The sequence below is a fragment of the Photinus pyralis genome, unplaced genomic scaffold (assembly GCF_008802855.1).
Source record: "Photinus pyralis isolate 1611_PpyrPB1 unplaced genomic scaffold, Ppyr1.3 Ppyr1.4_LG5, whole genome shotgun sequence".
Taxonomy (NCBI): domain Eukaryota; kingdom Metazoa; phylum Arthropoda; class Insecta; order Coleoptera; family Lampyridae; genus Photinus; species Photinus pyralis.
In genome coordinates, this window is record NW_022170596.1 from 30751439 (window position 1) to 30823527 (window position 72089).

At 36.4% G+C, this 72089-nt stretch overlaps 3 protein-coding genes and 2 long non-coding RNA genes across 11 annotated transcripts in view; 3 read left to right on the forward strand and 2 right to left on the reverse strand.

Moving 5' to 3' along the window:
• The first annotated feature begins 3781 nt into the window (after positions 1–3781).
• On the forward strand, positions 3782–12973 carry LOC116170100. Of its 4 annotated transcripts, XM_031486293.1 has the most exons (10): positions 3782–4054; positions 6382–6594; positions 8864–9124; positions 10597–10672; positions 10721–11061; positions 11155–11544; positions 11646–11985; positions 12290–12421; positions 12488–12727; positions 12786–12973. In XM_031486293.1, the coding sequence occupies exons 1-10, from the start codon at positions 3945–3947 to the stop codon at positions 12909–12911; spliced, it is 2229 nt and encodes a 742-aa protein (XP_031342153.1). In that variant the 5' UTR covers positions 3782–3944; the 3' UTR covers positions 12912–12973. The 4 variants fall into 4 exon arrangements, with proteins under 4 accessions (XP_031342153.1, XP_031342151.1, XP_031342152.1 ...); XM_031486291.1 differs by having other exon boundaries at positions 12290–12727; XM_031486292.1 differs by having other exon boundaries at positions 6409–6594; positions 12290–12727.
• Positions 12974–22345: 9372 nt separating this feature from the next.
• On the forward strand, positions 22346–57316 carry LOC116172513 (histone deacetylase 7). 2 transcript variants are annotated; one of them, XM_031489746.1, is made up of 5 exons: positions 22346–22951; positions 50127–50194; positions 50253–50847; positions 55791–57141; positions 57196–57316. In XM_031489746.1, exons 1-5 carry the CDS (start codon positions 22602–22604, stop codon positions 57202–57204), a joined length of 2373 nt encoding a protein of 790 aa, XP_031345606.1. In that variant the 5' UTR covers positions 22346–22601; the 3' UTR covers positions 57205–57316. The 2 variants fall into 2 exon arrangements, with proteins under 2 accessions (XP_031345606.1, XP_031345605.1); XM_031489745.1 differs by lacking the exon at positions 57196–57316 and having other exon boundaries at positions 55791–57189.
• LOC116172515 lies at positions 34293–35386 on the forward strand. 3 transcript variants are annotated; one of them, XR_004145673.1, is made up of 4 exons: positions 34293–34307; positions 34366–34729; positions 34788–35029; positions 35080–35211. It is a non-coding gene; the product is annotated as an uncharacterized LOC116172515 (long non-coding RNA). The 3 variants fall into 3 exon arrangements; XR_004145674.1 differs by adding an exon at positions 35368–35386 and having other exon boundaries at positions 34300–34729; positions 35080–35193; XR_004145672.1 differs by having other exon boundaries at positions 34303–34729.
• LOC116172516 lies at positions 35284–36005 on the reverse strand. Its single transcript, XR_004145675.1, has 2 exons — positions 35556–36005; positions 35284–35510 (listed from the first exon to the last, which is right to left on the reverse strand). It is a non-coding gene; the product is annotated as an uncharacterized LOC116172516 (long non-coding RNA).
• A 6334-nt stretch (positions 57317–63650) lies between the features above and the next one.
• Positions 63651–72089, reverse strand: part of LOC116172514 (zinc finger BED domain-containing protein 1-like) — a gene marked incomplete at its 5' end in the record, with an annotated part of 8846 nt that continues 407 nt past the window's right edge. Inside the window, 2 exon segments of the mRNA XM_031489747.1 lie at positions 63651–65260; positions 71462–72089. The exon segment at positions 71462–72089 is cut by the window's right edge and continues 407 nt beyond it. Of these exon segments, the coding sequence (XP_031345607.1) occupies positions 64163–65260; positions 71462–72089 (1726 nt within the window).

Sequence of the window (72089 nt, forward strand, 5' to 3'; positions counted from 1 at the left end):
AAGCAATAAAGCAATTGCAAAATTATGTAATTAAATACTTTCACTGGGATGAGTATCATATTAATAATTAATAATAAATTATTCGGCAATTTAGTTGTTTTTGAAATTGTGAATTAGGTAATTATGTATCTTTAGTTATACATTATGAGCTAATAATGACTTTGTAGGTATAAAACAAAAATGCTCCGAAAAGATTTTTGAAAAAAATATTATTTCAATTAAAAAAAATGCAGATGATTAGGTTACGCGCATTCAAAAGTTACTTACCATCAAACAGATGCACATACCCAAGGAGTGGAGAGGTCCTGGGTTAGACACAAAATGTTGAAGAAAAGGTGAGGTGTTCCAGGGCACATTCTACAAACCCATTTAAATTACCTATGTCGCATGCTCGCATGGAAAGTGTTGCGAAAAAACGCAGATGATAATTTTATTGCTTTTCTGAACCACGTTAAACGTGTATACAGGGTGGCTTACTAACAACAGTTAATGCCAATTTTGGTTTAGGTACCATTTTTTTAAAAAACCATTGACATACGAATAATGAACATGTTTATCTGCGAGTTCAGAGCAGTTGTTGGGACGCATATTCACCATTTAAAAAAAATCGAAAGAATTTTTACCTTTTCCGCTATAGTGTAAGCCATTATTGTTTTAGAGTTACCACAAAATTAAACAAGTTACCTACATTTAACACACTCACAAACTTGTTTTTTTGCTTATGCACTTAGTGCACTAATGCATTTGTGTGAGATGCTATTTTCTGACACAAGCTATCAATTATTTCAAGGCCTACTTGCAGGGCCTCCGATAAGGGGAGTAAGCCGGGGCAATTGCCCCGGGGCCCGGCCATAATCTGGGGTCCCGGCCAAAAGAAATTTTGAAACTTGATTTTTAACAAAAATCTGCATATGCATATCTCTATGAGAGAATTAAAAAAAATCCACAGCAGAACATTGAAAAAACCATACCATTGAGCCACATTTCCTAATTACGTCACAGTGACAGAAGGCGAGCGTTAATTAAAAGTCTAGTCGCTAGAGTAAAAAACCGTTTGAGATCGCCTATGGGTCAAGATGGGTTAGATCAGTCTCAGCACAGTAGCTCTTGAAGCTCAACTTGCTAGATAAATAATTTTAAGCAAGTGAGCTCAACTTTTGCTAATAAGAAAATCCGCAGAGTTAAATTGTAATTTGGTTATTTGAATTATTAATACTTAATTAATAAAAAATTATGAAAATTGTCGTGTCTGTATGAAAATTATTCAAATGTCCTTTCAAATCCAAGAAATGAAGAATAAAATGTCTAGTTTAAGATAAGAGTGACGGACAAAAAAATTTCAATTATAGAGGCCCGGTCAAAAAATATTCCCGGGGCCCGTGGAGGCTAACGACGGCCCTGCCTACTTGATAAACATTTAAAACGGCTCTGCAAATTCATTTAAATCGGGTTTTCTCTGGAACTACTGATCGGATTTGAAATTTAAAAACAAAATGGGCATTCCTTTCAAATTATCTGGCCCCAATGTTAGTAGATGCGGTGATGACTAAATTAGCAATTACCACTTAGTGCGTACACTTAACGTAGAAGTTTGACATACCGCCATAGACCATTAAGGTCGATTCTCATTAGAGCAGCACCGAGCGGCGCGGCGCAGAGCAGCGCGGCGCGTCGCTAGCAGCAAATTATAGAGGGGTATTCCCACTTAAGCACCATTTGGAAGCGTGACGAAGCAGCGTTTCTGTTTGTGTTCAGTTTAAGGAAGAATGTATTCTTACACGCTCGAAGAAGAGCCACCATCTTCATCATCGCCAGATGATTTCATAATATTTATAGCGGCACTATGCCATGTACACGACGAAAAAAGAAAGCGGACGAGTACAATTAATTTTTCTACTCATATCGTATAATTCAGGATACTCATTGCCCAGTGAAATTAATTTTTCAATTGTTTCACCGTCCATTTCGAAGTACTAAATGACAATTTCTGCAAGTTCCTACACGCTTTGTGATTCACATCTGTGCGTCAGCAAGCAGCGCAGCGCGTTTGCAATGCTCGCAAAGCAATTCCGATGTTGCTGCTTCGTGAAGCGCGGCGCCGCGCTGTGGCGCGCTGCTTAAATGAGAACGGCGCGACCTTATAGTATGCATATAATTGTAAGCAGCATTATCCCACGCCGCGCTGCGCTGCGACGCGCTGCCTTAGTGAGAATCGACCTTTATATCGTCCACAGTGGAATCAATTAGAAATTACACTTAACGTAGAAGTTGGCGAACTCCTAACGCTACTTAGAAAGTGATAACCTTTTCCTGAGGAAGTGTTAATTTTCTTATTGTCATTTCAGGGATAATGGACAACCCTTACCTCTTCAGCCAGTAGGTATGGCAATTTTCATATTTAATTTAAGTAAATTGGATGATAACAGCTGATCACTTGAGTGTGATATGCTTGCCTTTACTAGTAGTCCGAGAGGTGGTAGACATTTTTGGGTAGGTATTTGAGGCACGCTGAAAACTTGTCCAACACTTCTCCAATAATACCCAAACACAGAAATGCAGACTTGGCTGAGGATTGGTGGGGCTAACACTTTGCCAGGGGCCTTCAAAGTTTGAAAAAAATAATGTCATTGATTTGTGAATCAATTTCAGACATATGTGGGCCAAGCATTTGATTCCCTCCATTAGTTTTCTAACTCAATGGACATATGCAGACATACGCTTTTGAGTTTTGTTTTCTAACTCAACGCATACGCTAAAACGCTGCAACAACAGCTAATTAGTATGCGAAATCGATAAAAAATCTTGTCTGAAATTGATTGACAAATCAATGACGCAGGGCCAAGGGATTCCTGATTTGAATTGTATACTGACCGCAATAAATACATGAATACCTACCTGTGTACTTTGATCACTTTTGACGAAAGTTTCAGGAGAATTGTCTTTATTTCGGCATAAGAAACGATGAAAATTTCAACATGATACAAGTACTAATTCAGACGACACTAATAATGTGTAGATCACCCACTACTTCTGACGCATTCAGATACTCGACTGGGCATACATTCTCTTTTCAAACTTTGAAGGCGCCTGGCAAGGTGTTAGCCCCGCTTCTCCTCAGCCAGTCTCTCTCTCAGCGTGCCTCAAATACTTACCCAAAAATGTCCACCAGCTCTCCTACTACAGAAGCATCTGTAGGTATTGAAAACTGTTTTAGATAAACAAACACAGCGGTTTGTAACCTCAAATTCAACCGCGTGAAGTTGACAGCAGTAAAGTACGAACATTAGTAAAATGCTTAATAAAATATAATTACATACATTAGTTGTAATACTCGAAAGAAACTGGTAGTCTTGAAAAGGACGAAAGTAATGAGAAAAAAGATTGCGCAGGGAAATAAACAAACCAAAGGAGGATTAAATTATAGAATATGTACTTACATTAAGCTTCCACCTATGTAAGTGGCGCACACTAATCAAGGATACTGAGAAAACGTCTTTCGAACTGATAGAATGCGAAATAAAAACATGACCACTAAAAGTTTAATATTTTTTATTTATGGGGGTCCTAAATTTATAAATCCCTATGGTCAAATCTAATTGGAACGATGTTAAATGTGTTAGAAACTTTGAAACTAACCATTAAATCTGGCCAACACTCAGTCATCACGTGAACAAAATTCCATCGCACCGTTACCAATCGCAATAATTTTGGATACGCCACTGGCACTTAATGCGACTGCAGCGCGCTCTAAAGTTTATACTTTGGAATCGTTCGAATTTGTTCGTAATTTTGTATCACCATTTCTGGTTAAAACAAGTGATTTTGCCTTGTTTGTTAAGTTTTTTTAGGATAAATTATGTTAATTAATAGTTATTGCCAAAACAATTGAATTTCAACACTTAATAAGTTAATATTCCTCATCCTCCGTTTTCGATATACCTACCATGGAACAAATAAAATTGGAATATTGCATACCTGATGGAAGCGAGGAGCTGGTCAATTTCCCTTTCTATAAATTATCCGAACTGGAACCCTTTGATTACGACAAAATCAGGTAGCTTATAATATTGTCATTTAGTTTTAGTTTAAGGTGGCGCAAAGATTGTACTTAATATACTATACTATTTTTGGATGGCGCGTTTGCATTTACGTTTACATGGACTATCGCTTTAATCAAAAACCACAGTAAGTTGCGTTTATATGTTATTTTACGCAGGCTTTAATAACGACGGTATAGTGTTGCAAAATGCCCAAACACTTTTCAGATATAATATCGGTTTTAATCGCAATACCAACGGAATTGTTATCGCTTGTTGTGCCCGCTCTAGGAGGTTTTCGATATGTTTTCGATCTCGATAGTAATTTTCATTATTTACTATTGGTACTTCTGTTAGTTGTTAATAACGCTGTGAAATAGAAAAATTATGTCAATGAATTTAATGTTACTGGTGTGAGAGAGATAAAGATACTACCACTCGCGTCTGGCTATTATGCTTGTCTCCCTTCCAGTTACGAGTATATAGTTTATATAATGTTGACTTTACACACTTCAAAGCGATGTTGATAACAGCACTTTGTTACGTACGTATAAATAGCCAATGGACACCGCTGTCAATAAAGCCGATATTGTTAAAACCTGTGTTATTTTTTCGTGTAGCATCTTTGGTATGATCTTTGCCATGGCGTTGCCGTGACCATTTCAATAGATGTCGCCAAAATCGCTCGTTTACCATAGATATATAAATACCTAGATACAGCCATCTTTAACAAACGTACCTCGGTTTTTAAAAAACATATCAAAGAAATTTGTACATCTCTCCATTACTTTCTAACCAAGAAGAAACATGTTCTATCTCTTTTTATTGCATTAACCACTATGTCGTACGCGAATCGGACGCTTAAAACAAACTTAGCGCGTCCCATAAGTCATGTGACAGTTGACACATTTCACGATTGAAGAACGGCTCGCGACAGTAATCACTTGGCTGCTACGCACATGCGCAGAACGGTATTTCTTTATTCACATTTCTAAATTCAAATTTAAAGTTTTGTGCATTAATGGGAAGGTGTAATACGCATGTGCGTAGCAGCCAAGTGATTACTGTCGCGAGACGAACGGCACGATTGCGCGAAATCAAATCTAACTAAAAATATTCGCCCTAAACATGATGGGCGGTTTTTAATATTATGTAATTATTGCGTTATCAATTGAATACGAATAACATTAGTGCTTGCCATAATGATAGACGCGTCCATAATTGTTATTCCTGAAATAGTTTTATTACATAGAGCTACACCATTCAAATTTGGGACTATGTGTACCTTGTTTGGCATGATGTGCTGCAGTGAATTCATTGCTGGCTTGCAGAATATAAAAAAAACCGTAAGTAAGTAAAGTTTATGTTCAACATTTTAATTTTAATTGCATGGTTTTAGGCGTAATGGTAACGGAGATTAAGTTGCAACAGGAAGTGAATTGGTTTCCAATTATCATTTTGGCCTATATGATGTTGTTGCAGTGCGTTTGTATCATGATCACGAAGGATCCGTGCAATATTCTTAGGAAAACGAGATTTATAGACTGTGTGTGCGTGCAATATCAAATTTTGGTCGCTACGCGTCTTGCCTACCTTTCGGCATATGTCCAATCGGTGGGGTTTCTTTTTGAAATTATAGTGCTAATTGTAGTAAGTAAGCTACACGTGTACATTTATTTAAAATAAATACAACATCTTAACAATGATATCCAATTGGTGATAATACTCATTTAGTCAACATTCATTACGTTTGTAAAAGTTCACAATCCGAATCATCGTCAGATGAAATTGACAAACCCGAATCATCACTGTCATTATTAACACTTATTATAAAGTTCAGAAACATCAACCAATATAACTTCTCTTTTAAATTAATCACTTTCCACAATATGTTCACACACTTTCTTCCAGTTGTCAGCTGTAATTTTTTCAAATTCTTCATTTGCCAGCTTTCTAAGTAACATATTCCATTTTAAATGTAACATTTCTTGCTTCTATGCGATTTAAATAAATAAACAGGCGGTTTATTTATGTTGTAAAGTCTCAAATCTGATAATTTTCTGTGTGATTTGTGCTAACAATTTGATTGACAGTTATAATAAATAATGCGAATCTTGTCTTCCATGCTCAGGGTACCTCTATAAAGGATAGCGCTATACGTAATTAATGTGCCGAAAGTGATGGTAATAGATGGTACGTCCTTTTAAACTATGTTGGGGTATGGCTGTATCTATGTATTTATATATCTATGTCGTTTACAGAACAGAAACTATTTTACTTCGCAACAACGTTATTGAAGAAATCGCAAGGCCACTTTTGTACTTGTTTATCATATATGTTGTAGAGATCACCTTAAAGGTCCATTTTTTAGACAGGCGGCGGAATGGCTACAGAAGTTTGTTCGACTTGAAAAATTTTACACCGATTTTAACAACTGCATGGATCAGACGTTAGATTTTATATTGAATTACGCTCGAGCTCTCGCATTGCGAAATAACCCAGACGAGCTAAGAGAGGCACTTATGCTTCTGGAGGTTCTTAAGGTCATTATTCAAAGGTAAGCACAAGGTCATTATTATAGGTAACTTGTAAAGGTGTTGAATGTTTCGTCACGCTATATGATGTAATATCAAGATCAGGATACGTCATAAAGACGTGCATATTAAGTGCCTACCTTTATCGATCGGTATATGCACGGTACGTTTTGGACGGGAGTAAAATCATCTGACGAGTACGCCTATGTATTTAGTAGGGGAGCTAGCACGAAACCCACTGAACAAGAATGATCAAAATTTTAACCGATGGAGTTCCATTTTGCCCTATCAGAGTATGCTAAAATCGATCGTCTGTCGCCTCAGATCATACGACTTAAGGCGCTGCGGGTATAGAAAGTTCGTGAAAAACCTACTAAGAATTGTTGTTTTACGGAGTTATCAAAAAATGTGCGCGATTTTTTTAAATATTTTTTAAGAGCTATTATCAACGTTTTCATTTGGTGTATAACTTATTTTCTCGAAAAACAACCTTTCAGAATTGGTACCGAAAGAAGTACCCGCAGCAGCTTAAGTCGTATGACCTGAGGCGGCAGACGATCGATTTTAGCATACTCTAATAGGGCAAAATGGAACTCCATCGGTTAAAATTTTGATCATTCTCGTTCAGTGGATTTCGTGCTAGCTCCCCTACTAATTCTGTGGTCGTCACACGTAACGCTCGCCAGCAGAAGGCGAGGTCGGTCCGCTCACATTTAAAACGCGCATTTAATTGCTTCGAAGTAAATAGAACTAATTTAAGATTATTGCTAATTGTACGTATTAGTTCGTCCCGTTATAAGCGATATTTATTTAGTTGGACGGTGCGTAGCGCAATTGCAAAGCCGTCGCCCTTCGATTATGGGAACGCGGGTTCAAACCCCGTGACCGCCATTCTTTTTTTCTATAATAGATCGCAGCAAAAAGAAGGAAGCAAAAAATTGTGAGAGAGAAAGAAGTAGCCACTTCTGTCGGCACTTGCCAAGCGTCACTTTTTGTTGAAACATCCATAAGAAGCATAGTAGCGTCCTTTTCTGAAGCAAAATCAAATGGAATGAAACAGCTGAAGAAACGCTGGACTAAATGTATTAGTGCAGATGGTATAGTTAGAGAAATATTTTTTTTAAGTTTTGACGGTTTCTTTTTTGGGGAATTTTACTTTCATGTTGAAACGTCGAACGGTTTAAGGTACTTTCGAATCTCGGTAGCAATCGGTTCGTATAGGGCTTCTACGTTGTGTTCTACTATACTCTATTCATTTTAAGAAGGTAGCGGTAGAAAGCATAGGGAAGCTTTGACGTTCACTGTGATTGGTTAAAAAACGAGTCAGTGTTACGCTGAAAATTAAAACGAGTGACGAATTTTGTAAGCTGGTAGTTTTTGTTGCCAAGTAAATTGTCGAACTGTCATTAACTGTTAATATCAAAAATCCACGCGTGAAATCGTTTGATTTATTTCTGTTCGCAGTGCTGGATATTTCTACTTTACAATAATTTGCTGTCGTTTTATATTGTTCCTGTGTGTGCCTATCTTCAAACACTTCTTATAATGAATACAGTATAGGGGAGAGTGGAATTGAATGAAACTTACGAGTTTTGTGCGTAAGAAAATACAATCAGGTAGTCGAGTCAAATGCAGTTAAACCATAGTTAAACAAATTACTAAAAATATGGTTTAACATTAAAAATGGCAAGCAGATAAATCAATATGGCACGGAAACAAATATACGGTCACACAGGCGGCAACGCACCTTCAAGTTTCGATTTGACTGCACTAACGGTTAATGACATATTGATGCATTTTAGTAACGTCCATTTAGGATCGTCGTATTTAGACACGACTATTCTATATGGCATGGCTATGTTTCGTGATCTCTGTTTATTGAAAAGATTCTTGTACTCAAATGTGTGTGTGACATTTTTTGACATACAAATACTTTGAAGCTACAAAAAGTAACGTTTTAATTTTGGGACTGTCGGTCCAATTTCATCGTTGAGGGACATGACACATTGTAAAATGCGAAACCGCGTCGAACAAAGGGCACTATAAGAAACGCGCAAATGTTCTTTTATATCTTGTCTCATTTCCGTGATGCCTCCACAAAAATGTAACACATCTTTTATTCCTTCTACCCTGTTTTCATTTTTCATTCAATTTCGACCTTGACATTCAAAACAAAGTATTTTAACTGACAGCTAGATAAGCAACTGCTACTAAGCAACAATATTAACTAAACAACGCGAAATGATTAGGAATTTGGTTTCGTTTATCCAAAAACGAGTTGTAATTTTTTAGGGTTGCCAACGACGATAACTTATGCCTAAATCAAGAGAGAATAGTGGAGTTTTTGGTTTACGCAATTACGCAAGCAAAAACGAAGATGGTGCAGTTGGAGATTGGAGTTATTTCAGTTGAAATGGTAATCGCTTATCGCGTAGGAGCTGAAAAGCGTATTAGTCGTAATATGACGAAATTACTGGTTGAATGTTGTAAACTGTTTCATTACAACGGAGAACTTTTTCTTCTGACTCGGATAACTAGGATTATCCTCGAAAGGTATGCTTACTAAACTGTCTATATCTAGTGATACAGTAATTGATATTTCCGATATATTCGACACGTTCTATATGGGTTCTTTTAGGGACGATCAAGGGTTACAAGGTTACTAGCAAGATGAATGCGTATTTCTTTATGTCTATGGCAAATAGGTTGTGATGATCCTAGGGGTCCCAGATTCAGCACAGTAATTTTTACTTACCTTATACTTATAAATTGGCATATTTAGGGAAAAATTAATAGAAAAGAAATCTGGCGTTCATGACGAAAATGAAAAATTTTTGGACCAGTTTCAAATCTCGGTACCAATTGACTCGAACTGGGCTTTGTTAAAAAAGCAAAAAATATATTAAAAAAACTAATTTTATCTAATCCATAACTTCAGATTTCAGATATGTCTGAATCTGAGTTATTTAAACTTGTTACGTTTGAATTAAATGGCATAATTATAATAACCATTATTGTACTCATATTACAAAATGTAGTATGTAGGTATTATAATTATCAAGAATAATCATTTTTATTCAATTTTATTGTAATAATTATGAACAACAATAATTTTGTATACCTGTGATAATTAATTTACATTGTACAAAAATAGCACTATTGTACATTTTTATTTTACGATTCTGATCGTGATCGGTCAGAGGGTGCTACTTAATATCCAGAGGGTGCCAGGCACCCTTTGGCACCCCCTGGCTACGGCCCTGATTTACCTTACGAATTAGGAAAACTGCAGGAAAACCTAATTCGGAGTAGCCGGCAGAATGCTCGAAACTGGTCTAAGGTAATTCCCATCTCTGCCACAGATGAAAAATTCACCTCAACCCAGGTTCGAACACCCGACCTTTGGATTTATAGCCCAATGCCCTACCACTGAACCATAAAGCCGTTCATCTTTTTTACTTTGCCTATATAAATGTTGTATGTGTATATCCAAAACTAAATTTGGGTAGATTTATGACAAGACGAATTGGGAACGTTGTGCTCAGATAAAGCGCCAATTTTAAATATCCTGAATTATGTAAGGAGAAGGGCCAGGGCATAGCATTTGGTAGGCGATGACTCTCTAGCGGCCTACACTCTCGTTCCTAGTTCCTGTTGCACGTTGTGACTCATCCGGTTAGGAGGGGGGAGGGGGCAGATGAATGACTACCAACTTCAGGAGGTGGATATGTCACGGCTGCAATGTTCTGCCGTAAATCGTAAAGGTATGTCATCACAACATTTCTAATATGATCAAAGATCGATCGATTTTGTTCAGGATATCCGCTTACTTAGCCGTTGAGCCACTGAACGTCCCTAATAAGCCCGATTCTTGCTCGTTTATTATTGATTATGTCGATATAGGCTAGATCGATTAGCTGTATAATAGTTACGGTATTGTGGGTCACAGAGTCGTACCTACTCAATTTTTAACGGTTAACGACGGCGTTGGTCGATTCCGCGATCAGTAATTTTGTGTATTTCAGGAAGCTTTTTTCTTTCAATAGAGCACAATACTATTTAAAATGGATCGAAAAAAACGCTGTTGACACACTAACGCGGGTAAGTGCTTTATTGTCCAATCCGTATTTATTAAAATTTTGATTCCAGTGCGATTCTGATTTGCTCTTTTTGGAAACATGCTATTGTATTGTCTTATACTACAAAACTTACGCGGGCAATGATTCCATAGGCCATATAAACTTCTTGGATTGCTTAAATGAGTTAATAGCTTACCGTGCAACTAGCAGTAATAATCTTCGTTTTATGATTGATAGTATTTTCGTTATCATTGTTGAACAGTATTATCTTAATGACAGTTACCGGTGGCCGGGTGGTACGGATGCATTATTAGAAACAATTCGGAATTTGCCTGTGGATTACAAAACGTGGCCTTATCACGATAAGGAATTTTTTTTCGTTTTTGCGTACATTCAACTCGACAATGTACGGTAAGTCATTAGGTGCTACTTGCAGCTGGTAATTATGTCAAAATCCTAGCAGAGTCGTTTGTATTCATGGTCCTACCAGCTATACTTTTTCAGGTCCAATTGGTGCGGCGAAACAATATTAAAAGAAATTGAACTCTATTTACGGCGCCCAACTCTACCGCCAAAGTACGTGTTGAAAGGTCTGTTATCCTTGTACCTCAACCTACTCGACAGAGCTGGTCTCGCAACGAGTTATCGCGCGAGAGATATTTTGGTTACCAGCGTAATGTCGGTAAAGTGCATATCTCGTGTAGTTACATTGGATTCTATCCAACTGAATTGGTTCCTTAACGACCCTAATCCTTCAATACAAAATCGAATATTAGTCCATTTACTATCGAAAAAAACCGATGAGGATATTATATCCGCTCTTCAGAAATCCAAATGGCAGCTGCTGTTAATGCCGTTGTTCAATATTGGACTGGACGAACTTCAACGTGATAGGTGAGTAGTTTTTCTTCCTAGTCAATCCGGGGCTTAATGGAATTCCTCCTACGGTCGACAACTAACTCTCTAAAATAAACAGATTTTCTATGTTTTTACAGATTACTACATATACTAGGAAGATTATTAGAAGAAAAAAATTCCCTGGGCCAATTCATCCCTTTGAAAATCGATGTTGCGGGTTATTTGATCCAGAATAGCTTAAAAAAGAATATCCAACAGGTCGGTACGCAAATGTTAAAGTTATGCTATATGAGTAGAATTCCGGAGTTGGTTGCTTACAACTTGGCATTATTTGAACATGTAAAGGATAAACCGTCTGCGTTCTTCTTGTTCTGCGAGAAAGCAACTATTCGAACGTTGTGTTCGTATTGTACGAATGAAGATCAAAGAGTTTCTATTGCAGCAATTAAAATGATGCATTCTTTAATAAAGATACAGGTAAGTAAAAAGCTTATGTAGATAATGAAAAATGTTCTATATCATCAACATTTTTCAAAACAACTTCTCCGTAGCTGCTTTGGTAAAAAAATTCAGTTAAAAATATTGTTTCTAGATGTATACATATCTACGTAACAGTGTATTTTAAATTGTACGTACAGTTGATCTCAATGGATAAAACACATTATACTTACCTGAATCTTTCTCCGAAAACTCGTCGAGTTTTACGTGAAGTGTGAATGCAAATGATATGTCCGTATTTAACGAATTGTATACAGCGTCAGTTGTTGTTTCTACTTTTCAGGTTCAATATGAGGCGGTGTTGTCATACGCTGTGACAATGAACTTCATTAAACTACTGAAAACAGTGCAGAGCGTCACCGAGCAAGTGCTGATCATACTGAAACAAGTTCTAATGCGCAAGAGGGAACTGATAGTGAGTTATGATAAAAGCTCCGTTGTCGGATTGTTTCATTTAATTATTGATATGGCGTTAAACAAGTTGTGGACTAGACCTTGTGTGGAAATATTAAAGATGCTACTACGACTGGAACCAAAACTGATCCATATGCAAGTTTTGCCAAGTTTTCTTAACAATGCGTACGATGCGGTTTTGGGAAGCGGATCTGAAGCACCTTTTTTGACGATTTTAATACTGTGGTTGCGCAATACAAATACGTGCTCTAATCTACGAATACGTCTGATACAACACATTTTTACGAATTTTCCAAAAAAGTGTAAGGTACGTAACTCAAATTCACTATATATAGTCACTGTATTAGTCATTTGATTCATTACAGAAACACTTTGCTACCATTAAGCAGATTTTCATGAAACGTTCTGTGGAAGTCAATACAACTTTATTGACAGGCACCAAGTTTGGTAGCGAAATGGACATCACTTGCCTTAATGTTATTCGCGATTAAAGCTTATCACCTTACTATTTTATTGACGAATCATGAATGTGATCAATACATTTTAAAAAATATGTTTCTACTAGCTTTGTATCCGTTTTGTACCTTATTTGTAGTTTGTGTGTTTATTTTTGAGACGCCAGGTGATCCATCCAAAGTAATACGGACATCGCCGGACGCAAAACATTTGAAACCACAGAAATGTGAAAATTGGACCATTTTCGAAAGATAACAGGCGCCTAGAGGCTGGCGGAGACGATTGTATAATCGGGTAGCAAGTAGGACATTGGATTTAAAGATCTCAAATGAGAAACTTGGCACACTAAACAAAAGAAATCACGGTAATGTAACTAAAGATACGAGTACTAACCTCAATTGATTAGCGCAATCGAAAAAAATCTCATCTCACTAACACGACTCGGGCATGAGGATATGTTAGAGGTTCGTAATAGTTGTGTTTAAATATACCTACTGCCAAATATGTGCTATGGTTAACTACACCATCCACAAAACACCTGTCCAGCTAGTTCAAACAAATAAAACTTGAAACTTTTCTTTTATTTTTATAAGTTCTCCTTGTACACTTTCGGCAACTGGCACATAGAAAAATCCCAATATTGACTTAAATTAATAATTTGGGAGACTCAGTATCCTCGATCAGCTTCTGAAAATTCCAAAGAATTAACTACAATACACTATCACTACACCCTTTCGGCAAAAGAAATAATAAAATCTTAAAACTGAGAGGTTGCACCCTGTATATACAACTTACGACGATACATACATTTTTGAGAGTTGGCAACCATGCAATTTCTAGGTGGGAAAAAACAGCCTGCGCCTGTATTTATATATCTATGCCTGCGCCATCTAAAAAGCACGGACGGGGGTTACGTTTGGCATCTTGTCTTGAATGGCGGTCGTGAACGCGTTGCTCCATAAATGTTTGTTGTTATTTTGTGTTTTTTTTTAAATACAGGTAGTAATCTTTGCATTTCTTTATATCGTATTTGTGTTTTGTATGCCACATTTTATATTTTTTGTGTTTGAATCTTTGTTTTTGAATTTTACTTGGTTTAACCGCAATCCATAATCACACATATGTGATACCGTTATGCTATTGTTTGTAATTGTTTACGTTTTTGGTGTAATGCTTACTAAATTTATGTTTATTGGTGTTGATTACTTGGTCTTCTCGGTGAAGTAACATTCATATAAGTTTCGATCATTTTATTTTAATATGTGGAAATTAACGATTCGTTTGATGTATGTAGGTACTGACTTGTTTGTATCTAACATTTTCTCCGTGAATGAAGCAATCACGGGGGTGATAAAAACTGTAGTCAAAATTGAACTATGACACCTAATTCCGTGATTGTCTTCGACATTCAACTGTAGGCTCGAAACCCCGAACGAGGGGCGACGCTACCTATCTTGCGGGAGCGAGATTATGCTAATCAAAACTCTTCAGTTTAGAATCTATGTGCGATAAATGAGTGGCGATTTAATAATTTCCACATCTTGTTTTTAGTTAAATTTGCCTACAATAGCATGTAATTTTGCATCTTGCTTTTAACAAAAGGATTTTATTGCACCAAAGATGAGTCACACCCTTTCTTAGAATCTTGGTACCTGCTTACCTGACCCATAATTCCCAAAACTTGTTTTTAACCTATGTTACCTCTTGAAGTTTACCTGCTAGTTTTTTGTGATGTTATAATTTTATTATTACGCATTCACAACAATTAATTTTACAACACAATTTGATATTAATTTGACGGCTGTTTTTTTTATTGGCAAGTTCTTTTTTTTCCCAACCTATTCCTATTTTTATTCGGTGAACTACCATTTTCAAAGTTTATTTTTGCAATGTAATTTATTTAGACTAAAATTTCTAAGCATTCCAATCTTAATAATTGCGATCATTATTAAACAAACTTTTCACAATTTGAGTGTTTTATTTTACGTTCCTTCCCTACTGTGCTTCAGGTCAAAGTGTTGTCTACAACTAGCGTAAGGGAGTCCTGCTTTCTGTCTTTCCTGTTTGATCACGTGCCACTGTTCAAATTTAAGCGGGATCCTGTTTAGTTTTGGAAGGAATAGTCATTCGGGTGGCCATTTTTAAACGTTGCCGGGTTGACTTTATTTCCGTGTTCTTGTAGTGTGAAGTTAGCGTAGAACCTGAGGGTTAAGTACACTACAACACATACAGTTTTTGTCTCTTTTAATGATCTTAGTAATGTGGTCGTTTGCGATAAACAAGGCGCACTTAACCCAACACACAAACGCATCGGAAAAACATTTTTCTTTAGGACTTGGCAAACAACGACAACTCGATGAATGAATTGACGAATTCCCGGTGGCTATTCAGACGGTACACACTTTTAACCATGATAATAAGGGAACCTAGACAGAAAGCCTCACGATGCATTAAAACTGCTTCCTTTACTTCAACTGACTAAATTTTTCCGAATACGGATAGCGCGCGTTGAACTTCTCCCAACTTGTAACTTCAGTTACTTTTCTTCTGTACAGCGTCTTCAACCAATCAAATAGGAATGCCCGAATAAAAATAGCAGAAAGAAATCCACTCTTCCCAAAATAAATCTCGTTCCGGTTCTTACAGATAAAACGCCAACCATAATTAGCCCTGCTAACGCCAGTTTCGACGGAATGCATCCCCACTCACGCCGAAGAAATGCGCACATCATTCAGCGATAAAAAACAGGTGTTTTAATTAAATCTCGTTCGATAATAAAACCTTATCGCAAACGACGAGATGTGCCTACATAATAATAATAATAATGTTTATTCGTTTTAAACCGAAAAGTTCTTGTTAGCAGAATCTCGGCGCCGAGATAGGTAACTTGCCCTTCGTCCAGGGAATTCAAGCATACAGTTGAGAGTCGAGGTCAGTCGCGGCAATAGGGGTCGTAACTAATGTAGTTACAGCTATGTGCTACCCCCGTGACCGCCTCATTCACGGAGAAAATGTTAGTTTACAAACAATTACTAGCCAGCAGCTTCAGGAAACTTCACTTCGTTTTTATTAAACAGGGTCCTAATGTCAAAACTAAACAAAACTGACTTGTTGAATTAAATGACAAAATTTGGTAGCTCTTCGGGTGGTAGAACACTCTTACTTTTAATAAATGACCAACCTTGTACCAAGACTATGCGGCAAGTGCTGGATTGACTCTGACTTGTAGTAAATCTTTTTCCAAAATCAGACAAAACTTCTTAGAAACTTTACCAAATCACTTTACGACGTTAAAACTTCACTTTCTCAACACGATTACTTAAAATTCTATAGAACTTTATTATAATCACGATAAATTACGTCTCCAACTTAACAAATGGGGCCGACTGCCCAAGATAACAGCGTATCAAAATGTGCAACGCTCTCAGACTGAACAAACAAGCATCGTTAAAACTGTGTCTCCAGTATTTAAAGGATACACCACTTCCACCATAAAAAATAATTTCCTTTAAGAGTTTTTACATAACGCATTTTATAAAGTCAGGACTGTATTTAAGGATCAATCGCCCACGCAACACAGCTAACAATTTAAAAATTCCTGCCACTAAATCCGTTTAAAATCATCACAATCTGCGAAATAGAAGTCAAAATCTTGTCAGTCCACAAGCACCCTACGCTTCCAAATTCCAACGTTAGGAGTTAGGAGGGTTATTCTTTCCTGATCCTACACGTATATATATTGCAGAAGAACACACTACAGAATACCGACATAAATCTAAAAAAATTATAAAAAATCGAATCAAAGAAACCAACGCAACACTTGGCTCTCAGTTTATGTTTTGGTTCCCACTTACAATCAATTTGTTTTCTAATGCATTAGAAGTGGAAGTCTTTGATTGAAGCAAATGAATAGTCATTACAATTTTTCTTCACGTACCAACAACAAAACCCAATAATATTAGTGGTCGAATTACGACATAGCACAGCATTTGAACTGGCCTGAAATCTCTCTACATGCAGAATTGCCGATGCTTAGGCAACATATATCACGCAAGTGTAACAACAATATTATTCGTAAAGGAAGTCAATACCTACATAATAATAAAAATAGTATAACCACTTAATTCTAAACTACATATAAACAAAGTAAAATAACTGATCAATTAATTCTGATACAGGTTGTGAAGTAATCAATAATTGGGTAAGTATACTAACTTACATGACTTTTTTCTTAAAAAATTACATGGACAGAGAAGTACAAGTACCTATGCATTGTATCTACCAAAGCTACAATAAATAAAAAATATAAATTCATAAATTTCATTTACTATCATTACATAAATCTGAAACATTGTTTAAATTTAAATTTTAAAGTATACCTATGGCTGAATATATTTTCTTCGACGACGAAACGAATATCAGAAATATCGTATTGTTACTCCCTCTATTTGTTATAGATAGATGGGCACTACCTATACCAGATACCACATATGCGAAAATAGTAGTAGTTTTTTAAATCTATATTCTATTTCTATTTTTACACAACCTTGGACATACCTATAAATATACAGCAATAATTTGCAATGTTTGAATGTCAAGTAAAGTTTTATCTGTAAGAACCTTTTTTAATTGATTGCAGTTACGGTCGAGTTATGGCCACTCACAATAAATACTTCCACCTATTTTAAGGCCAAGGTAGTTGTATTATTAACCCACAAATACGAATTAAAATTATTTTTCCATTATGTACACCTATTTTCGTACGTGGATTCATTAAACCTTTCTTTACTATACCATTTATCAATCATGTCGATCGACGCATGACTACGCAGATTCCATGAGGTTATTATGTAAAAACGACAATAGTAATAATCTCTTCCTGCTTCCTGGTACGAACCACGTTTTTAATCGCGGTAAGTAAGTTATTTTTAAGATGTTCGACATTGATCGTTACATATGTACCTACTTACGCTATTCCAAGAAAAATAATAAATTAAAAATAAATGTTTACACTTTCTTCCTTGCTATTGAAATATAAATAAAGTGAATAGGCACCTACACCTACGTTCTGGACATGAGACATAGTACCAGAGTAATTGTACCTAAACCTGATCTAACATGTAGGTACACGCACTACCCCCTACTATGCCCGCCTACAAGAAAATCTAGTTTTAAACGACGAACGTGTTTTTATACTAAGGGAAACAGAAGCAGAACATAATGAGGGTTGGTCAGACACTATGCGACAAATCTCCTCCCTCACCTTTCATTACCTCCATCAAGCCCACGCGGTCATATGATGAAGGGGTAGCATGATAGCATTCGGTCAGAATATTTCAAGTTACAAGAAACCTATTTACAACTTTGGTCTAAATTAATTAGTGAAGAAAATATTTCGATATAAAGAAATTAGTAATATTATCAATAAAATCCCTATGGTGCGTAAACCGTTTCTACACAGTGTATAAGAACACACGGATGTGGGCAAGATTTTCAGTCGTAGTATAGTAATTGATATAATAAAAAATTTAAAATGGTCTTAAAAGGCTGCTTTCTTGTAAGTTAGGTCTGGGGTTGAATTGAATTAATATTATAAAGGTTTCCGAGTTCCTGGACAGTTGAGTGCGTGTTAAGGTCGGAAGCGCCAGAGTGTCGCGACAAAAGCGAATTTAATTAGAAGTACACGACGGTCCTGTTGAATCAGATGCGCTCGTTAGCAGTACCGCGTAGGGTATTTTTTGCAGAATCTGTGGGTATTTTTCAGGTATCTAGCATGTTGGGTTTCGGCAGATATCATTGACAAAAAGGAACGAGTACTGTTGGTTGAACAAATTCAAATACTTAGTAGGTTGTAGTTTCAAAAAATTAAGGTGGTAGGAATTGGATCATTCGGAGAGTAGTCGTGGGCCAATACGCGGGTCAAAAATAAGTAGGTACGTTTTAAGTCAATCACCCGAAAAATTTGGACGGAGTGGTTAATTAGTTGATGGAAATTTCAGTTTCAAGCCGACGAAAAATTAAATTCGAAACCTCAATAGTACTCGCGTCGAAATGCAAGCGGAAAAATTCAGTTAATCCCTTCGTACCGCGAGAAGTTAAGTTAATCAGCCTATAAATTATCAGAGTGATTTTTGGATCGCGTGAACCTGTCGGCTTCCTATTGTGCGCTGGTACTTATTATCAATGGCATTTTCATCTTCCGACGGATTGCGCAATTGTGGCAATCGCGTGAAATTTCACAAAAGGCAAGCCGCATTCTTTTACAAGTTCCAAGAGTTTCCATCCATTGATCTTGTGTTCGCCAACATTTTGGAGACATATAAGCAGACAAGTCCGTAATCGAGGTCCATTTCTCAGGGATATCACTACCATAGTATAATACAGCTCATAATATATTGTGTTATATTATGTCACTACTAAAAAATTATTGTAAATATTTTCTGCATTTTTGTATTCAAATCAATACCATTGTCCTTTAAGGGCGTTAAAAAATGGATGTTTGTCAGTTGAATAGTAATAAAGAACACGTTGTGAGAAGGAAATATGTTTTATATTGTTGCTGTGAAAATTTGGTTCTGAACAACTTTTCTTACATTTAAACTTCAAGTTACTGGTTATTATTATGTAGCGAATATCCTATAAGAAACCCCAAGGCACTATAAAAGATTAGTATCCGGCGCAGCGATGAGAAAGACTGGCGTTTGCTATACACTGTGTCCAAGATAAGGATGTTTATCATAGGGATCTCTGAAATCATAGAAGATATGAGGATGGTCAAATTAGAGAAAAGATGCGCAATCAAAGAGTTATTATCACACTTTAAAAAAAACGAGAAAATGCCCATTTCCCCCCCCCCCCCCAAGGAGAACCTAAATTTGCTGATTTTTTTAATTTTTTCATGTTATTTGATGCAAAAAAATTAAAAAAACACTTTCCCATTTCCACTTTTTGAGTTCTACAAGTCAAAGTTGAGAGATTTTCAATACAATGTTTTGTTCCGGAGAAATTATCATCAATTTTATTTTTTATATGGCCCCTAAAAAAGTATAAACTGTATTGAGTAGCATTTTTTAAATTACGTAATACAATGATTATATGGCATACATAAACAACAAAAGTTGGAAACTGTTGGTTTCAGCAGGATGGTGCTACCGCGCACAACGCCCTAATTGCGCAAGAATACCTGTCTGACCAATTTCCTGAAAAATGGAATTGGAGATTTCAACAATTATATCAAAATCAAATTCAGGATGGTGGTTATCGAGATATGAATAAGTATAACATTTTTTTGGAAAACGCGCCGATCCGGTCGCCCAATGTAAATTTCCATAAGAGCGCCCGCCATAAAAACTCTAGTTGTTTTTCAAAAAAAAATTTTTTTTAAGAACTATTTTATAAATTTAGACCTTTATCTACAAAATGTTCGGACTATTTTTTTTTAAAAGTGTATAGCAACTGAATCGCGATTTTTTAAAGATTAGCTGTTTTGCGCCGATTATTGCGCTAATCTGTTTCATTTTTTTACTCGCGATCAAGACGATTTATGGAAAAAGTAAACCGACAGTTTTTTAGATAAGTTCCTTCTAAACATTACCCCAAAAAATGAAATCATATTTTTTGTAAATAAAGTCTGTATCTTGGCGGGCGGTAAATCAACAATTTCAGTGTACCAAGTGGCGCCGCTGCTCAGTGTCGGCGGGAATTAACTAAGGACCAAGACAGGAGTTGACAAAGCAAAATAGTATATTGAAAGACAAGTGTTACAATGCGACCTAGCGAAGCGTAGCCACGAGTGTCCGCAAGATAGGAGTATTACAACAAAGCATTGTAACACGCGTTTTTCATACTATTTTTTCTATTTCGGTGCTTTAATTTAATTAAAAAAATCATTATCAGAAACTATAGGGAACATTAGAACTAACATGTTTTATGTTGGGAACACTTTTTATGCCGTTAAGTTTTAGGTTGGCAGCGTAGTAAGACTGACATTTTGAAGTTCAAACATGGAAGTACCCAAGGAAGTACCTACTTGTACTAACTATAGTAACTGCCAACTTAAGAGATGAGTTACCAAAAAAAAACGACTATAATCACTGCCTTTGTACAACTGTTTTCGGCCGAAAACAGTTGTACAAAATCATCATTGTGACACCGAAATAGAAAAATATCATTTTGTCTCTTGCAACTATAATCGTCTACATACTATAATGTAAAAAAGTTGCGCTTGGGTAAAGAAGACTCGTAAGGTGACATTTCTGCAATATTTAATATTACTAGCAACAGTGTTGCTATGCACGTCTGTATTTATGCGACTATTATATTCTTGAATAAAAATAGTGTTTTTATTAACGGCATTATGGAAAGCCTCTTTAGTCTTTATTGCTATACCACCGACACTGATTGTACCTACCCAGGGCCCTAAAAAGTAAACAATCTCTTGAAACAACAGACTCAAATTTCAAGCCATTCCACACGTTTCAGAACAGAAGCGCTACGGATTCATTCCCATTGAATAAAAAATTAAGCCATTGCAGCCTGCAGGTATATGAAAAAAGAGGCCGTCTTTTACCGATTTACCGTATACGTATTGCCTAATTGACAGGTATCTTCAGATCTAGGTGTACCATGTACCTATAATTAATGGCTGCATTGTAAAAGTCAATTATTGTTTACAGGAAGGAAAAGTACTTGCATAAACATTACAATAATAGTGCATAAATTAGACTTTAATTACCGATCGTAGTCAGTATTAAAATAATGTAAACAAATTAATAAAATGTTTAGGTTGGTTCATATTATCATCATGGAAATATTTGAATTTTAAAAAGTCTCTTAAAGAGGGAAATTAATAATCGTGTCGACCAGTCGACCTTGACCAATCAAGGCGGGGGATTGTAAAAACTTCCCTTATGCAACATCCTGTACATAGGTGAAAATTGTTATATGAATTGATCAATTTATTTATAGAATTTTATTAGTTGTTTACGTTCAGCGTATCTATCTTTATTTAATGGCTTATCTCTCTTGCCCAGTACAATACGGTCTATATTTAGAACGTAATTATTTCGCTGGTGGAATTTTGTGGCACCCAGTGAACAATATGTATTTTTTTTATTTTAAAGGCGATATTTTAGTTCGGTGTGTATATTATAGGTCGACTGTATTTTGGGACAGCTGCGAAAAAAATGGATTTATTTATAATAAAGATTTTCTATTTTTGTACCAACCTTGGTTTTTACATTCCTCACAACGTTGCCATGCCGACGGTTAGCGAAACCGATGAAAACATTGAAATCTGTTGCATGTGGACGGAGCCACGTGATCGCCCGAGATCTTTGTCTTGTACATTGGAACTGAAGTGTTCTACGGCGCAACTCCACGACGAGCGCCTATGCAGTATTATCCCACATTAAAAATAGAAATGACTCATTAAAATCTAGATATCGTTGGTGTTAGGTAAAACGCGTAATAGTTACAAACAAAGCGTGTTACTATAGGTCAAATTCTAAGCTACAGACTTTATTATAAAATTGTCCTATCATTACATTATCTGGCAACTACGCATCCGTCCTCCATTCGTGGTTTCAGTGCTCCTATCTTCAGTGTAACTACGACCGTAATGACCTCACATATAATTAAAGATTTATTTTTCGCAGTTTTAGCGTAGCGTGCGTTGTGTGATAGTGTTATTTTTGTGAAGTGTTACAGGATGTTGTTAAAGTAGGATGGCCGAACAGCAGCGCGAGGCACCCGAGCGCGTTTTGGAACAGCAGATTCTGCAATTAAAAAAGCAACATCAGCTGCAACACCAGATTCTTCTGCAACATTTTCAGCAGCAACAACAACATCTCGCCGAACAACATGAAAGACAGCTTCGACAACATCTCAAGGAGTTTTGGGATCAACAAAAACAATTGCAGGAGATTCGCGAACGGGAACAGCTTGAAGCGCTCAGACGAAAAGAAAAACACGAACAGAGCGCGGTGGCCTCATCTGAGGTCAAACAAAAGCTGCAGGTGTTTTTAAAACAACGTGCTTCGGGATGCTCGAAGACACCCCAACAGGAAAACTCGTGGTAAGTATTTTCAGTAGGTCAGTTTTAAAATACGCGCTCCCCTTTTTCTGTGGCATCTACATTTAGAGCGCTGATGGCGTCAGCTGATTCCATTCAAAGTTATACCACCCACACAACAAACCGTCAGGATTTCTATTTGTAAACAAATAATTTTAACACATCATTTACCACTTGCCCTTTTATTAGATATAACTGATAGGAATCACCACCTGTCGTAATGTTTGACGAAGTCACTGATTTTATAGACAACCTTGACTAAATATAGTTGGTCATTTTACTGTAAAATAAATTATTTTTATGGCGTGATTCAATCGTAAAACCCCAGAAATGTATTGTTTCGAAGTTTCCTTAATTAATGTCTTTCGGGGTTGGTTATATATCAAGCTGTAATGATTTTTTAAGGGATTCGAGAAGAGTCCATGTTTAAAGTTCTCCAGAAAGAATTCATCTGTCGGGATTTCTTTCGACCGCTTTAGATTATACCCGTTTGATTTATGTTTTATGTTTAGATCCATATTTTAACATAAAAACAATATTGTAAATTCGATATTGAGGAGAGATTGTGAAAAGGTGGATTTTAGCATAGGTATTGATACACGTTAAGGATCTACCCTCGGATCTACCTTTATTGGGTCCAGTATTATTTCTTGTCGGCTTTTGAGATTAAGTGTTCCGATTATGTTTTCTTTGTTCCCCATTACACAGGGTGTCAGAATCAAGCACGTCGAATAGTTTTGTCCAAATACTGAAGATGGATTTTACAAAAAAAACTTCTAAAACATCCCTGTAAATAGTCTCTGTAACGTGAAAATTATGAAACCAAATTTAATTTTTGAAAATTCGAAAAAAAATGAAATTTTTCAATTGCAATACCTGGTTCATCGATGGATTTCAAAATATTCTAAAATACTTACATCTCGACTTACATGTTTTAGGAAAAATATTTAGAGCCGAGTTGAGAGCCCTTTTTTTTTTGAAAATTCGTATGCACAAACCGAGGGAAAACTTAACAATGTCGCTTTAAAATACATAAACAGTGTATCCTTAAAATCTCATGAAATTCTGATCTTTTTTCGTGACCCCACTAAGAATTGCAGTTGGAATTTTTTCTGAATTTTCAAAAACCCCAGTTTGGATTGTTATTTTTATCTTGAAAAAACCTCAGATATTAAATTGTGTCAGTGCGGCACCATCTTAGGGTGGGAATTTTGGGACAGGTTCCCTCTTTCTGTTTCTACCAAACGATACATTCTAGACAGTTGGTTTATTTTGAAAAAAAAATGGTTTTAGACCTCGTTTTAGACCTAAGTATCTACTAACCAACTTTTTGAGGTACAAAGTCGTTGGATGGGCGGCTGGGCAAAGGAATCTGGGCAAATTTTGCAAATGTTTTGGAAAATTTGCGAATGTGTAGGAAATTGACATTTTGAAAATGTTGCGGAAATCTGTACTTTGGAAATTTCGACATATGTATCTAAAATTTCTGTAGGTCCGTTGAATAACGAATTGAACACAGGAAAAGCCGAGGGAAAAGAATAGGAAGGCTGGTCCCGCCGAGGGTCCCGCTTGCAAGGGTGCAATTTTACTTCATTTACATTGTGAAGACAGCGGACAAAATGTCTTGAAATACCCGAAGCACCAGTGGCGCGTGTAATCAGAGAACAATAAATACTACAAAAATTAGCGATATAATAGTACATTTACGTATTATTTATCTTGAACAAACCTGCACTACAGTCCAAGAGGGTGACTCCGACAACCCCTATCAGTATCTTAACAAGATACGAAGAATCGCATACGATTTTCAGTAGGAGAATTTTTTGACACCCAGCTCGTTGAGTAGACCATCACATAAGGGAACTTTTTTTCGAAAAATTTCCCTACAAACGACACATTCTATTGCAGCGAATCTCGCAGCGAATATTCCAGAAATCTAGAGCGATGTCGGGGCGCCATCAAGTCGATAAACTCGTCGATAAAGGTTTAGTTATCGGCGATAAGAAATTAAGGCGGATGTGGGGCACTTTTTCCGAGACTTTCCGCGACATATGTGACATATGTGTTTACTCAAGAATGTTCCGTGATTTTTTTTAAAAACTTTACCGTTGCTATATACTTAAGCAAAACGAACTGAGCTTACTCACAGTTCCAACATCGATGCCGAAGTGATAATAATGACGTTCGCGTGTGATAATGTACATGTTATAAATTTTAGTACAAGTAAATGATAATAATTATCCGTTATTAATCCATCCATTTAAGAACAGAATTGGACAATTCGAAACCGTTCGCTAGTTATCATGTACACGGACGGACGGACAGAAAGTCTAAAATCATGAACGAGCTTTGTCGCTCGTTAATAATTACGTGTACACCTCGGTGTACACTATGAAGTTCACAATAAATTATTACTATTTTAACCTTGTGATCATTTTTTGTCGCACTGCCGTTTAAGAGAAGAACACCGATCACCCTCTACTGGTATCTTGAAAACAAAAACCTAAAGAGCTACTGGAAGAAAGCATTACAGAATACTCTAAAAGGCAGGTCTACTGCAAGGGGTTGATCGCGAGTATCATGTTTCATGTACACCAAATTTCATATTTCATGGATTTCACTATAAAGATTTCGTAGATTTCAAGGATTTTACTCGGGATTTTATTAACATTTCATGCATTTGCCCAACTTGTGCACACCAAATTTGACCTGCGGTTTTCCAAAAACAAATAAGTTTTACAAAGATTTAACGGATTTAACAGTGTAGGTACGCCAAACTTCACCTGTGGTTTACTCACAACTCAAACTCTTATCAGAAAACTACAAGTGAATTCTAGAGCATTCGAGACTCAGAGAGGAATCAAACACATTTCAGAACGTTCTAGGTACTTTCTAGAGCAAACTCTCCTGGTTTCTCATAATCTCGCTCATTTTCCAGATGTCTTCGGTCTTTAGGGAGAGCCTTCTAGGAGACTTCCGGATGAGGCAAAGCTTTCTACTCGGCTTTCTAAATCTTTTCCAAGGCATTGTAGGTATTTTCTAAAAATGGCTACACACTAAATACACCGAGATCAATATTGCTGCGCCGCCTGCATGAAACATGACGTTAGTAATCATTTGTCGCAACAGGCGCGAAAATTTATTCATATTAGATTCAGTCACGATGTAATATATCTCATATTGTGTAGTGGTAAGGACGCCCAACTCGCTTCCTGGAGGCTCGGGTTCATTTCTTGGTATAGGAAGTTTTTTGCGCAAAAATGCGTAAGTATACTGATAATTGGCCAGTCTTGAAATTTTTTAAATACCGGATACAACAACGGGGGGGGTGGGGGATTGGTTTTATTTTCCACGGTAGTCTTCAGCTAAAGGAAAAGGAACTGTTTTCTACCAATTACCCCCTTCAAAATTAAGGTGGAGGGGGAAGACACTGACTATTCTTCATGGTACTCTAATGAAAGGTCTCAACGAAACGAATTGACCTTAATGAATTATCTTCAGTCTCAACAACAATCCTGCTGTTCTCTCCGACATATTTTCGAGAAAAGTTACAATTCCTCATATCTTGAGAACAGAGTGCCGGACGGGAGTACATACAAAGGCAAAAAAGGGACGTCTGGACGGGATATATCTATTGAAGTCGAAACTTGTAAGTGCGAATATCTCGAGAATGGAGTTTCGGAGGAGGGTACTCACAAAGAGAAAATTGAAGGTCTGGAGAAAACATATCTAATGGTAGAATATATCGAGAACGGAGTATCGGAAGAGGGTATTCACAAGGGGAAATGAAACGTCTCGACCAAACACATCTACTGGGTAGGTCATACATTTAAGTGCGTAGGTACTTGAAAGCGAGGAACGGAGTGTCAAAAAATGGGACGTCTGAACGAGATTTCTGTGAGTGGTAATACGAGTATATCGAAAACGATTGGTGAGGTCAAAATGAATACCTCGAGCAAGGAGTGGTAAAGGATGGTAGGTACCCACAAGGGGAAAATAATAGAACATTTGAATGAAACATATGTATTGACTACGTCAGTTTAAGTGCGAATATCTCGATAATAGTGTCGGAGGAGGGTACTCACAGAAGGAAAATGGAACAATGTTTTGAAGGAAAGTGCGGTTAATTCAGATGACGTCAATAATATACAAAGTTGAATAGATTAAATGATTTCAAAATTGGTTGGTTATACCTTAATCATTATTGGTTTCAAAAGCAACGGTTGAACGAGGATGCTCAAATTAGTCATATGAATTGTGTTGTAACAATTATCAAAATGTTGTCTAAATAACACGCATTAAGCACGGGGTCTTTATTTAAAATGCTTTTACTCCCCTCAATCGGCTCAATGCCTAAATTTCGTCGGGTTGCTAAAAAATGTCGGGACAATTTATACTGTTTTGGACTTGGGACATGATCAAATTTCACATGGTGACTCCTCAGTGTCTCAGTTGCAGACTTTGAGGACTGATTTTGGGTAACTTTAGCTGAATTTAGTTTTGGTGTAGGTACCAAAATAGAATTTCTGATATAATGTAACTTGGAGAACAATGCGATCCAATAATGGATATCGATCTTCAGATGTGATAAAATAAATAATAAATTATTGTAGGTAGTAAACCGCTAAATGATAAAATCAATCAAACCAATAACGCAGTTAAAGATATAAAGCTATAAATAATCGCCTCTAGATTTGATCAAGTTTAGTAACAATGAAAATCTTAATCTGCGTATTTACAAAATAGATAAAAAATGACAGATCTATTTCGAGTGGAGATTGACGAAACCAGGTTTTTCTGGTTGATCACTGCATAGGAAAATACAATTTGGCATAGTCGAAGTATAAATAAACTCTCCCTTTCGATTGGACGGCGTTATTAAAAACCTCCAAAAGTGTAAAAGTATACCTAAAGTAGAAAAATTATGAATAAACGCCAACTGAAAACAACGACAATCTATATTTAACATGGATAAGATATCAGGCGAATGTACATAAATTTATGGCGTGTCTTTTATTCTTTCTCGTTTCAAGCCAAAAGTTCAATTTTTGATACGACGACATTAACAAATTTAACGGGAAATGTTTACCTAGTACATTTGATAATTTTACCCATTTTTTTCAAGGGTATATCGATCGATACGAAATTTAGCAGAAAAACCGAAAAACTGGTTATTCCAGTAAGTGTTTTTCGTGCGATGCGCGCAGTAACGAGACGATTTAAGCTGACGTAAGTTAAAAGTAATTAAACCGTGGAGTTTTACAACATGGTAACGAAAAAACTTGGGAAGAATAAAGGAAGGAAAACACATGATTTTATTCCTACACAGATGGTAGATCTTCATGTCACGCAGTCTCGCGAAGCCTCCTAAATGAAGTCAATTGGAAAATGTCTTCAAAAGTTTATCGAAGACTACGAGAGCAGTTTATGGCGTAGCAGTAGTAAAAATGTAATCTTGCGATTTTGATTATGATCGATTTAAAACAGGTGCGTCACAATTGGACTTCCGTTTCGAGATGGATAAGATACTTAGAGATGTAAATAAATTTATCTCCATTATCGCCAACGTTAGCTTAATATTTATTTGAGCGAATTAGGGAGAGATATTTCAAATGTGTGGCTGAAAACTCTTGCTGTAAGGATGAATTAAAAATGACCCTGTCCTACAGGGGACCGTTGGATCCGTGGAGCTTGATCGATTCGCCCGAGGATTCGCCTCAATATTTATAAGGTTACTCTGAACTGCTCTGCGAATTTTATTCACGGCGAGTTTTTACATTTGGCCTTCATTCCCCTAAACTAGTAGTGGTATGAGTGATCCTCCTCAAGCTTCATCAATAGAGATCTTGAATACATACTTACCTTTCAGACGCACATCTGCTGTGCAACGCATTTATTATGAGTTAAGAAAAGGTCCCATTTTTGTCAATTTGTATAATATGTGCATATTTCAAATCACTTGGAACAGTTTCCAAACATCCCTCAATAGAATTTAGCCACTTATGTGCATATTGTTACATACTTACCTATGTATTGCTGCATCGTTATTGCTAAATTCTCGAGTAAATTCTCAAGAAATTGTAAAATCTATTGCTAACTTCACACTTAACTTAACTCCGAGATATTGGAGTCGGGTGAAGTTAGCAATAGCTTTCTAGCGTATTTGGTCTCATGCGAGGTCTCATGTTAGCAATAAATATGCAAAAATGTACAAATAAAAATTGACGAGAGGTACAATTTAACTCGTACTTTAACAAAAAACTTCGACAAAAACCAAATACAGTCAAAATGTACTCTACCTTTATATTTTACACGCGTTCCTATTAATTATTCAATTTTGACATAAAGCGAACTTCATACCGTGTTTGGGAAATCCATAGACAGCCAGACAAACATTCATTTTTCTCTATATAGATAATAGCAGACCCGAGAGCAGACCCGATGAACGTTGTATCGCCTAACTCGGCGAACCTCCTACATATGGGAACATTAGCATTGCCTAACAATGTAACTATGTAATGTCATTAGCGCCCTTTAGGATGTGCACATTTTTTTGTGAGTTAGAGATGCAGTTTCAGGATATGGTAGTACTCTGTAGCAAAATCACACTGTGCACATTTTAAATCTTTATGCCTACTTGACTTTCTGGTACCGGCACATAAGAAGTCTATAGCTATGAGCAAATGATTAATTTAGAGCTCGATTTATAGTCTGCAGGAGAAGCCAACTGGCTCTGTGGCGCAATTAATAGAATATAAATACTATGCGATCAAAAATGAGCTGCTGTCGAGTCACCTTTGGAATTTTTGTTTATATGGTAAATCGTACTTAACTTGAACTTCCAAAGGCGACTCGACAGCAACTCATTTTTGATCGCCCGTTAGTAGGGGTGCGTGATCTTGTTACAAGTTGGATACAGTAGTTTCTATAATAGCACTGTGTACATTTTGAATTCTTGGAAGGCTTAGTGCTCGGCTTAGTGTCTTAAGAGATGTCATTTCAAATGTGTTGCAAAACTGCAATGTGTACACTTTAAATCTTTTGAAGTATTGCGTATTTTTCACGGCTTGAAAAAGGACCGTTTGCAACTTTGTACGAAGTCCGGTCAACACTTTAACGGCTACAGTCACACCGGCGATGACTATTCCAGCACCGATTTCCCGGCAACAATTGTACATCCCGGCTTTGGTCATCCCGGCAATTTGAACTTTGCACATTAATGTTTATTATATTGAAACAATTCACCGGAATTAATTTTGCTTATTTGTTATAGAAAGACTGTGGTTTCTTTATAGACATAATACAGTTTTCAAACTTCTGCGTTAAGTATTAATTCTAACGATTAATTTTCAATATTGTGAATGTTGGCCTTTAAAATACATAGCTTAAACGTTTACGCTAATTTTGAATGGTTAATTGTGCGTATTAATTTTAAGGCTGTGAGGTTGTGAATGCTAGGTACTTAAAACATGCATAAAACCTGGTCGATCCTGCCATTAAATCTAAGAGTCACGCTACAAATTATCCGCTAGTGTGACACCGTTGTACTAAACTCATAACTGACTCCAAATGAATAATGCCTATCTCATAGCCACGGTCGTATATGGTATATACAGGTAGCGGCATAGATTCTCGAAGTTAGTCGATATGATCCGTAATGTGCATAAATGATGTGACCGGCTGCCATGACGTCCTGATCGTATACGATAGGGATAAGTTCAAGTTTAGCTGCATTCCCGAATCGTGGACAAACTTTATGAGCTAATCAATCACAGACAAGAATTGAACTGCCATTTGTCAGTTTTGTATTTTGTTTTGTTTTTGCATTAAGCCCATCACACAATGAAAAAAATAAGGAATAAGAAATATGAAATATGGAATAAGAAATAGCTCGAGAAATAGTGACCTCGTACACGCAAAACACAACAAACAAATATCAACAGACTATAAGCCAATCAGAACACTCATGCCGTTTGAATTTAAATCATTATAATGGCAGCTAAATGTAAAGGCAATAGCGAGCTAATTGCACCGACATCAAATACGTATAATTCCAAGTTCATAACTTCACAAAAACATTGTACTTGTTTTATTTTAGTTTAACAAGATAAAATAATAAATATAGAATACACGTGTGCCGGTGTGCGCAGTGGCGTAACTTCATTTTAAAGGCCCGTCCTCAAAAATATTTGGGGGCCCTTTCCCTTACGCTTAATATAACCGCTTGGATTTCTAATGACAACCATCTTAAAAATATATAAATGAAAGTTCACTAGAAATACACTCCAGAAGATTCGGATTCTTTAATAAAGATATCACCCTCATATCGATCTTCCGACGTTGCTCAACTTTGAACTTATTTCTTCGCTGTTCAAAGTTGGTTTTTTGCTTTTCTCTTGGAGGTTCCACTTGGTATTTTCGTCCATTCTGAGATATCTGCTTTCAAAATTTCAAAAGTACAGGTGGCGTATCTACAGACACCGCTGGAGATACATTTCAACTCATTTAGTTATTAAGTTTGATTAGCGATTTCTATTCTTTGTGTATGAATCCGCCTTTTTTGAATGACGGTAACTGTTTCGTCCATGCAGAGGTAAATGCTAGAGTGTTAAAAGTACTTAGTCGCATTCATCTCGAAATACAAGTTCAGTTTAAGGTTACTGTATTCAGCACCTTCAGATATCTTCTGGACTGCAGAAGGTCCCGCTAATTAACAAAGTGTTTCATGAAGGTAGTTTATGTAAGAGACTTCGGAATTTTATGTTTCACAAATGGAAAACGGGTGGAGTCGTGGAGTTGCTTTTAAATCTCTTTGAGCTGGCTACTTTTGAGCATATCAAATTTCGTATTAAATTAAGGTCAGATTTAAATGATATGATATGATGATTTAAATTCAATACCTAGTTACTTCCTCGGATTGTTAATTTTTGTATATTGTCCAAATTTTTCACCTATAGGTACCTATTTACCGCCTGTGAACAATGTTATCTTTTCTGTTAGTAACGCAAACTATGTAAATAATTAACACAAGCGTAACATTGAAGCAGTTCGGGAAATTTTTAAATTTTTTCAGTATTTTTTATATAAAAATTACATTTTTTGTACATTTTTGCTGGGGCCCCTTTTAAGTCGGGGCCCGTCCTCATTGCGTACCTTTGAGACATTGTAGTTACGCCACTGGGTGTGCGCCTCTTCTAATGTCATTGGTTCGCAATAAGAATAAGGAATAAAAATTCGACAGAACGAAACTATTGTTTCTTATTTCCCAGGCTTATTTCACATTTCAGTGTTGTGTGCAAATCCATAAAGATCTGTAGATTGAAAATTGTTATTCCTTATTTCTTAATCCTTATTTGTTACTTATTTCATATTTCTTATTCCTTATTTTTTTCATTGTGTGATGGGCTTTATGGATACTAAGATAAGAAATAGGGCAATGAAGGGTGTTTTCAATATATTCGTACTAACCTAATTTGTACTGTATTTTATACATAAAGGTGAGCGTAACGGTATGCGCTCATTAAAAAACGATATATTTAAGTATTTATAAAGCAATAAGACTTAGAAAACTCATTAAAACCAACAATTTCAAAGGGAAATCTAAACGCAATGTCATTGGTCAATGCGATGTGACGTCTCACCGTATATAAATGGCGGATTGTTTACCTTTTCACCTTGGTAGATATAGTGTTGTGTCGTGTGTTTAAATTATATTGCGGGATTGTTTCGTGGGTTATAAACTTGAAATGTCTTCAGAGAACTTTGTGAAAGTGTCCTCAAACAATTTGCCATCCGTAGACATTTTTATGGTGATGGAATTTATAAAAGAAGATGATCGTTTTAATGCAGCTGATGAATTCAGAAATGTGTTTATCTATTTTATTTTACTACTTCTAGGTACTTACCTACCTACAACCAACTTATTTTTTCGAGGATTTTGTCGGCTATCACGCTTTAAACTTTAAAGCATTATTAAAGGGACCTGTCAGCAGTAATAACTAAGAACTAAATTACCGCACTAATCTGCAGTTTCAGGTTTCATTTGTACAATGAATTTGTCACAACGGATGTTTAGTGCATAAATTAAATCCCATGATTTTAACAGTACATATTCCCTCGGCTGCCGGACTTCGACATCGTCAATCAGATCTTTTGACTGTAGTTTTGCACATTGCGAACCGAAGGATAGGCGTTACAGGGAACCCTCCAAAGAGACATATTCCGACAGAAAATTCATTAGAAAATTTTATAAAGAGCAGGTTTCTAAGCACATTACTGAAATACATTCATTTAAAGAAATTCTTAATTTTTTTAACCCCCCCCCCCCTCCGATTAATTTTATTTTCAATTTGCCCCAGTACTTAATACTTCTTAAAAAATCCTCTGTGATCTTCGCAGCAGTAAAACGTTGGTTTTGATTTTGGCATATCTCTTCTAGCTGCTTTAAACCAATTTCTTCTGCGAGAATACTCAAGTGGTACAGAAATAAATATTTTGTTTGGCGTACTCACCGATGTACTTGTACAACATGGCACAAAACACCATTTATTTTGTGCGCCATACTTTTTTAAACATGCACAATGTTAGGTAGTCTTTGATAGTAATAAAAACAATCTATATAAACATAAATTCACGGCAGAAAACAAATCAAAACCGTAGAACGCGTGCTGTTTATAATGACACTTCCAGTGTTTACATGCACTGTGACGTAGTTGAGAGCAGGTGACCGTACAAACGCGTGGCTGTCCGTTTACGCGGCAAATTTCTGATTTCGAATTTTATTTTGAAATTACTCGAAAATGAAGGCTCGGATATTTCTTTAAAATGTGTAGCTCGTTTATACGGCCAATGGGCTTTCGTTTTGCCCAGTTTTTAAAAAATATGAAAACACCCTATTGTTAAAAGAGTTTCTACGGCTGCATATACAAATTTAAACAGTGATAGATTTTCATTCAAAGATGAGATGCCCAACGTCTTTGGAAGGAGGTTATTAATAACCAGAAAATCCGAGAGAAAATCCTCGAACAATTCCATGTTTTATTTCACAGAAAATATGTGAATGTATAGTTAAGCTGGATTCACCTGAATACGAAATCCGACGATACGGTCATTCGAAAGGCTTATGATTGGTCAATAATTTGAAATGTGCTTGACATGTCAAACTATTGACCAATCATAAGCATTTCGGATGACCGTATCGTCGGATTTTGTATTCATGTGAATCCAACTTTAGGGTATGAATAACCACGTTGAGATAAAAGGCCTAAACTCCGTACAATCTGCGCATGCGAAAGAAACGTCAAAGTTGCAATGTTATTAATTAAAATGTAGGTTAGGTTATTGTTTTCATCACAAGCTGGTATCTGTTATAATGAATAAACATATTCGTAAATCGTAATGTACATTTAAACTCACAGACTTTTGACGTTGTTATACCAAGAGCCATGTTTCGCTGCGGCAGTATAAAATTCGAAAAGGACAGTATAAGCCCCATGTTCACAAATCGTAACCCAAGACATTTCAAATACCTACGAATCGCTAATAAACCGGACGGCTACTACGGTGATAAAACTGGAACGCTCCTACTGGCATAAATATACAAATTTGCTTTCCTACCGCCTCCAATAAGACAGCCCGATTGTAGATGACAACCGACACAAACAGGCCGTCACGTAACTTCATTGTTCGTGCATTACATCAACGGACCCGACACTCACCGCTAGCACGAAGGAATGGGCCATCAAAACCAGGCTGTATAAGACCATGCATCAAGTCGTTGGCGTACGTGAACGTCACACGGTCACGTCCCTGCATTCAATTTAATGTGTGCTACTTTTAGGTTTCAGTTCTTCGTACAAAGATACCTTGCAAGCGGTCCGACAGAGTTTATGTGCGATTGCAAACCCGAACACAACGGCAGTAAGGTCACAAAGTTTCTAACGTGCTCCAAGATTTCAATTTGAAATTGTCTGAACCGGAATAGTCAAGAGAGCCGTGGACGAGAGAAAGATTACCAAACCCGTGGGATATAATCTGACTTGACAGATAATGTGAATCGATCTTAAATTGTGGACCTATTAGGTAAATAGCTGCATAATTTACAAGTTTTATTTGTACTTGTGCTTCCATAGTTTCTGTAAAGAGAAGGCTGAGTATTGGGTCGCTGCAATGAAGTGATAGAAAGCCCTACGTTCAGTCTGTCGAGATGCTTCCCTGTTTCTAACTCAAAGGTTCTTCCAAAGAAGGTGCTTATTACTAATTTCTAAATTGCATGAAAAACCGTTTATTTGATTTTTTAAGAAGAAGTTAATGGGTTTCAAGAACAATAAATTTGATAAATATGTAAACTTTTTATTGCTTACCAATATTTTAAACATTAAATAATAATAAATTACACAATAATAAAAAGGGCACCTTAGTTATAGTGAATTGGCAATTTCAAATTGAAATCTTGGAGCACATTAGAAACTTTGCGACCTTACTGACGTTGTGTTCGGGTTTGCAATCGCACATAAACTCTGTCGGACCGCTTGCAAGGCATCTTTGTACTAAGAACTGAAACCTACAAGTAGCAAACATTAAATTGAATGCAGGGACGTTCACGTACGCCAACGACTTGGTGCATGGTCTTATACAGCCTGGTTTTGATGGCCCATTCCTTCGTGCTAGCGGTGAGTGTCGGGTCCGTTGATGTAATGCACGAACAATGAAGTTACGTGACGGCCTGTTTGTGTCGGTTGTCATCTACAATCGGGCTGTCTTATTGGAGGCGGTAGGAAAGCAAATTTGTATATTTATGCCAGTAGGAGCGTTCCAGTTTTATCACCGTAGTAGCCGTCCGGTTTATTAGCGATTCGTAGGTATTTGAAATGTCTTGGGTTACGATTTGTGAACATGGGGCTTATACTGTCCTTTTCGGATTTTATACTGCCGCAGCGAAACATGGCTCTTGGTATAACAACGTCAAAAGTCTGTGAGTTTAAATGTACATTACGATTTACGAATATATTTGTTCATTATAACAGCCTGTGATGAAAACAATAACCTAACCTACATTTTAATTAATAACATTGCAACTTTGACGTTTCTTTCGCATGCGCAGATTGTACGGAGTTTAGGCCTTTTATCTCAACGTTGAATAACCCAAGCAAAACAGCTGCAAGATCCGTTCTGTAGCTGCAACTGCGCATGACTTTCACGCAACGAGTGGTCTAGCTAGACCAGTCGTTGCGTTCGATGGTTCGATCAACTTATGGTCAGTCAATAGGTCAGTCGATGCAAAGCACATCTTCGGGAATCGGGTCGATGCTGTCATAAAATCAAAGAGTCACGCTACAAATTATCCGCTAGTGCGACAACCGTACTGTTACATGTACAGTCATTGACAAAAGTCATGATCGTCGAATAGGTACATCCTGCAGCATACGCAACCAACATTTGAATAGATCTTGTGCAATTTGGAAATGCGAACCAACAAATGAAGGTATCTCCTTGAAGAAACCGACGGAGCCCGATCTGATAGAGATGTTGCTTGCTTATGCCGCAGCCGAGGCCGCAGCGTTTACATATTAGGCGATCATTTCTTTTGTCTATGACCGTACATATACAGGGTGTAGAATTGGTTTACGTACCATACGTATTTCAATGGTAATTTCTTTATATTGATTATTTTCTCCTCTAATTATTTTTTAGGAAAGTTGCAAATAAATGAAAATTAAAATTATATTATGTATAATTTTTCCGGTTTCCCGTATTGCAAAATAATAAATGGGGACATGAGCAAGCAGACGCAAAATATTTCGATATAAAGAAGCATTGAAACCTCTATGGTCCCTAACCGTTTTTACACCCTGTACCGCAGTATATTTTCCTCGTAGTTGGAAGAAATCAAAGCCGGGAATAATTGAAGTTAATTGCGACGTGTAAACATATTCTCGAGCATATTCTTTGAACATTTCCGAGCAAAGTTTGTATTATGTAGCGCCTGATCTTGGAGAATTGAATTCTTCAGAGAGAATTCCATCGCAGTTTTGTGGAACCTTTTTTCGTCTAATTTGATCATTCCTTCTGTTATGACGTCAGGTCAAAGACCACTGTCATTTTTGAAACCACAAATACATTTGATTGTAATTACACGTTTTTGAGATTCTATTGTGTAACAGTGGGATTATCTTGGAAACTCTCTTGCCCTTCTCCATCTACTGTTGAATCTTACGGAAATTCTTGTTTGTCCCATACATCATTGTATTCGTAATAAAAAATGCTGCTCAATAGAGTATGTACTTTTTTCTGGTCCATATTAAAAGATCAAGTTGATGACGAAACGTCGCAGTCAAAATCAGTTGACACTATCTTGTAGAGGTTAAAAAGTGTCTATGAGGAAGATATCTTTTCAAACAGGGTCAGAAAAAATAAAAACGTGTATGCCTAATTTCGTTTTTTTTGGAATATCTTCGGAACTGAGCAGAATTTCTGAATGTTTAAAACATCATTTTACTAAGCTCTCAAATACGCAACTGTTTTCTAATTTAACCGACTGTCTATCTCTACGATTTCCCTGTACTGTTCATTCTTATCTTGGACACACTGTAGGTATATCTGACTAAATAAAAAAAATATTGTCTAGTCGAAAGTAATTATTTACTTATTTGGTTTAAGAGTGGATTATTCACATATTTTTAATTTAGATTTACGATCTCAAGGTAATAAAAATCGTGACAAATGCACGAATCTAGGAATCGAAAACCGAAACTACGAAAAAGTATTATACCACCGAGATGCTCGATCAAATTGAAAGTTGTTAGTAAATAGAAACTTGTAATATGGATGGATTATTCAAGAACGATAAATTATCTTTGTGCAAATACTTACCTATTGTTGGTAAAAATGCGAAAAAAACGAGGAAAAAAACTAGTTTGAAAAAAAAACGTAAAAGTTGCTGACCGGTCGAAATTTGTATATTCTCTATTGTGAAGGTCCCTGGCCCCTTTCTTGCAGAGGCCCGCCTGTGCTCCATAAAATCTGTCCTGGGTAGATAATATCCGTTCCAGAATGTTTGTAGTTTAATCTCGAGTTCAATGTTAATTAATAACAACATGAACCTTGTGATCCGCAATTAAACAACTAGGGTAAAACCACCCGTTAACCTTTTCGGATCCATTTTCGTAATCAAACGTATCGAATCGATCGAGGTAAATATTTTGGATTGAAATTTTTTCTTTGTATTGTATAAATATACAAACAATTTAAAAATTCCCATCGTGTTTTTATCATCCATGTGCCATCAAGGGCAAATAAATAAACAAAAAGAATTGTGAGATAAATACTTTTCGGGGAAAATCGCGTATAGCCTTTTCGTGGAAAACGAACGGAAATCAGTTAAGTGTCAATGCAATGTTTAACATGTCTATCTACACCGTGTTTTCCCAGAAACTGTGATGTATGTAAATATTGACTTTCACGGTGCCATAACACTTCTGTTGTTGATACGGAGTCCATTATACGATAGTCAACTAAACCTGCATTAAATACCTATACGCGACTATTCGAACGTCACCTGTTTTCGTGGAAAGCTTCTACGTAAATTTTATTCTATCATTAACATTATAAGTATTGTACAATGTAGACTTTGTTGCTTTCCACATTTGCATGAAATTACTTAAATAAATATTCACGTTTACGTTATTTAGCTTTTTTTAGTTTATCACAACTCCCGCAAAGACTTGTATACAGGGCGTTCATTTCTAAACGAACCACGTAATTTTGATTAAAAAAATTACAAAAACACACCCATTTAGATACTTCCTCGGATACTTCGCTAGGGGGAAGATTATTTACTTTCGCACCCTCGACTATCCCCACTTTAAAATTAGGTGTAGTTTATACTCGAGTTTATAGCAAGTTAATTGTCTATTTAAATGTGTCGAAATCGAGTTTACATCCTTCCAAAAACCGTTCTTTTTGGTTACTTTTCATTATTTGTTGTTCTGTGTTTTTTTGTTAGTTAAAATTGTTTAGTTGAAATCTAAGAAATAATTTAAAATTGGGATACAACCTAAGCACAAGACCTGAAATAATCATTTTTGGATCTGCCTGCTGGAGTCGTGGCTGGAGTATTCAATGAAATGAAAACCTATAACAATATGGGGAGATGATGCATAACCTTTCACTAAACTTCCTTCTATCTATCCAAATGGACGTGTTTTTGTAATTTTTGATTTGTTATTAGAATTACAAATTACAATTGGCAGTTCGTTTTCAAATGAAAGCCCTATATATAATTACGTAACCACCAATTTCCTGGTAACTAGAACGGTGTATCGCGATTCGTGAATAAAAAGGAAATTAATACCTGCAATTTTCTCTGTCAATTTTTATTCGAAAGGAAACGGACGTTTCTTCAATTAAGATACTTTATTATGACGCTACTTCTCGTATCGCTGATCTTCTGTTTTTCATGTAACAGTTTTATTTCGGTATTTGATTTCGGACTTTTAGCACATTTTTGCAAATTTATTTGTAAAAAGGTAGCTTTGGCCGGCCGGCCGGCTGGCTGGCAGCAAATGTGGCCCCGTGGAAGAACGCTTGCACAAAGACGTGTAGTGTACGTGTAACTATCCGAGCCCTGTCATAAACAACTTTACAAACGGGGCTATCTGATGTGGGGTCGGTGACATCTGAGCGCCATCCCCGACCGTGTTATACTAACGTGGTGATTTCACACTTCTTCAACCCCTTACCGTGATCGGATATAATTTCTCCAGAGGGCGATTGGTACTCACAAAGGGCAAGTGAACGTCTGGACGAGACACATCTACGGGTACTTTCAGTGCAAACATTGTTGCAAAATTCTCAATACAGACGCACTGTTCCCCACGGTTTTTATTGCACTCGAAATACACTTGCAGCATATTAGTTAACTAATTGATTGAAATCCTTTAAAAAAATTCATCATTGAACCCTCCCGGTTACCACCCGGAATTACAGTCAACCATTTTCTTTTCCATTCGACGAGATCTAGTCGGAGATAATCCAGTATTCCAAGGTTGGACGACACAAGGGTAGTTTTAGTTGCTGTATAACTAAGGTAAAGATTTTCTTTCTATTTGTATTCACTAGAGACCGATTCCTTTAAGGATTTTGATGGGTCCGAATTCCTTAAAAGATTCGATCGGTTTATTTTTAACCGGTTTGAAAATTTTAAAAAAGATAATTTCGAGCGGCCTAGAGGAAACAGTTTTTTAGTTCTAGGTGGTTCGCCGCGATCGTAGAAATTGGAAAGTAGGTCAAGGTGAAACTCAAGGGAATTCGTTTTCAAGGTCATCGGATGTCAATAACCCCATTTTTTGTTGTCATATTTCACATTCCAGGTCATTATTTGAAGGAAAGGTCCACGACCTCATTTTTTGCGGTGCCTCGTTTTACACCCAAAATCGTTAAAGGGTTGTGTTGTAATGTCATATTTTCGAACAATATTTTTAAGGTAATGAAAGTTCAATGACATTTTTATTTTCAAGGTCATCAGAGATCAAGGGTCCCATTTTCATTTCAAAATTTACCCTTGAAATAATGACCTTGAATACTTCTTAGTTATGTACTAGCACTTTTTGGTAACCTTGATCTACTCTTTTATTGATGTGTGTATATCTCTTGTACTCTATACTGTGTATTTCATTTTCAAGGTTAACAAGAATCAATAGACCTAATAATTTTTTTGGTATCATTGGATTTTCAAAGTAAACAAAAGTCAATAACTCTCAAATTTTCGAGGTATCATATTTCATTTCCAAAAATTAAGGCGACCTTTCGGGTGGTAATCTTGGGAATTAAGTCAAGTTCAACTGTCGGTCTCACCCTCGGTCTAACCTCTCTCCTTGATGAGGAATCTATCAAAGGTTACTCACCTTTGACCTGCTCCTAAAAGGTGGGTCAAGGCAAAGCTTGACCTCATGGTGATGACTGGGAAATTGATGAAGGTGAAGTCCAAAGACAGCTAGCTCCTGGTGGCGACCTTGCGAATTAAGACAAGGTGAAGTTTAAGAGTTGCTTATGTGGTTTTGAAAAGTAGTTCAAGCTCATCGCTCACCCTAAGGCTCTCGCTTCATTAATATTAATATATAATAATTTTAATTATATCATGGATAGCGTATGCTAGCAATCGTGACCAATGCAAGTGATAGCCATATAGTGATAATAGAGATATCGTAACTCGACTCTATGTAAAATTCCATAAGGTGAAACTGGAGTGCCGTCAAGTTTATTTCGCCCTCCTCCTGATGAGGACTTTCAAAACCAGAGGTTAACGATGGGGCGATTTTCGAAATTAAGTAACTGTAAAATACAAAAGTTGGTCGCCGTTCAAAGTTCAAAGTCCAGTCATCGTTCAAAGTCCAAAATGAAAGGTGACACTGAAAAAATGGCGTCATTGACCTTTGATGATCTTGAATATGATATATGACACCACGAAGAATTGGGACATTGAAATTTGATGACCTTGGAAAATTAGGGCATTAGCCTTTAATGGAAAAGTGAAATTTGACACCGCGAAAAATGGATCCATTGTCCTTTCTAACCTTCAAAATATGGTGACACCATACAAAATTGACCTTTAATCGCCTTGAAATTTTCTATGCCACAAAAAATCATTGACCATTGATCTCTATGACCTTGAAAATGAAATGAACACAAAACGTGGTTTCATTGAACCTAGAAAATAAAATATCACATTACAGAAATGGAGCCATTGACCTTTAATTACCTTAGGAGTAAAACGTGACGCGAAAAATGGGGTCGTTCTATGAGCTTATTGCTGAACGCTGTGTGCTCCCGATTTTGAGGTTTCAACTCTCTTTTTTAGAGCATTTTTGAAGTATTAAAAAAAGTGCCATTGTTTGCGTTTTGTGCGTCGGTCCGGACCCACTTGTGCGGTTTTGAACTTCTTTTAGGGGAATGGTCCTAGAGTCTTGGAATTTTTTGCACTTATACCTTGAAGGTGTGGCAATCAAATTTTGCTTAGAGGGCACTCATAAAGGGCAAGTGGAACGTCTGGATGAGACACATCATGTACTGGTGATGTCAAAACTTTCAAAACAAATATTTGCAGAAGAACGGAGTGTCGGAGGAGGGTACTCTCAAAGAGCGGAAAGATGGTCTAAACGAGACACATCTAGCGATGTGAAAACTTGATTGCCAATAGGTATTTCGAAAATATTTGAGGAAAAAGGAAAAACAAAATTTAGGAGAATAGGGGTTGATCTCGGGTTTGATTCCTCTTGTCTTATTGACCAACTATTTACTAAACTATTTCGGTTAAAAAAAATACGCTTTATCTGCAAAAGATTTGGGCACAATTTATACTTGTTTACGAGTATTACTGGTGACTTTTAGACTAACTATTGATCGGTTCGTCAAATTTTGGTTTTTCTCTAACATGATACATTCTATATATTTGTCGTATAGGTGACTGGATTCCATAGAACTTGTACATGAAAATACAAGGCAGCTTAATCTCTTATTAATTACTTATGCTTTGTTGCATTATGAATATCTATAGCGTTGTAAAACTTAGCGTTGTAAAACTTGTTTGCGATCTCCTTGTTTTTTTTTTGATTATGCATTATGCATTTTTGTTATTTTAAGACGAAGTTAGTAGGCTAGTTTGCAACCTGTATCTATAATATGGCCATGACATGTATAAAGAATGAAGTTTAAAAGTTGTAGTCGAATACGGTTACATTTCTTCCTATTTGTCACAACTCAGCAATACAGTTCCAATTAAAAAAAAATCACCCTAACTAATTCAATTAAGCACAAAAATTGTTTCTATTTTCAGAACATTAATTGCATTTTTTATGAAAATACAATTAAGCAGATCGAATTAAAAAAATGTAATGGCACGAAATTCAATCAATCGATTTAAATAATTGAACATTAAGTAACTCGATATTAACTACAACGAAAATTGGTGGGTGTAAATATTCTATCCACAAAACATTAAATATTCCTACCAGTAGTTTTGAATTTATCGTTAGCAATTTGGTTTTGTTGTAATAGACTTAAGAAATTACATACATTAGGGCAATTTTGGTTGTAATTGAAGGTTAAATATAAAGGAGTTCGACTTACTACGCGAAAAATCAATACATAATTACATACTAGTGATACACAAGCAGTTTATTCCACGTCAGCCTTGATTCAACAGATAATAAAATCGAATGGCTAGTGATTGTACCTCGGATTGTACCATAAAGTACAAAAATATACAACACAATAATTAGTAGTTCAGTAGACAAGTGGGTAACTCTCTGCGAAAATGTACCAATGTCTTTTTTTTAGTGATCTGAGATGCTTTTCAGGGTTTCGGTTTTCGATTTGGTGGTGGAAGATCATTCGATTCTGTTCGGTTTGTCGACTGCAACAGGTTAAATGATCCTGATTCTGTTAAACGGACCTACTTCTAATGAACAGAGCTGTTTATATGGAGCAGATCTGATTTTAATGAACATACCTGAACCTGTTTCTATTTAACTGGCCTGGTTCTCACACAACAGTGTAAATGTCGTGTAAAATTCTTTATTTAAATTGTTAAGTTGTGAAAATTGCGTTGTTCAAAATTAAGGAACATTTGGTTGAATGCATTTAAGTACTATCGGGTTGTGTGCGAGGAGGACGTTGTTTGGTGCTGATAACAAAGGATGCAGGTGGGCGATTTGGTTTGCGCGTAATTTTGAAATTGGTGGAAGTAGGAGTATGATGCTTTAGTGGAAGTGATGTTCTTTTAAATTAGGAAAAGAAGGAAGAGACGAGGCTTGCGACGGGAAAGAGCGTGCACGTTTCTGTACTCCAATTTTGTCAAGTAATTGGCCTTTTTGGTTATTTGAAGACGCAGTTCCATCGCAATGAGAATAATCTGTGCAGATGCGGTTAAGTTAAAGTTCGTGGAAAGTTTAATGCCGTTTGTGCGTTTGCGGAAGAAAATTACGTTCATTTTCATTTTGGAAAAGCAGTCGTAGTGCATAATTCAACCGTTTTAGAACGGTATTTTGTCAACAAACGTTTAAAGTGTTTCCCGTCTGAACAGTCATAAGAAATTAGTTCAACAAGCCACCTCGAGCGATTGAGTTCAGTGTAACAGAAAAGAAATAAAGTTTCCTGAAGCTGCCAACGAGTGTTTCTGTGTTAGTGCCACTTGTGTCTGATTATCGCAACCATGGTTTTCACCAGATAATGAATTATTTAAAAAAACTAAGTAATTTTAAGTTTTTTCTTATTTGTTAGTGATCGACATCTTTGTGCGCGGCTAATGTAAGAACGGGCTTGTGCCCATCTTTATTTCAGTTTTTTTCTTGTTAATTTTCTGCATATGTGTTTTGGAATACATTTTTTATTGTCATTGTCGATCAATTAATTGTGTGCTTATTTGAATCCATTGCACGACCCAGACAGAGGTTTCATGTTCAGATTTTTTATTTGTGTCCAAGATTTATCTCAAGATTTGTGTAATTGATTCTTTGGAATTTTCGGAAGTTGATCGAGGCTACTGAGTGTTCTACATACTAATGCATTAAAATTAACAAATTTTCAGTTATTGTTTGTATTTGGCTTTGTAGCAAATGCCAAAGGAGTACGAAGGGAGATCATAAAAATTCCAAGTTTCAATTTTTGATGTATGTGAGCTAAAAGCGTTTTGTAGGGAGTGTAGTTGACCGCACGCCATTGCACACAGCAATATGCATCCATTTACATTCTTGACGGTCTTCTCGCTATGTACTTACGATACCGATAATGAGACATGCGCCGGAAAATGAAGGACGTAATTGTGATAACAGTAGATGGTAGTTGATAACTTGATAATAACGATGTTTCGGGATACGATATTAATTCCAAACTTCGGGTTAGTATCACTTCACCTTTACAAATAGGTACTCAGGAAAGTAATTTGGAACCTCTTAAAGTGGATTGTTCAGATAAGCGCATGCTATGGCAAAAAATTGGACAATTAGCCGTAATTTGTAAATTATTCTGCTGTGTTTAGATTCAGAAAGTGCAGTTTTTTGAATTTGTAATCTTTTCTAAAATGCCGATTTTTAACCAAGAAGCATTTAATATGCTGGCGATATATTTTGAGTATTTTCAAAATGCCCACATCTTTTATTTGCGTTATGCGAATCGACCACAAACCATCGCCGCCAGCATATTATATGCTTCTTGGTTAGAAATAGACATTTTAGAAAAGATTACAAATTCAAAAAACTGCACTTTCTGAATGTAAACACAGCAGAATAATTTACAAATTACGGCAGTTATTATTTTATAATGCATCGTGTTTCATTTGTTTAATTTTCCAAGGCCTACCTAAAAGTGTAGGGTCCTTTTCCAAACAATCTTTCGTGTCATCGACAAATACCGGAAATACGTCAAATAAGATACAATTTAAGCATTTTTATTAATTAATTAATCTTCATTTTCCCAATATTTGAAGTTAGGAATGATATTTTGAAAAACGGTTTTCACTGGCCTCTTTGGGTGTTCTTTGGCTACTCTTTCCATTTGATTTTTTTAGGATTTTGGATCATAGTGTCAAATCTAGTCCCCTGGAGGAGAAGGATTCAACTAAAATAACTATATTTTGGTTGATTCTTGTTGCCCAAGGAATGCTTTTCCAACGATACCAAATTTGTTACAATCGGCCAAACGGTTAAGAAGTTAAAGCAGGTTATTGCAAAAACAATTGAACGCCCCACACCATCTTTGTTTTTGAAATAACTGAGTTTTTGTATTTACGAAAATGATAGATAAACTGGTTCTCTTTAAAAATGTGAAAAAAGAATGTTTAGTTTATTATGCGAAATTTAAAGAAAATGCAATTTTAAAATTTAAGATGGTAATTACGCCCTCTGGTGGTCATTTTTTGAACTTGAAAATATTTTCCAGGATTCTTCATAACCGATTTACCCAATAATTTTTTTACCCCTTACGACGAACGGTTCCCGAGATATGGCCGAGGAACAGTCTTATTGGGTCACCCGGTAAAATGTGCTGTTGTCATTTGTACACGTGAGTAGACTGTTCGTCTTATTTTATTTGTTCTTTTATATGGATCAACCGATGCCGCGATATCGGCCTACTTCACCGATCTCAGTATAGGTCGCCGTAGGGTGGACAATTTTTATCATGGAAAAAAATGGGTGATGGAGAAGAAAACGATCAATTTTTTCTGCCGAGTGTCTGAAATTTTTTGTGTGGGAGGTGCCCCCCCCCCCTCAATTTTTGCAGAGATAACAGATAAAAAAGGATGAATTTTTAAAGGTTTTACCTAGGTACTTTTTCTGTTTTTAGCGCATTTTTTAATAAAAAAAATACGGCTTAAAGTCCATCCGTCTGGGAGTTTGACATTTCACCACTCGGATCTCGTAGAATATGCAGTTTTTTAATGTAATAGGTTTCAACAGATGGAGTAAGAAAAAGAATACCGAATAAGTTTTCGTTTTTGCGCAAGCGCATCTCAATGTTGTAACTATAAATAGAAAAGTGAATGTAGTGAACATTCTATGAAATGGATTTGCGCATGTGCACAACTAACTTTCTTATTTATGGAGCGATTTTAAAAAATGTTTGATATTATGCCCTTACGATAAAGGCAAATAAATGTCGATTTGCCTTCCTTAGTCAATCGCTAGTGTGGCGGCTTTCTTACTAACTTTAACCTCGACTTTAAAAATGTTTCCAAAATTCCTATCCCATCATTCTCATCCGGATCTGGAATTTGGTATCATGAAAATCAAAATAATGTATCTAATTTTTTTCCCAAAAAATTCTAACTGCGTTTCTTGCTTCAAAAATGACCAGAATTTCATTAAATTTGGTTAAGTTCGAGGTTAAGTTATTCGCATTGCAGCACCAAAATCAACTAATAATCTTCGAACATATTATTGGGTGCAATGGCGTGCAGTCAACTACACCACCCACAGACCACGTAGCTCAAATAATTAATAAAATTCTTGATAAAATGGAAACTCATAATTTTTATGACCCCTTTTTCACCTTCGGCATTGCTACAAAGCAAAAATCCTAATAATTACTCAAAATTAATAATCTAGGAGCCTTCCGAAAATTTCAAAGAAATCAATTATTAAGTATATATACCTAAGATAATTCTTGGGTACAAATAAAAATCTGAATATAAGAGCTCTATCTGGATCGGACAGTGGATTCAAATAAACACACAATTAATTGATTGACAATCAGTTTAGATTTATTTCGAAACTCATACGCAATAAATAAACAAGAAAAATCTGAAATAAAGAGGGACACAAGTCCGTTTATTTGATCGCACACGTCAACACAAATAAACAAAGAAACTCTTAAAATCACGTATAGTTTTCTCTGAAAAATCCATTAAATCTGGTCAAAACAACGGTCGTGCGATATTCGGACGCATGTAGCACTAACACAAAGACACTCTTTGACAGCTTCCGGAAACTTCATTCTTCATTACACTGAACTCAATTACTCGAGCTGGTTTGTTGAATTAAAAGGACACAATTTCTTTCTTATGGCTATTCACATAGGAACACTTGAAACATTTGTTTTGTTTTGTTTACACGAACTTTAACTTAACTGCATCTGCGCAGATTATTCCAAATGTGAGGAAACTGCGTCTTCAAATAAACAGAAATGTCAAGTATTTGAAAAAATTAGTGTACAGAAAAGTACACGCTCTTTTTCCCGTTTGTTATCAGCGCCAAACACACGTGCGTCTCAAAAATCAATTAACTTTCGTCCTTATCGCATCCGAGCAGATAGCACTTAAATGCGCTCGACCAGATGTTTCTTAATTTTAAATAACACAATTTTCGCACTTTGTAATTTAAATTGAGACGAATGATAAAATTTAAACAAGAAATTAACCGAGAAATTAACCAATTCAAACCAATTTCTAAAATGGCAAAAACAGACAATAGAATAACAAATTCCGATAAAATAAACCCATAAAGAGCGTTTAAAAAAGCGGCAGAGCACCTCGGTGTGACGTCACGGAGTCATTCGATTTTACCCATGGCTTATTACATGTGGTATATAGGTCAACTGTGCAAAGTTTGAACTAAATAGGTTCAAGCGTTTGACAGTTATCGTGTTCACGGACAGACGGACGCCATTGACTCCCCTATAAAGCTTGCATAGCTTTCCTCTGCTTAATAAATATCTAAGCGTTATTTTGCAACTGTTAGTAATATATAATTTTTTTATTTTATTATAAACAATTTTTACCAGCGAAACAAAACACAACTTATTTTAAATGTAGCGGTTTGAGCTCAGGTCTGAGAGTAGTAAAAATCAAGTGGCATATCAAAGTAACTTGTGGGTTTTATAAGCGAAGTGATACAGTGTAACGCAGGCATGTCAAGCTCATTTATCATCAAGGGCCATTTTAAGGTTTCCACCCACATATAGCTGGGGGGCTACATGATAAAAAACAAAAACACGAAAAAATACACCCATTTTTTTATGTCTAAAAATATGAGTACCAAATTTGGTTCCCGGAAATGAGAGTAGACAGACCCACAGACAGACTGACATCGAAATTTTGTTTGATGCGGATTCCTGGTACCTCAAAACGTGTATTTCAGTAAAAAAAAAAGTGAGGGGTCATTTTTTTACCCCTATGCAATACCTCCCTTACTAACGTGCGGGTGGTTAAAAGGTAAAACTGCCTATTTTAGACATTTTTACGTAGTAACAAACAATGGTCGACCACCGTTTTTGAGATTTGACCCAAACTTGGTATCTTTTAAATGCAACACTCTGTATACTTTAACGTACAATTTTTTTAATTCTTTTTCGTGATTACATTGAGGGACACTGTCAACTCGTCAAGGGCGACTCGCCACCGGACCACTCGCCACCGACCGATTAGCCAAATTTTAGTTGTTGCAGTGGCGAGTCGTCCGTTGGCGAGTTGTCGCATTGGCGAGTTGTCCCGTTGGAGAGTTGTCTCGTTGGCGAGTCAGTCGGTGGCGAGTCGCCCTTGGCGAGTTGACGCGTACCGTTACATTGATGTATCATCCTATATATTATTTTATTATATTATCATGTTTCTACCGTCAACCATTTTTATTGTTAATATCGGCTGCCTTAGTTACCATGGATACAAGAATAAACAAATAAAAATCTCGATGAATCCATGGCCTAATATTTAAAAAGAGTAAAAAATAAGGTTTTTATTGATTTTCATCGCTCAAATTAAAACAATACAGATTGTGATACATCAATGTAATTAAGAAAAAGAACACACAAAAAATGACGTTAAAATATATAAGGTGTTGCATTTAAAAAATACCAACTTCGGGCCAAACGGTGGTCCAAAAGTTTTTTTTACTATGCGATTGGATTCTACGTAACAATATCTAAAATAGGCAGTGTTTACTCGTACCTTTTTTTAATCTTACATCGGTAGTAAGATCTGATAACGTCCCAAAAAGTCAAACTTTTCATTTTTATTTATTTATGTTGCCTTTATTTTTGAGTGGGCGGGGTTTCAGCCAAGGCTACTCTACCAACCCAACCCACTATACATTTACAAATATCCATGCCCGAACCCGGATTCGAACCAGCAACCCTTAGCACCGCAGTCCATGTTTAACTGAACTGCGCTACACGAGCCGGCACCCGATATCTCAGAAACAAACGAAGCTAGATTGATTCTGTTTGTGGTTTCACAAAAAAGTGTCACATGTTCGCGAAAAGCACAAGTGTCTATCTTTAAAAACAGCTGAGATACACTGCAGTCTCAACCAAAATAGGATACATGGTACAATTCAATTTTATGATTTGCAAACTTCGTGACGGGCCGCAGGTTTGAGAACGGAGGGCCGCATGTGGCTCACGGTGTTTGACATGCCTGGTGTAACGGGACTATTTCGGGCACTATCTATGTTTTTGGCGGCGCTAGGATTCAATTCATTGCCGGAATTAGAGTGGGGATGATACTGCTGTTGACTATGGATATAGGAATAGTAAAAATTTCTTGCGCCGTTTGAAGGCGAACTAAAATACTCAAGGTATTCCATCCTCCTTCATTTTAATATGAAATGTCCAGTGAAATGTAATGATTCAGCTAATAATTTTAGAATTAGATCCACAGACTAACTCAATATTAATCCAGATATTTTGTTTTCAGGTCAGAAAGCATGGATATAGAAGGCTGCAATCAACCCCCTGGAAGCGATTTTCCGTTAAGAAAAACCGGTATGAAACATAAATGGTGTACGTAAGTAATGTAGATTAATGACGGATGTGATTACAGCGTCCGAACCAAATCTATTAAAAGTCCGTTTAAAACAACGAGTTATGGAGCGTCGTTGTAGTCCGATGAGTAAACGACACCTCCCACCTTCTTTAAAAAAGAAGTTACTAAGTTCTTGCCTACCGCCCAGTGATTCACCTCCACAGGAGCCACCCAAGGAACTCAGTCCGCCGTGCGAAGCTGAAGAATATCAACGGCACGCGCTTTTCAGCAGCCCATCGATGCCAAATATTTCACTAGCCGCCCACCATGTCTTGTCGCCCGACCTGTCAGAGGCCGCCGTAAGGGCGGCTTGCACGGCTCGTTTAGGGATGCCACTGACGGGGCAAATGCTACCTGGTACCTTACCATATTACCCTTCATTACCTGCCATTGAAAGCGAACACGAAGAAACTCCCCTGGATACAATTAGTGAATTACAAGAACCGACACAGAGAGGGGTTATTCGTCCGCTGGGTCGTACGCAATCGTCTCCTCTTCCTCTAGGTCATCCCCTTTTGGACGGCGGAGGACCGCCGCTTATTTTGCCCCCTCCTCCGCCACCCGAAGAGCAAGAACAACGAGATGCAGAATTGCACGGAATGGAGCCCAGAAGGTATATCTGTTAATGTGCCGAGTGCAGTCATATCTATTCACCCAACACATGAAGTTAAGCCATTCGCGCTAATGACATGACTAAAGTACAAAGCATTTTAATAATGGGTGCGTTCATCCGGGCCATTGCTATCGTAGCGCCACTGTAGTGGTACTACCAAACGCGCAGCTGTCATTTGACGCTTAATAGCTGCTGCAATTTTTTCTAAGCGAAAATACTTATCCACTAGAACTGTCAGCGGAAGGTGGGAATAAACACACGCATGTATCGTGACCTGCTAATATTTTTTTGGTTTATACTTCATAACCTAACACTCAATTTTTTATTTATCGGTAAATACTTATGGTCACCATGAATGATGGGAATGTGACACAATTGAAATTTGCCGATGGAAAAGGAATGATTCTGTAAGTGGCAATAAATTGTAATGGGAAAAAGTAAACAAGAAAGTTAGGTTAGGAGCGGTATACTAAAAATACGTCCAACCGAGGCCTACGATACTTACAAGGCCGGAGCGCTCGAAAAAGTGATGTGACCTTAGGAGTCAGTTCGGTACTCATTAAATACATTACGGCTTATGGAAAATCCGTGCGCGGCTCTACTATTTATTTTTTTACTCCGAATCCGTTTGACATACAGCCACGAAATTTCAATAAGTGCTGGTCATTGGTACAGACCATTAAACTATGGTGTTTGTTAATTTTTAGTAACACTGGAAATAGTTAATTTTAACGTTTAAAGTCTTTGAAGATAAAACGACGATAGTAAATCCATGTTTTTCTATATCTCCACCGTCATATTTCTGTTTCTAGGAACGATATTATAATTCTTTCGGTGTCTTAAACTAGAATGATATGCGCCTCCAATTATGCGTATACAGGGTGGTGACTTGCGTCACGCATCATAGGGATTTCAATGTAAAATTCATAACATGCGATTATTGGCTCCCCAAATTATTTTAGAGCAAAACGTCAATAAACCGTATTAGTTTTCAATTTTTTACATAATAAAGACGGAAAATTGGAAAAATAAAACCCGCATCTTTTTCAATAATCTGCGATGCCATGGAATTTTCTAAAACAAAAAGATGTCCAGTTATCAATTAGCAGCGGTTCGAAATGGATTTTATGATCGACTTGGTTACTGTCTTGCAGTTAATGATGACTTATTCGAGCATTTATTGTAAATTGTTATATTAGGAAACCGTTTTTAGTAATTTGGTCTTTCTTTATGTTGAATTCGCTGTTCTAAATATAATACTTTTTGATAGAATTTCATTTGTTTTATAGCACATTCCATGGCATGACGGATCGTAGTTTTTGTATTAGAAAATTCCATGGCATCACAGACTATTGAAAAAGATGCGGGTTTTATTTTTCCAATTTTCTGTCCTCATTATGTAAAAAATTGGAAACTAACGGTTGATTGACGTAAAAAATTGTTGTCTATAAAAAACCTTAATACATTTTTGCTCTAAAATAATTTGGGGAGCCAATAATGGCATGTTATGAATTTTACATTGAAATCCCTATGATGCGCGACGCAAGTCACCACTCTGTATAATGCATTATCTTGTATTAGTGTAGATTTAACAAGCCCTACAAAATCGCGCATTAATTATCCGCGCAGAGCAAAATTCACCATGCGAGAAATTTTTTTATTGTTGGTACAATTGTATCACATATATCAAATGAATTGTGACCAAAGGACGCAAAAATGTTTTTCAGAAGGAATTTTTAAGAAATGGTCTTTTGTTTCCTTTTTTCAGCAGTTTTAGTAACTTCTCGAATATATCTGCAAGGTTCGGTTGGTCATAAAGCGACTTTCATATAAATAAATTAATGTAAAATTACTATTTTACTGAGATTATAAAAAGAATGTCCATACTTTGAACTAACCCTGTATGTAATTTTTTTTAATTTTTGTAGGTTTAATGTTTATTAGAAACACTTTTTGAAAGTCCATTAGTAATAATTATTTAAAAAATAACAATTTCCATTGCGCCTTCGCGTGTTTCTGAAGTCGCGCTATTTACTTAAAACTGCTGAAAAAAAGGAAACAAAAGAGCATTTTTAAAAATTCCTTCTGAAAAACATATTTGTGTCCTTTGGTCACAATTCATTCGATATATGTGATACAATTGTACCAACAACAAAAAAGTTTCTCGCATGGTGAATTTTGCTCTGCGCGGATAATTAATGCGCGATTTTGTAGGGCTTGTTAAATCTACATTAATACCACATAAGGCATTATATACGCATAATTGGAGGCGCATATCATTCTAGTTTAAGATACCGAAAGAATTATAATGATATCGTTCCTAGAAACAGAAATATGACGGTGGAGATATAGAAAAACATGGATTTACTATCGTCGTTTTATCTTCAAAGACTTTAAACCTTAAAATTAACTATTTCCAGTATTACTAAAAATTAACAAACACCGTAATTTAATTGTCTGTACCATTGACCAGCTCTCATTGAAATTTCGGGGCTCTATGTTAAACGGATTCGGAGTAAAAAAATAAATAGTGGAGCCGCGCACGGATTTTCCATAAGTCGTAATGTATTTAATGTGTCCCGAACTGACTCCTAAGGTCACATGACTTTCAAGCGCTTTTATAATTTCTGGATGGTAGAACACAAGAACATAACAAGGTTTCTTTATTAGAACTGAACTTATGAACGAACAAATTATACAATGTTATTATGAATGACGTGCGATGCGTAACTGTCTTTTTACATTTTCTTTTTCAATCTTAGAGTGCGTACTTTTAAGATACAACAAGCGCTCTGGCCTGTAAGTATCGTAGGCCTCGGTAGGCCAAATATGGCGCTGGAAATAGTTGTGTAAGTACTGAATACGGCTGAACGCGCCCATTGACAAAAACGGGATGACAGATTTCATGGTTAAGCCCATCACGCAATGAAAAAAATAAGGAATATGGAATAAGAAATAGTGACGCCGTGCAAGCAAAACAACACAAAAATAGCAACAGACTATAAGCCAATCAGAACACTCATACCGTTTGAATTTATGACGTGCTGAATGCTTCCTAACCTCATTGTTATTATTACACAGCTGGTAAGTTGTCCAAACTTGAATTTTTTGTTTGTAATTAAATTGCTGATAAAGGTACAAATGAATAAACACCTCGTACTTGTTTTATTTTAGGTTAACAAGGTAAAATAATGAATATAGAATACGCGTGCGCGCCTCTTCTAATGTCATTGGTTCGCAATATGAAATAAGGAATAAAAACTGACTGAACGGAAATTATTATTTCTTATTTCCTAGGCTTATTTCATATTACAGTGTTGTCCTTATTTGTTATTTCATATTTCTTATTCCTTATTTTTTTCATTGTGTGATGGGCTTTATGGATGTTCAACGACGGCAATGACAACTGAAAGCAATGTCAAAAACTACAAAAAAATGTTCATTTAAATCTGCCTGGAATTTTTCATGAGGAGCTAACTATTTCTGTTGGATGAATAGATAGTAACATCTTTGAATATAAAATGTAGGAAGAAGGATAATAGTAACACTTCACAGGGTACATAACGTTATTCGGACCCCGAGTTACCTGAGGGTACCTCAATTAAGTGTTTTCAACAACAAAATTTGCGGGAAAAATTCGAAATTTTAGAAAAGCTTAATAAAAAGCTGGGACTAATTTCGTCGAAATGTGAGTTTATGACTTAATATTTCCTCATTCGTAAGAGATTATGGTTAAGTTGGTAAATCTGAAAAAGCTGATTAGTTTCAGGAAGAAACAGCTTAAATTTTGTAAGAGGTTGTGTTAACTTCTTAGTCTACTAAAGGTGCGTTAGTTAAGGCGTTCTGATCACTCTTTGTGCTCTAAAGCTTTCGTTTATTGGTGGAGAAATCAGTGGCGTACCATCCATGTCTGCCAAAATGGGCATGTGAAATTTTGTACGAACGCCACTGGTTGGAAAAAAATGTGGTACATTAAAAAATGCCTCTGGATACATAGTACATACATGGCAAATTTCATTAAAATATCTAAAGTGGTATTACATTACAGATATTAATAATAAATGATTTATTTGTGAAAACTTTACCACCCTGTATCTCAAAAAGTTATGACGTTTAGGACATAGGTTCATATGAAGTATTCTCTTTAAAATGGACCCAAAAATCTCCCCCTTAAATATTGACATTCAATTGTGAAACACCCTGTATATTACGCATACTCTTACCATGAAGTAACATAGCCTCACATTTCAACGAATTGTGTACAGATGGCAACACTTATGAATCCGAAAAGTTGATGAAGACGAACGCTTTAAATGAGATTTATTATGTTCTCGTAGGAGTCCCTTCTAGCAAAAATAGACTTTCGCGCCGATTTAACACCTGATTTACAGAATACAGCGACTTTATACGAGACAGTCGCGCCATTAGGAGCTATGTACGATCCGACCAGACGCCATGTTTCATAAAAAATTCAAATTAGAAATCATCAAATACCGATACCGATTGTAGTGTAAGCAACATGCAATACACAATAATCATATACTGTGCGATCAAAAATGAGCTGCTGTCGAGTCACCTTTGGAACTTTTGTTTACATGGGAAATCGTACTTAACTTGAACTTCCAAAGGCGACTCGACAGCAACTCATTTTTGATCGCCCGTTACTAAGGAGAAACTCGATGCAACATGGCCGCCGATCTCAACCGCCAATCAAAAATGAAACACTATTGTTGCCACTGTATTACACAATAGAAGTACGTTTGAGATTGATTGTATGATCAAAAAATTTATCATACAATTCTTTAAAATTCGTATCATTGTGAGCAGTGTCGAGGGGGGATATGTTCCACCTGCCATTGTCTGTATATTTGCATTGTTACATTATCCTTCTTCCTATTCTATTTTATATCTAAAAGTAGCACTAATCATTTTCTTTGTTACAGTATACGACCTCTGTCTCGTGCGCTTAGTAGTCCTGTGGTTCATTTAGGCGGGCCAGGCCCTCCAATTTTAACGCGAAGGAGGGCGTCTAGTACTCCAACCACCGGGTTGGCCTTTGATAGTCAAATGTTAAAACATTCTTGTATATGTGGGAATAATATAGCTCATCCGGAACATGCAGGACGACTGCAGAGTATCTGGGCACGTTTATTAGAAACGGGATTAGTGCAACGATGTGACCGTCTTCGTCCCAGGAAGGCGTCCACGCAGGAATTACAGGCTTGCCATTCGGAAGCTCACGTATTATTATATGGTACAAGTCCACTCAATAGGCATAAAATGGACGTTAGCAAACTTGGTGCTTTACCCGTAACCGCATTTGTGCGTTTACCTTGCGGAGGTATCGGTGTGGATTCCGACACAACTTGGAATGAAATCTATACTGCGCCTGCAGCTCGAATGGCCGTTGGGTGTACTGTTGATCTAGCATTTAGAACGTGGACGGGTGACATTCGAAACGGTTTCGCCGTGGTCAGACCGCCGGGACACCATGCTGAACCTCAGCAAGCTATGGGATTTTGTTTTTTTAATTCCGTAGCAATCGCCGCAAGACTGCTACAAAAAGAACACAGAGTTCATAAGATACTCATTTTCGATTGGGACGTGCATCACGGTAACGGTACTCAAGAGATATTTTATGATGATCCCCGTGTGCTTGTCATATCAATACACCGGCATGATGATGGAAATTTTTTCCCAGGAACCGGTAGTCTGTCGGAATGTGGAACGGGGGCAGGATTAGGTTTTAATATTAATATTGGTTGGTCTGGTGGTCTCAATCCACCACTTGGCGATGCTGAATATATGGCAGCATTTAGGACAATAGTAATGCCGATCGCACGCGAGTTTGGACCAGATATTGTTTTGGTCTCCGCCGGATTCGCAGCAACAGACGGACATGCGCCACCCCTCGGCGGTTACAAGGTCACCCCTGCCTGTTACGGTTATATGACACGGCAACTGATGCAGTTGGCCAACGGACGCGTAGTCTTAGCTTTGGAGGGCGGTTACGATCTCCCTTCCATATGCGACGCGGCGGAGGAGTGCGTGCGTGTACTTTTAGGTGATCCACCTTCACCGATATCGACCAATGAACTGTGCCGGCCCCCCTGTACCAATGCCGTTATTACCATGCAAAAGGTTATCGCGATACAATCCTTGCACTGGCCGTGTCTGCAGGAGATAGCGAAAAGTGCAACTTGCTCATATAATGATGCGGTTAGAAACGAGAAGGAAGATAAAGAAACTGTTTCGGCCATGGCTAGTTTGTCCATGCAACAGACATCTGTTTTAGTGAGTTACTCTCGTCCAGATACTCGACTTAGCTAACGTTCATTTTGATTGTAGGCCAACTGAACATTCCCGCTGTCGCTCTGAGTGACCGCCTCTTATTAAATAAGATCAAATTATTGTGTGTTTTATTTTTGTTATTATATTAAAAGTTTTTAATAAAATCATTTATTTACTTTTTTGTATTTTTCATTTAAATTTTCCTAGAAGATTCCAGGAGTTCGTAAATAGAACTAACTTCAAAGGGCATATTATTAGAATTGATCACAATAACGACGAGAATCACAATTTGGCAGAGGAGTTGCCTGGTTTAGGCATTGATTCTCGTTAAATGTATTGAGTTGTTAGGTACAGCCGCATTGGCTGAGAAGCTGTCTACTTTAAAAGACAAGAGACTATTCTATCACAGATATCGCTGTGATGAAATGTGCACCTGGTACACAAAGCATGTATGAAGATGCATATCCCATCCATTTATTTATGAAAGAATTGATCAGTTTAACACAGAGGAAGAACTATTACTAGGTACCTACTTATTTTAATGATGGTAACAAGTCAAAAACAGAATTTTTTATCCCTCTTAACCAATTTAATAATAGTAATAATATATTTACGGAATTCACCTGTTAATTAAATACCAAAAAAAACATGTTCTTAGCTAATTTAACATAAATTGATTTTCAACCTAATAAATCTTCGCTAAAAGACAATACAAGTTGAATCACACAAAAGAATAAAAATAAAAAATATTTAATAGGGATGTGGAGATCATACCAACAATTTGACATCGTGCAGGTGTGAAGGTGTTTTGATTCTTGCCTGGTTGCCCATTATGACAAACACGAAATATCAAATACTGAAATGCCGAGGCAGAATTTGAGGGGAAAAATAAAATCTAACAAATACTTTTGCAAGATAAAGAAATTGTACACAAATAAAACTCCTGCACCTATCAGCTGAAAATGTCTTACCAAATTAAATGAAAGCAGTAAATCCGCATTTTTATCTAATGACAATTTAAATAAAAGACGAACCGTCTATAGCGTAAAACGGCCTATCCCTGCATACAAAAATTACGCAACCTGAAAACATACGTGGCAACAGCAATATGTATTTTACTTTTACATTACCTATAAATCTACATTACTAAGCAGAACTTTTCCTGTTTTTGGCAGCAACGCCCAAAAATCGCCACTGGAATGGCTAACCACATCAAATTTGGAATCAGGGATTGGCACGTGATCGGAATCTCAATAGGGCCCCCTTTTAATAGAAGAAACAACGCGTTAAAAACAAGTTGACCAAAGAATTGGTTGGTGTAAAATGAAGTAATAATTGTACAAGACGTGACTCATCTTTGGAGCAATGACACCCTTTGTGAAAAAGTATAACGAAAATACATGGTCTTGGAGAGCAGAGCAAATTCAACAGTGAAACAATATATCTGGTAACCAGCGAATCTCTCATATTGCCGTACAGATTTAAAAGTGAAAAGTTATAGTTAGCAGAATTCGACCCGTTTTGTTTTGTTTTTACCATTAGATGAGTCATGTTTTGGCTTGGGTTCGATGTGCACATGACGCCCGCCTTTGGCTTTGGCTCATTGAAAGCTACCATTATTCTGCCCTCTCAACTAAAACTGCGCAGCTTTCTCCTTTTAGCTTGAATAAGAATGCATGATGTGCACCTGCTGACGAGCCTGGTCCTTGTGCAATTTGAATTGCTGCACTTTCCGCGAAAATATTTTCAGTGACGTAGCATGCGTTTTTCTCTATTAATGAAATACATAAAAGCGGGAACGATAAAATTCAAAAAGAAAAAACTATTGAGGTAGGTATATGATACATCACATTGTGCTTCTTAGATTACCCCAGTTGGGTGCCATCTACCAATTTGAAGTTTCAGCATAAGCTTGTAGTGTACCTACTTAACCCCCAGGTTCTACGCTAATTTCACACTACAAGAACACGGAAATAAAATAAACCCGGCAACGTTTAAAAATGGCCACTCGAATGATTATTCCCTCTAAAACTAAACAAGATCCCGCTTAAATTTGAAAAGTGGCACGTGATAAAACATCTAAGGCAGGGCCCCCTTACGTTAGTTATAGATAACGCTTTGACCTGAAGCACAGTAGGGAAGGAACGTTTAAATAAAACACTGAAATTGTGAAAAAAAGTTTGTTTAATAATGATCGTAATTATCATGATTGTGAAAACCCGGAAATTTAGTAGATGTACATTAATATAAACAAAACAAACAAAGCCAAAAGGTGTCGTACTCTCGCAAAAGTCACTGCCAAGGATAAAAAGAGTACGACGTAAGAAAAACCTTGCAGTTTGATTAAAACAGTCCAAAAGTTAATTAACAAAATATTTTGTAAAAGTTTAAGCAGTAGTTAACAAAGATAAGTGTAAATATTGTGTAAATGCATATACACAATGTTGGTTACACTCAAGGTTAAAACAAGTTTTTGGGGACAATGGGTCAGGTAGAAGCAGGTACCAAGATTCTGAGAAAGAGTGAAATACACAGGATGTGACTCATCTTTGGTGCAATAAAGTCCTTTTGTTGAAAGCAAGATGGAAAATTACATGGCCTTGTAGGCAAATTGGACTAAAAACAAAATATGTTGAAATTATTGAATCGCCACTCATTTAACGCACATAGATTCTAAACTGAAGAGCTTTGGTTAGCGTAAGCTCGCTCCTGCAAGATGGGTAGTCCGCCCCTGGTTTCGAACCTACAGTTGGATGTCGAAGACAGTGCACGGAATTAGGTGCCCTAACACATAATTATAGACTACAGTTTCTTTTTCCACCTCCCGTGACTGCTTCATTCACGGAGAAAATTGTTAGTAACAAACAACAAGTCAGTACATACATCAAACGAATCAGCAATTTCCACATATTAAAATAAAATGAAAACTTACATGAATGTAACTTCAGGGACAAGACCAAGTAATCAACATCAATAAACATAAATTAAGCAAACATTACACCAAAAATGTAAACAATTATAAACAATAGCATAACGGTATCACACATATGATTGCATTGCGGTTAAACAAAGTAAATTTCAAAAACAGAGATTCAAACACACAACAAATATAAAATGCGGCATACAAAACACAAATACGATATAAAGAAATGAAAAAAATTACTACCTGCATTAAATAACACAAAATAACAACAAACATTTATGGAGCGAAACGTTCACGACCGCCATTCAAGACAAGATGCCAAACATAACCCCCGTTCGTGCTCTCTAGGTGGCGCAGGCAGTTTTTTTCCCACCTAGAAATTGCATGGTTGCCAACTCTCCAAAATGTATGTATCATCGTAAATTGTATATACAGGGTGGAACCTCTAAAGCTGTATTGATTTTTAAGAGAATTTTCATTCCGGTGACTGTTTCAATTTATTTATTTAGGAAAAATAGTTACTTACACATGTTGGACGTAAGTATTAATAAGATACAAACAAAATTTCACAACATAATAAAAGTTGAGCAATTAACAATAATTGTGACGATTAAACATTGCTTTTCGCAGTCAGAGACGACCATCCTGTATGCATGGACGAATAATTGGGCGCTTCGTTACTAAGGAAACCGTAGCTTCTAAACTTATTTATTTGTCTAGGAGTTGGAAATTGAGTGATGAAGCAGAATCAATGGCTTTAATTTGCAGCACCGTACGTCAATTGCTGTAAACAACAATAAAAGAGACCGTAGATATTGGAATTATTCTTGTAGCATTCGAAAGCTGTTGTCTTTTAGAAGATGATAAATTAATATTTTGATTTCAGCTCCGTTTAATTAATTATCAGATGATTTCAGTTTTCCTATAGTAATTCAAAACCAGCATTAAAAGCAATAGCAAGGTCGTCGTAGCGTGCAGTTACGTAGATAACAAACACACCTTTTGGTTGAACCGAAATCCAAGTAAAGGGCATTATTGGATTACGAGATTTGGAAATTTCAGCCCGGCAATTTGAATGAGTACAATTAACGGTAGTTAATTAATTGTGTTGCAGCAAATCTCGTCTGATTGGATTGGGTCTAGTGGCATCAGAAGCGCGATTAATTAACTTAGATTTTGAGATACCTATGTCCTAGATTTTTAGGGCGCCCGGGAATTAAATAAATATTTATAAAATAACTCAACTGCAATTGATTTGGTAACAAACGATAAGATTGAATATTTTCATTAAATTTTGCCAAATATTCGTAGAAAAAGTATAGTCATGCGTTTGCTATTTGTCTATCGCTAATTATAAGGCGCGGGCCGTGTTCTGCTTCTCTGAATTTTGTTTATCGTAAATTAATCTGTGCTTCCGTTCCGCATAAAAAATGGTCGTAATTCTGTTTTTTAGATTATTCGCATGCACCTAGTGGCGCCCGAGTCTACAGTATCCTGTTCAGCCAGCTTCCGTTTCAGTTGGAATTGATTCGCAGTTATATTTAATTGTGAATGTATAATTTCTTTGTAATTAATTAAATTTTATTTTTGGATTTAACTAATTACAGCGTCTGATTGCGTGCGAACTACCGAAGTTCGTCGCACTTCTACGTTGTCATACTATTGCGGTTCCTTTTGTGTTGGGACGTGTCGAGACACATAAACGGTAAGCGAATTGAATAAAACTTATCGCTGTGCATAAGAAAAGAGTAAGAGAAGAAAGGCAAAATATACAGGTACCATAAATGTATTTATTTTATTTTTAATTGGACGGGGTTTTAATCAAGGCTGCTCTACCAACACAACCTACTACACATTTACAAAGATTCATGCCCCAACACGTATTCCAACCAGGGACCCTAAGGGCCGGTTCTACAATGCGAGAATAAAACCGAGAATTGGTATACCAGGGATAAGCTTATACTCGGTTAAATTTTTGAGTTGCGTTCTACAGTCATCCGATCACCCTAGAATAGCTATACCTCGTATATCCGGGGAGTAGCTCATTTGTACGCACATTAGTTCAGTTTGTGCTGACATTTGTACTGATTACAGAATTTTTTGTGATTTGTGTATTGATTTCGCGGGTCTTAGAAATGATGGAAAGTGGCGAGGCTAAAAAAGGTGCAGTAATTTTACATCTGATGAAGTAGATGTGCTAGTTAGCTTGGTTGAAGAATTCAAGGGTCTAGTAGGAAGTATTATGAAGTTATTATGAAGAGAGGCGATTGCATCGGTCACCTGGGTCACAATGCCACAGCCAGAGGTTTTGCTAACACCTGCAAAATCTGCAACTGAATTGAGCATGTTGCATGAAAACGTAAACTTAAGAGCTACTTTGTTGTTGGTGTTATCGCATGATTTCTGTCTCTGGTACTTTGAATTCTATCCTGAATCATTTCTAGAAGCATTTCACATGTACGCTTTTGCAGACGAAACCGTGTAAAGAATTCCAAATCGGCATATTCTTCAAAGAAATTTGGCCTGTAAACCATCGAATAGGCATTCTAGTTATGTAAAGCAAAATAACGTCAGCTAACCGACGTCTAAACATTTTCGGATTATGTCCGTTCTCAAACTCATCCCAGTCATCTTCCTCAGAGTCGAAAATATGTATGTTCATTTTGATTTTGATAAAAAAATCACAAAAAACACGTGCTGTCAGCTTGACAAGTAAGTGACAAATGAGAACGACATACAAAGCCGCTACCAATAGAATGGGAGAATAACTTTAATGCCTGGTATATCCAAACAATTTCAAAGGGATAACTTATCCGCCATTTTATACCTGGAATAACGCTATTCTGGAAATGTAGAACCAAAATTTCGAATGTTACTCCAAGAATAGCTTATCCGTGGTATATACTAGCATTGTAGAACCGGCCCTTAGTCGAGCTTCAATTCCATTACGCCACACGGGCCGGGTAAATCAATACTGCAACAAAATGCACAAATCAAACATCTCCAATCGTACCTACCATTAAAATCAGGTAGTCGAATCAAATGCAGCAAGAACAAATGAATAAAACGAAACACCAGAGACAGTACGAATGGTAACACATCTACGATCAATTTAGATAAAACAACTCCCAAAATTATAAAATGCATGTGCATAAAAAACATCAAAAGGGTATAGCTCTACTTCAGCTTCGGCGACCACCAATTGATACAAAAAAGTGCAGGTGAAAACGCAGCAGTATTCACGTTAAAGTCGATTATCACAAACAAAACCACATACTAATCAGAAGAAATGTCAAATTGAGGAACCCCCATCAGGCAACGGGCACGAGGAAGGAAGCAACATGATATGGAATTGTATGAGGTACTTCCTTCGAGATGTATTTAAATGGTTAGTCGACTCTTCCTATTATAGTAGAATGGTCGAAGTCGAGCACATCACGATTATTGTATACAGAGCGTTTCGTAGTTTTTACCATAGCGCTATACTTTCAGGTGTGTTGCCTAACTGTAGGGGTATGTCACCACAATTTATGTAAAAAGGTTACACAATTCAAGAAATAAAAGCGAGAATCATTCCATTTGATTTTAATGCAGATTAAACTACCGCACGGTTTTTTATAAGATAAAAAAGCGCTCACTTTGAGATAAAGTCGCAGACAGTAACATTCTAACAGAATGAACTGACTACTAAGGCACATTTATTTACAAGTCTTTAATAACGTCTTTTGTCTAACTTTTTACAAATGCTGTCTATGTGGAGCCATTTAGCAGCAGCTATCAAGGCTACATGAGAATGTGTAAGACATGTCTGGCAAGTTATCACACTACTGGGATTTCTGGTGGTTATAATGCATACTACAAATAAAGGCTACTTAGGGAATTTTGGGTATAAGTACACACGGTTTATCAGAGTAACTATAAGGTCATTATTTTATAATATAAATCAAATTAACAATAATTCTTTTATTATAAAAAATATAAGTTCTTTATTTTTCCTCTGGTACATAATGTAATTTTCACCTTGTGCAAAGCTGTTAAACCGCAGCTTGCCGTTCTGCAATGTCATAACCACCTTCCTAGTCTGGCCATAACAAAATTCCCCTATCCTTCCCCAACATCAAAATTCTGACCAATAAACATAATTTCGTTAATTCTTTTACACGTTAAGGTATTTCGACGCTCTATTAAAGTCGGGCTACCTTTGCAAGATATAGCCGAGGCAATCGGACCAAATTTCATCTTAATGAAATTACTAAGGCAAGGGAAGTTGTAAGCGTTAACTTTCCACCACTGTAAAGGATCCTCGTTCCGATTCAATAGAGGCTCCTCCAAGTATCTATCAAGCTCAGTGATTGCTTTCGACTTTCCTAAGCTTACTGACGTGTCCGCCACCTTTTTATCGAAGGAATTCCAAATGAGAAGCGGTTCACTATCCAATGCAACAGATTTGGATTTTTCCGTTGTATCTCCATATAACAAATTTAGATTATCCTCCACTAATAATTTGGCTTTATGTACGAAAGTGTGATCGGAGAAACCGATGTGTTTGAATCGAGGATCTAAAAGAGTACTTATCAACAGGGTGTGCACAGATTCCAAGTTCCAAAATCTTTCATTGAGGTGGTCTACTAATTTGGTGACAACAGGCTCAATTTCGCTAGAGAATGATGTCTCCTTTTTTAAACTGTTGTAATGATCAAGAAGGCTGTTACTTAAAACTATTATCAATGATAAAGTGATATTCTTATTCGTGACTTTTGTGACCGACTCGATTGGATCGAGTATCTGTATGAGTTCCTCAACAATTTGGAAGTCTTCGTCGGACAAAACTGGCTCATCTAGCGCTCGTAAGGATTCATCAATTTCTTCTTTATAGTGTTTTATACTTTTCAACATGTACAGCACAGAGTTCCATTGCTCGGGACTGCGTTGTGTCAGGTTATCGGACTCTTTGTTATTTTTTTTCTGGAAGAAAGTCAATTTCTCTTGTGCTTCAACATTTTCATTGAAAAGCGAAACAATCTTTGATAATGTGCTAAGGAATGTTTCCACGGGTTTCAGAGATTCTTGAACGATTGAATCGATCGTACTCGCGAGACATTTTATATGTGGCCATTGTAATTCTTCCTCCTGACGGTCTGTAATGTTGTCAGAAATGACAATCAAAACTTTTTCGTTCAACTCCCACTCCTGTACAACCTGCGTAGAGAAAGAAAATATGTATTAATTTTGCATTTCTACTTGTTACAGCTGTTCATTCTCCACAACCAATCAATCAAGTTATTGTTTTTATAAACTACTAGACATACACTTTTGAGTTGTTTTTTTAGCGCATTTCCCAACTCATGTTGCCTTTCTTATTTTTGTTGAAATATCCACAGATGCTTCTGGTAAAGGCAAGCATATCGCATATAGTAAAAATTAGATGTGCGCATGCACAGTACCAACTTTCTTATTTATGGAGATATATTTCTTTGAAATTTTAACTAGAAATGCTTCTTGTAGAGAAAAATATATCTCCAATAATCTTTTAAAAGCACTGATCAATGCATGGAAGTGGAGTAGATTGTATGTTCTACCCTTACCCAGACTATTGCCAACAGTTATGCATTATTTTTGCGCTTGTTGACAATTTCTATTGTTACCCATTTGGCATTTATAACGATGGTTGTAGATCGTTCCCATTTGGATATGCTACGGATTAGAAACGTTTTGCGTCAGAAGTAGTCTAGTACATCTTCCAGCAGGTGAAAATTGTGTAGGGAGATCGAGGGTGTATTCAACCGAAGATGATCAACTCATGAACACGTGAAATGCAAAAACAGTGCAGCCTTGGCCAAATCGATGAAGAACACATTGAGAACAGTACTCGTACAAAACCGAAAAAAATGTAAGAAATTCGAGTCAAACAAAATTTGTCAACGGGCTCCTGGTACACACTTGGAGAAGCTGTTTGAAAGGCGACAATATCAACCCAAGCATGTAGAAGGTTAATGGAAAGAAATTATGGCCTGGTGCCAATAAAGACCAGATAATCGTTTCAAACAATTATTAAACCCATGCATGGCTAGCAACTTCACAGCGGTATGGTGATCAAAATACATTTTTCTGCAAATATATTATATTATTATTACAGTAAAACAGAACTCAAAAATAGTTGTAGCACATCTTCTATCTATATAATAAAAACGAATGTCTTTTATTCCTGCCTAAACCAATCATGAAACATTGGTTGGACTTATGCTCGCGAAAGTTTCTGATTTAGCAAAATTATACGAGGTGTCTAGTGCGCCGCCCACACTGATCTATATTTGGGAGCGTGACATCAACTGATAGGTGGTATGAAGTTCGAGAACTTCAAAACTCATTTTGCGAAGCATCACTCTGGCGTTCCGGTATATAAGCTATGACGTGGCACATATCTGATGGTACATGCAGAAAGTTTGAGGACACTGTTGCAAAAACATTAAAAAGATTGTGCTTTCGGGTTGACAATATATAACGTGCTATTCGCTAGTAGTAAAAAGTTTCTGTGTGTGTTTGTCTTTAGTAAGTACATCCTTGGTTAAAATTTCAATACCTCCATAAATGCGCAAGTTGGAATTGCGCATACTGCGCATGCCCACACCTGATTTATACTAATTACGATAAGTTTGTCTTTGTCATAGTAAAAATTTCAAAAAAATATTTCTAGAATTAGGAAAGCTCTCTATAAACAAGAAAGTTTACAGCTTGCGCATGCGCACAATGATCGTCAAGATTTTTCTTGGACCAAAGCTATAACTACCGAATATAAAAAGAACAAACTAAATATATTGAAAACTGTAGTAGTATAGTAGTTAAGGCTCTGGAAGGACGGACAGAGAACGCGGCTGCAATAGTGCACCCAACTTCGTTACCTACAACGTGAAAAAGTGTAGAACTACTAAAATTGCATGATACTGATAACGATTACACAAAATTATTTTGGTACAAATTTTTGGTGTCATACCCGATACTCTCAGTTTGGAACTAAGCAGTTCTCATCTTTAAAGACTTGTAAAAATGGAAAAACAAATGTAAAGAATATTCAGCGCCCGAACCTAGTGAAATGTATCTTAATAAAAAAATTGGAACACACACGCATATAACTAAGGCTAAGATAGGTATGCGCAACCTCCATTTTGGTGCAGATTTCATAGATCTTCACATCTCATCCCAGTACTAAGACTAATTTTCCTCGTGTAGTGAAGGGGTGTCGTGTCGGAACGTCAGGTGGATAAGCAATGAATAAGTTTGTTACTTACGTAACTTTCGTAAATCGTAATACTGACCAAACTGATTGCTGTTTTTACCACCCGCACATGTAAGGGCATTGGGGTAAAAAATGACCCCCCACTTTTAACGAAAATACACGTTTTGAAGCACCAGGAATCCGAATCAAACAAAATCTCGATGATGTTGGTCTGTCGGTCCGTCTGTACGCTCATTTCCGGCGAAACGCCTGAACCGATTGGAGTCAAATTTGGTGCACCAGGCATGACAAACACGCGGGCCGCGGGCCACATGCGGCCCCTCGTTCTGAAACCTGCTGCCCATCACGATTTTGGTAAATGATAAAATTTAATTGTACCTACTATGTGTTCTATTTTGGTTGAGACTGCAGTGTATCTCAGCTGTTTTTAAAGATAGACTTGCGGTTTTGTGAAACGTATAATACCACAAACAGAACCAATCTAGCTGCGTTAGTTTCTGAGGTACAAGGTGAAAACGAAAAGTTTCTGAGGTTTGACTCAAAGTTTATATTTAGTAAATACAACACTATGTATATCTTAACGTCAATTTCTTATCATTCCTTTTCCTGATTACATTGATGTATCACAACCTATTTTTTTTTAATTTTAGCGATAAAACAATAAAAACCTTATCTTTTACTTCTTTAAATAGTAGGCCATGGATTCATGAAGATTTTGTTTCGTTTATTGTCTCCATTGTAACTACAGCAGTCGATTTCAATCAACAAAAATGGCTGACGGTACACGTCATTTCAAAATTTTGAAAAATGGTAAATAAATATAGGATGATACATTAATGTAATCACGAAAAAGAATGCAACAAAATTGATGTTAACATACAATACAAGGTGTTGCATTTAAAAAATATCACATTTGGGTCAAATCTCAGAAACTGTTGTCCAAATTTTTTTACTACGTCACTGGATTCTACATAAAAATATCTAAAATAGGCAGTTTTTACATTTTTTCTATCTTACATGGGTAGTCAGATATGACAAAATCACAAAAAGTCCAATTTTTCATATTCACCCTATATCTCAGACCTCAGAAACAAACGTAGTTGGATTGATTCTGTTTGTGGTATTGTTTCATAAAAATGTGGCACAGGGTCGCGAAAACCACAAGTCTCTTATCTTTAAAAGCTGAAATACACTGCAGTCTTAACCAACATAGGACACACAGTACATTTTCTTGAGTGCGTACTAATGATTTTATGATTTGCATTTTTTCGTTTTTTGTATTATTTGGTATACTTTTTTGTTAATAATAAAAAATCAAAATTTTTTTATGTGGCATTTTATGATGTCCGCAGCTATAAGTGGAAACTTTATATAACGGCCCTTGATGATAAATGAGTTTGACATGCCTGCCGTACACCTATTCATTAACATAAAAGGAAGAACTGAAAATCTTTTGGGCAGTATCCCCCATGCGCAAGTGTTTCAAATTCTCATTTCTGGCTAAACGGCTGAACCGACTGGATCCAAATTTGGTACCTATACTCTTATACATAAAAGGGCCGAACTGAACATGTACAGGTGCGTGGGTGGTATCTGTGCTAGCCACAGCAAATTCTTGGGGCACCGTTTCTGAAATTTGTCCCAAAGTTGGCATTTTTTTAATGCAACACCCTGTATATCTTAATAGCATTTGTTTTTCCTTCATTTTTCTGATTACATTGACAACCTATATTTTTTTAAAATTTTAGCCACGAACCAAAAATAAAAACCTTATTTTTTACGGTTTTTAAATGGTTGGTAGGATTTATTGAGATTTTGTTTTGTTAATTGTATCCATGGTAAGTAAAATCAATCGATAAAAATCGCTAGCGGTAGAAGCATGTCATTTCAAAATCTTGAAAAATATGTAATATAATATATAATCATATAAAAAAGTATAGGTTGTGATACATAAATGTAATCAGGAAAAAGACTGAAAAAAATTGGCCTTAAAACCTTAGGATTAATCTCCGTGAATCCATGGTCTACCATTTAAAAACCGTAAAAAATAAGGTTTTTATTTTTGGTGCATAGCTAAAATTTAAAAAAATTTAGATTGTAATACAACCATGTAATCAGAAAAAAGAATGAAACACAATTAATGTTAAGATATACAGAGTGCTGCATTAAAAAAATATGAACTTTGGGTCAAATCTCAGAAACAATGCTTCACACATTTTTTTACTATGCCACTAGATTCAACGTAAAAATATCTAAACTTGACAGTTTTTACTTTTTTCTATCTTACATGGTAAGATTTATGATAACATCTCAAAAAATCATACTTTTCACCTTGTATCTCAGACACAAACGTAGATACTATGATTCTGATTTGTGGTATTAAAAGTTTCACAAAAAGTGGCACATGGTCGCGAAAACCGCTCAGATACACTGCAGTCTCAACCAAAATAGGACACACGGTACATCTGCCAAATTGTACATGACTTATCTTATAGTATCTGTTTACCCTTCTGCTTTTTTATGGGCATTTGTAGAAAGATGGGAAATTAAGTAGGTACATAACTTACTTTTTTGCAAAGCAATGTATGAATTGCAATAATTTGTGAACAGTTGAACATCAATCGAAAACCCCCAAAAGGAAGAAGAGAGGAATTGACACTATATAGATACAAAAGATCCTAAAATAAAACACAAAGTCCTACTATAAGAATTAAAAGGGTTTTTACCTTGCGCAACATTCGGGAGACGAGAAATTTCAAAAGCCAAATACATATTTGATCATCAGAACTACTGTTTTAAAGAAATTAAGGTAGGTTAGAACTAGAGATTTTAATGTTTTAATTTTCAAATTGTGTGAGCCAACTTAATTTAGGAAATGGTTTAAATTTAAATGTATGTAAAATCGCTGTGACTGAAGAAAATCTTTTCTTACATTCCAAATTTTATTTTTTCAATTTCATTTTAGTCAATTTGTTTTCAATTGAGTAGAGTTTTTTACCACTGCGACTCAACCGATTCGCAAGTAAAATGATTATGCAACCTGTCACTTCGATAATGGCAATATTTCACAAAATTTGCGTGAGGTAGCACCCAAAACTTTAATTTCACAAATGGTTGTTGAAACTTCCCACAACTAAACGCAGCCTAAGCAACGGTACATCGACAACCTGCAATCGATAGGTGATCTAAGAGCAAGGTTTTACTGTGCGTAGACAGACAAATGAACGGAGAGACAAACGGAAAATCAGGGATATTTTGTTGCATTATAAGGTCTATTCACAGAGATAGGAGATGTCGTACTTCAATTGTTGTACGTATTAGTAAGCAGTGCCTACTTTCCTAAAGGGTTCATGTTCAAATTCAAAGAAAATTATTTTGCTAAGAACACCGGTAGATTTAAAATTATGTTGGAAAGATAAGAATGAACTCCTCCTTTTATCAAATGGGCAGTAACACGTAACTTAAGTTTGAATTCCGCAAGACGTGGTCTCACTTTTCTAATAAAATTTTGCTAGAATTTTACAGTTGCAGCGTCCCGGGTCGTGTCTGTTTACTGGTATATAATAAACTTTTTTTAATGGCTGTGAATGGATTTTACCATAGGAAGGCTAAAGCTAGGATTGTATCGAATTTGTTTTGCTACAATTTTTTTTGTTTAAGATCTACGACCCTTTGAATATTGTCTAAAATAGCAATTCTTTATCGCTCTGTATCGTATGATTTGAAGTTACTATTTAAAATACAATTAGATACAATCCTAGATCTCACCTTTATAAACATGATAATCACTGAATTTTAGCATTATTACATTTCCTTTAAGAACAAACAGGCACGGCGCGAAACACTTTTAAATAAGGGTTTGGGCTGGTATAGAAGCCTCTTAAACACTGTTTCCTGCGCTACCTATTGTACTGTTTTGTAACTGTATTCAAAAAGTGTACCATTTTACAAAACACACTACTTTACATACAGTAGGTAGTGTCATTGGTAGTGTGTAACTGTGTAGGATAATCTGTGCTACTAATCTTTACTTAACATATCCTGAATCATTTGTTTGATTCATTTTATCCACTTCTGCATTTTATATGTACCTACTTACATACATCACTCATCACAGCATCATAATACAAATTAGCTTGCAAGAAAATTTAAAAAAGAAACTTAACCTGTTCCAGTAATTCGCCCAAAAATTTGTCCGACACAGGCCAATCGCACGCCATAACGCTCAACAAAATAGATTTGCTTTCAAAGTCCTCGTTAATAAAATGCCCCACCACTCTAGTGAAGCTCTCGTTGCTGTACGACGTCCAGCAATCTGTCGTAAGCGTAACTGATCTAACCTTTGCCATAATCTCACGTACTTTTACGGTGAGCTCTTCAAATTTGGCGGGAATCAATTCTGTAGTTAACTTCTTCTTGGTCGGTAGCGCATAGGAAGAATTCAATGAACGGCAAAATCCTTGAAACCCCAATCCTTCGACCATCGAAATTGGCAGTAAGTGAACGGTAAACATTTTAATAAGTTGATCATCATATTTACTTGAACTTGCATTGGGTCGTGTTTTTCTCCCTACTGAAGCATGGGCACTTTGAATATGATTTCCACCATTAATATTGGTGGAATGTACTGTCGTATTGCTCGACGAACTGGCTGGTTTTACTTTTAGGGTAGGTTTGCCATTTGACCTATGTTTTTTTTGATAATGTTTTTTCAAATTACTTATCGATGTTTTATATGAAAGAACCTTACGACAAAAATTACACTGCGCTGTTCCTTTCTTCTTTTGCGTGAAG

What these genes read in the sequence shown, in the direction of transcription:
- LOC116170100 (XM_031486291.1), top strand. Translation starts at nt 3,945, where the DNA reads ATGGAACAAATAAAATTGGAATATTGCATACCTGATGGAAGCGAGGAG. An exon ending in CTGTTGACACACTAACGCGG is followed by an intron (nt 10,673 to 10,720) that starts GTAAGTGCTTTA and finishes TTTTGATTCCAG; the next exon opens with TGCGATTCTGATTTGCTCTT. An exon ending in ATTTTCCAAAAAAGTGTAAG is followed by an intron (nt 12,728 to 12,785) that starts GTACGTAACTCA and finishes GATTCATTACAG; the next exon opens with AAACACTTTGCTACCATTAA.
- LOC116172513 (XM_031489745.1), top strand. Translation starts at nt 22,602, where the DNA reads ATGGCCGAACAGCAGCGCGAGGCACCCGAGCGCGTTTTGGAACAGCAG. An exon ending in CCCCAACAGGAAAACTCGTG is followed by an intron (nt 22,952 to 50,126) that starts GTAAGTATTTTC and finishes TTTTGTTTTCAG; the next exon opens with GTCAGAAAGCATGGATATAG. An exon ending in CACGGAATGGAGCCCAGAAG is followed by an intron (nt 50,848 to 55,790) that starts GTATATCTGTTA and finishes TCTTTGTTACAG; the next exon opens with TATACGACCTCTGTCTCGTG.